General features: G+C 41.5%; 1 protein-coding gene and 3 pseudogenes across 2 annotated transcripts; all 4 read right to left on the bottom strand.

Annotated features, from left to right (window-relative positions):
- Positions 1–29,926: 29,926 nt before the first annotated feature.
- LOC147616340 (small ribosomal subunit protein uS2 pseudogene) lies at positions 29,927–30,531 on the bottom strand (annotated as a pseudogene).
- A 30-nt stretch (positions 30,532–30,561) lies between these two features.
- On the bottom strand, positions 30,562–33,014 carry LOC147616339 (small ribosomal subunit protein uS2-like; annotated as a pseudogene). The gene is made up of 3 exons (XR_015262484.1): positions 32,764–33,014; positions 30,837–31,106; positions 30,562–30,709 (listed from the first exon to the last, which is right to left on the bottom strand). The product of XR_015262484.1 is annotated as a small ribosomal subunit protein uS2-like (transcript).
- A 10,100-nt stretch (positions 33,015–43,114) lies between these two features.
- Positions 43,115–44,257, bottom strand: LOC147616338 (uncharacterized; annotated as a pseudogene).
- A 3,732-nt stretch (positions 44,258–47,989) lies between these two features.
- Positions 47,990–48,471, bottom strand: LOC147616337 (uncharacterized). Its single transcript, XM_086777150.1, has 2 exons — positions 48,208–48,471; positions 47,990–48,115 (listed from the first exon to the last, which is right to left on the bottom strand). The coding sequence occupies exons 1-2, from the start codon at positions 48,469–48,471 to the stop codon at positions 47,990–47,992; spliced, it is 390 nt and encodes a 129-aa protein (XP_086633276.1).
- Positions 48,472–72,089: the final 23,618 nt, after the last annotated feature.

Below are 72,089 nucleotides of genomic sequence, written 5' to 3'. Positions count from 1 at the left end.
ACCCCATCAGAGAACGGACCACACGGACTTGTGCTAGGGAAGTTTCTCTTTGTCCACATCACTCCGTGCATGGATTTGGGCATTGCAATCACTTCTCCTAGCCCGTCAAAGTTGGGTCCCAGCGCCATTCAACACATTGTTTATCTCCTTGGTTCTCGTCATGGTCTCTTCTTGGAGTAATTGGTTTTGTTGATTTGCATGATGGTACACAGCTAGATCAATGCATTCTAGCTCTACCACATGGTAGAGCTAGACCTCAAATGAAATTCTAGCTCCACCACATGGTAGAGGTAGACCTCAAAGCATTCTAGCTCTACAATGTGGTCTAGGTTGGATACAGCGCTACCACGTGGTAGAGCTAGATCAAATGCAATTCTTCTTGGTTCTTGTCATGTGAAGTAGATCTCTTCTTGGAGTAATTGAGTATGTTGATCTACATGGTACACAGCTAGATCGAATGCAATTGTAGCTCCTTGGTTCTCGTCATGTGAATTAGGTCTCTTCCTAGAGTAATAGGTTTTGTTGACCTGCATGGTACACAGCTAAATCTGGGTTACTTTCCACACATTTGTCCATGCATGATTAGAATTTTGTGCCTCTCTTGGCGCCGTTTGGGCCACGGTTGGAAATTTCTGCCATTTGGCACGCTCGTGCATCTTTTTTGAGAACCCGGATTCGAACAGTTAGAAGTTGAGGATCCGTGATCCCAGCAGAGAACGGACCACACGGACTTGTGCTAGGGAAGTTGCTCTATGGTCACATCACTCCGTGCATGGATTTGGGCATCGTAATCACTTCTCCCAGCGCGTCAAAGTTGGGTCCCGACGAAGATAGTGCAAAATCACCATAGCAGAGTTTCGGATCCAAAATGAGTCCGAATCGCATCTGAACACAACAAGAAAGATCCGGGTTGCTTGCCATACGTTTGTCCATTCATGATTAAAATTTCATGCCTCTTCGGTGCCGTTTGGGCCACGGTTCAAAATTTCAACCATTTGGCACGCTCGTGCATCTTTTTCGAGAACTCGGATTCGGACAGCTAGAAGTTGAGGATCTGGGACCCCATCAGGGAACGGACCCACACAGACTTGTGCTAGGGAAGTTGCTCTATGTCCACATCACTCCGTGCATGGATTTGGGCATCGCAATCACTTCTCCCAGCTCGTCAAAGTTGGGTCCCAGTGCCATTCAACACACTTGTTTATCTCCTTGGTTCTCGTCATGGTCTCTTTTTGGAGTAATTGGTTTTGTTGATTTACATGGTACACAGCTAGATCAATGCATTCTAGCTCTACCGCATGGTAGAGCTAGACCTCAAATGCAATTCTAGCTCCACCACATGGTAGAGGTAGACCTCAAAGCATTCTAGCTCTACGATGTGGTCTAGGTTGGATACAGCTCTACCACATGGTAGAGCTAGATCAAATGCAATTCTAGAGTCTTGGTTCTTGTCATGTGAAGTAGATCTCTTCTTGGAGTAATTGATTTTGTTGATATGCATGGTACACAACTAGATCGATGCATTCTAGCTCCACCACATGGTAGAGCTAGATCAAATGCAATTGTAGCTCCTTGGTTTTCGTCATGTAAAGTAGGTCTCCTCTTAGAGTAATTGGTTTTTTTGATCTGCATGGTACACAGCTAGATCTGGGTTGCTTGCCACACATTTGTCTATTCATGATTCGAATTTCATGCCTCTTCGGTACTGTTTGGGCCATGGTTGGAAATTTTTGCCATTTGGCACGCTCGTGCATCTTTTTCGAGAACCTGGATTCGAATAGTTAGAAGTTGAGGATCGAGGACCCCATCAGAGAACGGACCACACGGACTTGTGCTAGGAAAGCATGGGTTTGGACATCGCAATAACTTCTCCCAGCGCGTCAAAGTTGGGTCCCGACGAAGATAGTGCAAAATCGCCATAACAGAGTTTCGGATCCGAAATGAGTTCAAATCGCATCTGAACACAACAAGAAAGATCCGGGTTGCTTGCCACACGCGTGTCTCATCAAAATGATGAAATTACTAAAAAAGAGCATCCAGATCAATTAACCTCATCACCACGAGTCTAGCAAGCTTTTCAGAATTCAATTTGGACACTTGTACATCAAATTACGACCAAAAGTGCAATACAGGACACGGGAATTGATAGATCTGAATAACCTCATTTACAAAAGCTTAAGTGATAGTAGCCAAATGACAGATGATCAGTCACTGCATAGGATACAATCTTCATGCATACACCCATCATTTGCATTGACGCACTACACTTCAAGCACACACTAACTCACACACATGCATGCGCACAAAAAACGCTAACTTCTAACTAACTAACAGCAGGTAACAGCGGAGAGGACAACGTGTAAATAACTTTGTTCTAAATGTGATATGCCTTTTCTTCTCACAAAAAGCCTATCAGTCTAAAATAAAGGACAAAAAGAACGGAATTACACTTCCTCTATTCACTAGAGCTTACAAAGTACAATGGCTTCTTCAAATAATCAACAATGGTTTCAAACCTTCCCATTGGAGTTCTCTTCCAACACGTTGGCGGGTTCTTACAAATGGCCAAACTCACTCCAGGATACTATCCAATGGAACATTTGGATCGTTTAATGGCTATAGAAGATGCTCTGTGGTGGAACTACAATTCTGTTGGAAATCTTCGGTAATCCTTTGTAATCACCTCAGGTAGAGGCCCAGCAACAAGGACAACAACAAGGACAACAATCAAGAGCGAGTCAATCTTTTAGCACAGCTACTGCAAAATGACTGTATTGAGCTGAGCATTAAGTTTGAGATAGTAACTAACCTCCCTAGGTTGGTTAGTATGGAGGATCCCGACTTTTACCATTAAGAAGGCAACATGAAAATTTTGCTATTTTTAGGTCCTCGCCTTGACATATAGTTTTGCTTCTTCATCAACAATCACGCTAATTATCTCTCAAAGCATTCCTTTTTTGGGGCCACTACACACCATTGTATATACCCAATAAGATCCTCAAGCCAGGGCACTTTTTCCCACCGGGTTTTTTCCCTGAGCCAAATATGGTATCTACTAGCACCATAGTCATTTCATCTTTCTAACATAATAAAAACTGCATGGATCAAGAACTTCAAGCAAAATCACAAAAGCAAAACATCATCACTTTACAACCACTTCAAATTCCAAACAGTGATGCATTCTCCCTCGAAAAGCCAAACCTTCACCTTCAACATCAACTGACTACCCAGCAAGCTTCAAAATTTTCAACACCATCGACAATATCCCAGCCAGTCACTTCTGCAATCATCGGGTGCCTCACAATACGATGCCCTGGGATGGTCGCCAGTTTAGGAAGGGGGGAGTGTTTCAGAAGTCAACCAACGGAAGAGCTGCAATGAGTCAACTCAAGTCAAAGCGAAAAAGTCAACAAAAAGTCAAAGCAAGAAAGGCGGGCTATCTAAAAGTCCCAAACAATTTCTCGCAACTATTTTTGTAATTTCCCGCAAATATTGTAACTTTCCGCAAAAGATGTAATTTTTCGCAATTACTTATTAGTGTAGCCATTCAAAACAGCCATTGTTGACTTGTCAAGTTTTTAGCATGTTTTTAGATAACCCAGCTAAGAGGAGCTTAGACAAAGAGAAGAGAAGGTCTTCGCGACGCTTCCTACGCGCGCATTGTGTACCCATTTCCATTTCTACTGCAATTAAAGGTTTATGCCTTGCTTCTACTCTCTCTTTTGATTGTCTTCGCATTGATTTCCATCGCGTAATGAGTAGGTTAATCAAGTGTATGCTCTAGGTAATGTGTGTGTGTTGGGTGCTTAATTGATGCTCAATCTTATTTAATGTCTTTTTCTTGATTCATTGAAGTGATTAATGCATTGTTTGTGTTGCTTACATGCTTTCATTGAAGGAGAGTGTCTCCTTCTGTGTGTATGCAAGCTTTCCATTAAAGCTTTGAATGATTAGCAAAGAGTTATTAGAAGAACCCACGGCCCATTTCCTTCACCCATTGTTCCATTAGCATGCATAGAATGAGATTAGGAAAGTAGCATTGTCCCCTTAGCTAGAATGTGTGTGAGTACATGATAACGCAGGTGATCGACCAATTCTCTAAGAATAGTGATTGTCGTGAGATTGACACACTCACGTAGCCTCCATGCACTAGTCAGGTCGCTTCCCAGTATTGACATATTGTGTTAGTTCCATAAAGCTATGCTATTGACGTCCGTCATCGCGGCGAGCCGCTAATACCGCTCGTACTTCTTTTTCGAGAACCCGGATTTGGATAGCTAGAAGTTGAGGATCCGGGACCCCATCAGAGAACGGACCACACAAACTTGTGCTGGAAGTTGCTCTATGTCCACATCACTTTGTGCATGGGTTTGGGCATCACAATCAAGTCTCCCAGCGCATCAAAGTTGGGTCCCAGCGAAGATAGTGCAAAATCGCCATACCAGAGTTTCGGTAGAGCTACCCTTTAAATGCAATTCTAGCTCCACCACATGGTAGAGCGAGACCTCAAAGCATTCTAGCTCTACCATGTGGTCTAGGTTGGATATAGCTCTACCACGTGGTAGAGCTAGATCAAATGCAATTCTAGCTCCTTGGTTCTTGTCATGTGAAGTAAGTCTCTTCTTGGAGTAATTGATTTTGTTGATCCGCATGGTACACAGCTAGATCAATGCATTCTAGTTTCACCACATGATAGAGCTAGACCTCAAATTAATTCTAGCTTCACCACATGGTAGAGCTAGACCTCAAAGCATTCTTGCTCTATAATGTGGTCTAGGTAGAATACAGCTCTACCGCATGGTAGAGCTAGATCAAATGTAATTCTAGCTCCTTGGTTCTTGTCATGTGAAGTAGATCTCTTCTTGAAGTAATTGATTGTGTCGATCTGCAGCATGGTACACAGCAAGATCGATGCATTCTAGCTCCACCACATGGTAGAGCTAGATCGAATGCAATTGTAGCTCCTTGGTTCTCGTCACGTGAAGTAGGTCTCTTCTTAGAGTAATTGGTTTTGTTGATCTACATGGTACATAGCTAGATCGATGAATTCTAGCTCCACCACATGGTAGAGCTAGATCTAAAATGCAATTCTAGCTCCACCACATGGTAGAGCTAGACCTCAAAGCATTCCAGCTCTACGATGTGGTCTAGGTAGAATACAGCTCTACCACGTGGTAGAGCTAGATCAAATGCAATTCTAGCTCCTTGGTTCTTGTCATGTGAAGTAGGTCTCTTCTTGAAGAAATTGATTTTATTGATTTGCATGGTACACAGCTAGATCGATACATTCTAGCTCCACCACATGGTAGAGCTAGATCGAATGCAATTATAGCTCCTTGGTTCTTGTCATGTGAAGTAGGTCTCTTCTTAGAGTAATTGGTTTTGTTGATCTGCATGGTACACAGCTAGATTGATGAATTATAGCTCCACCACATGGTAGAGCTAGATCTAAAATGCAATTCTAGCTCCACCACATGGTAGATCTAGACCTCAAAGCATTGTAGCTCTACGATGTGGTCTAGGTAGAATACAGCTCTACCACGTGGTAGAGCTAGATCAAATGCAATTCTAGCTCCTTGGTTCTTGTCATGTGAAGTAGGTCTCTTCTTGAAGTAATTGATTTTGCCGATCTGCATGGTACACAGCTACTACATGAATACATTCTAGCTCCACCACATGGTAGAGCTAGACCTCAAATGTAATTCTAGCTCCACCACATGGTAGAGCTAGATCTGAAATGCAATTCTAGCTCAACCACATGGTAGAGCTAGCTCTACGATGTGGTCTAGGTAGAATACAGCTCTACCACATGGTAGAGCTAGATTAAATGCAATTCTAGCTGCTTGGTTCATGTCATGTGAAGTAGGTCTCTTCTTGGAGTAATTGGTTTTGTTGATGTGTATGGTACACAGCTAGATCTGGCTTTGAGGTCTACCTCTACAATTCTAGCTCCAACACATGGTAGAGCTAGATCTCAAATGTAATTCTAGCTCCACCACATGGTAGAGCTAGCTATACAATGTGGTCTAGGTAGAATACAGCTCTACCACGTGGTAGAGCTAGATCAAATGCAATTCTAGCTCCTTGGTTCTTGTCATGTGAAGTAGGTCTCTTCTTGGAGTAATTGGTTTTGTTGATGTGTATGGTACACAGCTAGATCTAGCTTTGAGGTCTACCTCTACTATTCTAGCTCCACCACATGGTAGAGCTAGACATCAAATGCAATTCTAGCTCCACCACATGGTAGAGCTAGATCTGAAATGCAATTCTAGCTCCACCACATGGTAGAGCTAGCTCTATGATGTGGTCTAGGAAGAATACAACTCTACCACGTGGTAGAGCTAGATCAAATGTAATTCTAGCTCCTTGGTTCTTATTATGTGAAGTAGGTCTTTTCTTGGAGTAATTGGTTTTGTTGATGTGTATGGTACACAGCTAGATCTGGCTTTGAGGTCTACCTCTACGATTCTAGCTCCACCACATGGTAGAGCTAGACCTCAAATGCAATTCTAGCTCCACCACATGGTAAACCTAGATCTCAAATGCAATTCTACCTCCACCACATGGTAGAGCTAGCTCTACGATGTGGTCTACGTAGAATACAGCTCTACCATGTGGCTCTACCATGTGGTAGAGCTAGATCAAATGCAATTCTAGCTCCTTGGTTCTTCTCATGTGAAGTAGGTCTCTTCTTGGAGTAATTGGTTTTGTTGATGTGTATGGTACACAGCTAGATCTGGCTTTGAGGTCTACCTCTACGATTCTAGCTCCACCACATGGTAGGGCTAGACCTCAAATGCAATTATAGCTCCACCACATGGTAGAGCTAGATCTGAAATGCAATTCTAGCTTCACCACATGGTAGAGCTAGCTCTACAATGTGGTCTAGGTAGAATACAGCTCTACCATGTGGTAGAGCTAGATCAAATGCAATTCTAACTCCTTGGTTCTTGTCATGTGAAGTAGGTCCCTTCTTGGAGTAATTGGTTTTATTGATGTGTATGATACACAGCTAGATTTTGCTTTGAGGTCTACCTCTATGTTAGCGGCTCGCCACGACGGATGTCTATAGCATAGCTTTAAGGCACTAACACACTTATGTCAATACTAGGAAGCGACCCGACGTGCATGAAGGCTACGTGAGTGTGTCAAGCTCACGGCAATCACTATGCTTAGAGAGGAAATGGGCAACCACGTTATCATACACTCACACACACACTAGCTAAAAGGACAATGCTACTTACTAATCTCCTCCAATGCATTCTAATGGCACAATGTGTAAAGGAATTGGGCCGTGGGTTCTTCTATCTACTTAATGCTACACACTCGAAGCTTTAATGGAAAGCTTGCATACACACACACACACACACACACCAAGGAGACACTCTCCTTCAACTGAAAGCATGTGGGCAATACAAACAACGCATTAACACCTTCAATGAACCAAGCATTGGAAAATAAACAAGGTTAAGCAAAGATTAATCACCCAACTCATACACATTACCTAAAGCAAACACATGATTAACCTACTCATTACTTGATAGAAATCAATGAGAGAACAATCAACAAGAAGAGTAGAAGCAACATAGAAACCTTTCATTGCATTAGAATAGGAAACGGGTGTACAATGCACGCGTAGGAAGCGCCGCGAAGACTCTTCTCTTCTCTTCTCTTAGCTCCTCTAGAAGTGGATAATACAAAACATGCTAAAAACCTAGTAAGTCACTCTATTAGTAAGTGACTTCTAAGTGGGTTCGCTCTAATTCTTAAGTTGGAGCTCACTTGATTACAAATTGGAAGCCCATAGTCCCATTTATATATTCTAATTGTTACAAGGGCTGTTTTGACTGGCTACATCAATAAGTAATTGTGGGAAAATACAATTTATGTGAAAAACTACACTAGCTGCGGGGAATTACAAAAATAGTTGCGGGAAATAATTTAAGTTTTTTGAGTAGCCCGCTTTTCCCGCTTTGACTTTCTGTTGACTTTTCCGCTTCGGTTGGCGTTGACTCTTCACAGCGCTTCCGTTGACTGTCTTCTGAAACACCCTTAATGTAGGAATTAGGAATTCTAGTGGCAAGATTGCATCTAGGCCAAACACCATATTGAATGGAGTTGTTCCCAAGGCTGTTTTGTTCCCAGGGCTGTTTTGTTCCCAATCTGTTCTAGAGTTTTCCACTATTTTGGTAAGTACTGTGCAAAGGATTTTGTTTGTACTTTTCGCTTGTCCGTTTGCTTGTGGATGGTAGGGTGCTGAATTCTTATGCACTACCATGAATTCTTCGAGGAGGTATTGCACAACTTCATTGATAAAATGAGTGCCTCGATCACTCACTATCTCAATTGGCAATCCATATCTTGTGAAGACATATTCGTAAAGGAACCATGCCATGGCCCTTGCATCGCTCTTTGTGGTTGCTTTAGCTTCCACCCACTTGGTTAAATAATCTGTGGCAACAATAATATATTATGCCGTCCAAGGATTTCACTGACGTAAACGAGAACATGTGAACATGTTAATAACATATGTTAATAACACAAAAAATCTTGTGATCACATGTTATATTCACAAAGCTTTTACAAGGGCCTAAAAAAATTATCTTTGTCGGGCATAAAAAATCTTCTTAGGTGGCCACTGACCTACTATTATGTGAATGGTAACATGAGAACATGTGAATAGCTTATTCCCATGTGTAGCCAAGCTTTTAAAGGGGTTCCCAAATGACAAGTGACCTGTTATTTTGTGAACGGTAACATGAGAACATGTGAATAACTTGTTCACATGTGTTATTATCACAAAAAATCTTGTGATCACGTGAATATTAAATCCCTGATGCCTTCGTTCTATGTGCTGGTGGGTTAATGGGTCCTACGAAATCGATTCCCCATTTTACGAAAGCTCTAGCGCCCATCATAGGTCGCAATGGCATGTTATCTTTCTATTGGCACTTTTTTCCTTTGACAATCCTCACATCTCTTGACGTACTCATCTGCGTCTTGAAAGAGCGTTGGCCACCATAGACCTGCAGTCATTATGGCCTTGGTAGTAGTATCTGCTGAGAATTGTCCTCCCGACATTCCTGCGTGTGCTTGCTCTAGTACTTTTACGTACTCAGCCTCTGTGACGCACAACCTTAGTTGCTTGTCCTTTCCTCTCTTGTAGAGTTGATCCGCAATTATTTCAAAGTCTTTTGCTTCAGTTTCAATAGATCTTTTTCGTGCTTTGTTAATGTTTTCTGGGAGCAAATGGAGAGTTAAATATTCAACAATGTACTTGCTCCACCTTGGTGCTATTGATATCTGAAACAACGTAGCATGTGGCAATGGTGCACGTATTTGACATTTTGCACACTGCCGAATATACTCGTATGTTTCTTATCTCATGTTTGGCCAATAAACACCTAATCGTAAGATGCGTTTCAGTGTTTGATTACCATCCATGTGGATGTTTCCGACTGCAACATGTGCAGTTTCCATAAAACGAACCTTCTCATAAGGCTCTATGCATAATCGTAGTATGCCGTCCGTTCCCTGCTTATAGAGGTGTCCTGCTAGCATTTTCAATGATGCCGAGCCTTCTATCAAAGCTTGTTTTTCATGAAGTGGTAGTGGTGCATCTAGTTGCCCAATGGTCAACAGTGGTACATACTTCTCACTCCATCTTGGAATCATTTCTACATTGAATAGATATGCATTCGGTAGGTCATCATCTATCCCTTGTGGTGCTTCACCATGCAATAGGCGAGACAAGTGGTCTGCCCTCTGATGCGTTTTGCCTTTCTTTACCACCACTGTAAAGTCAAATTCTAGTAATATGATGAACCATCTTACTATTCTTCCCGTGCTGCATGGCTTATTCACTAAATATAGCAATGCCTGGTGATCCACAAAGAATACAAACTTGTTTGCTAATAGGTAGTGCCGGAATTTCTTGACTGCGTAAATCATACCCAGCCCTTCACGTTCCGTGGTAGTGTAATTTCGCTCAGCACTATTAAGCTGTCTACTAGCGTAAGAGACAGGAAAATCCATGTTTTTCTCTCCAGGTTGTGCTAGTATTGCTCCTATCGCAAAGTTTGATGCATCTATGTGTACATGAAATAACAGATCCCAATCTGGTGATTTCAGTATTGGTGCGAAAGTCAAGGCTTCTTTCAACTTCTCAAAGGAAGTTTCGCACTCCTATGTCCATTCAAAATTTGTAATGAGACTGTATAGTGGTTTAGCAATGACTGCGTACATGTAGATAAATCTACGATAATAACCACAATGCCCCACGAATCCTTGTACCTCTTTAGGGCTTCTCAGTCTTGGCAACTCTAGAATCACTTTGATTTTCTCAAAATCAGTTGTGATTCCATTCTTTGAGACAATATGGCCCAAAATTTTTCCTTGCCTAACCATGAAAATGCACTTATCTAGATTTAGACAAATTTGTAAGTCCTGCACTTTTCAAAAATCATTTTTAAATGATCTATGTGCTATGCTCTCTCTTTTGAGTGTATGCAAAGGTCATCCATGTAGACTTCTAAGAAATCTCTCAGATATTCCTTGAACGCATGACTTATTAGCCTTTGGAATGTTGCTGGAGCGTTAGTCAACCCAAAGGGCATGACTCGATAAGCAAATATTCCCCATTCCGTGGCGAAAGCCGTTATGTGCTGGTCTTTTGGATCAATGGATACTTGATTGTACCCGAAAAACCCATCCAAGAAGCTGTAAGCTTCTTTCCTAGCTACTCGTTCTAGCACGTGAACTATGATCGGAAGAGGATAGTTGTCTCTTATAGTAGCAGCGTTTACCTTTTTGAGATTTACACATACTCGTAATTTCCTGTTCTTCTTAGGCACTACCACAATGGGAGATACCCAATCTGTATGTTCTATTTCATATAAACTCTGCATCTTTAAGTTTTTCTATCTCTTCTTTGATTTTCTTGGCAAAGGTGTCATTATAGGTGTAAGGCCTTTGCCTATCTACACCCTTGAGATCCTTGTATGACCATGCGAACACATCCCTATATTCCTTTAAGGTTTTGATCAACAGTTGTTCTTCTTCTTGTCTTAGATCATCTGCGATCCATGCTAGTCTTGATTCTTCCCCTTTATCAGCCAAGTCTACTTTTTTAGCTCCTTCTGGCCCATCATAAGATTGGCCTAGAACTACTTGTGTGCGCATTGGCTGCTGAACCACTACTTTTCTTTCTTTTATGGTATACCGCTTGAAGCGTGATGGCACACTGACTCCTTCGTTGGTGTCGGAAGAGTCTTCCATTTCTGTTGTCCACAACTCCTTGAGTATCCTCTTTTGTTCCTTATACTTTGCTTTCCTCTCAAGGCGCATCATTTTTTGTTCTTTTTGTTTTGTTTTTGTATCTGTTTCAGGCGTATCCTGTGATTTTTGCGTTCTGTTTCGTTTGCGTTTAGATTGGGTTCTTGATTTTGTTTCGTGTGTAAGATAACACCCAGTTATCTTATCTTTCACACAATCTTGTGCATTGACAAGCCTTAGATATGTCGTTCTGTCTTTGATTCTAGGCATGTCCCTGTTTCTTTGGCACTTTGTATGACCTTGTTTTTTCCGTCTTTGCCTTTGTCTATCGTTTTGCGTTCTCTCATAAGGCATTATAGCCTCTTTGTCATCTTGCAGATGGAATCCCTTTTTCAATTTCTCAACAAGTTCCCCTTCTGAATCTCCGAGTTCATCAGATGCGTCGTAAAAGATTGGGTCTTTTACTTCCTTTCACTCAAATCTCTAATGGAGATCTCGTCTTGCATCCTTATGTGTCGGATGGCTGCTTCCAACTCCTCACACTCTTTTTCCATGTTTTCTTTTTCAAGTTCATCTTGCTCGCAATCTTCATCTTCAGAGAGATCATCCAATTGAATGACTCTTACCATCTATATGGGAATAACGTCAGTAGCCTCTGTTACACAAACATCTAGCGATGCTAACATATCTCTCCACTCCACGGGTTCGAATAATTCTTCTAGAAATGGCTCTGGTGTATAAGCGTCATCAGGAGTATCTTTGCTTGAAGAACCTTGTCCTTTCTGAAGACTCCCATTTTCCGAAGCTCCGCACATCCATAGGTTCGTTTGAGCATTTACCCAGGATGGCATAGTTGATTTGGCATCAGTTGTGACTGATTCAAAATCCTCAACTGGCGTTCTAGCCACATCTCTGTAGGAATGGTCTTTTAGGTTGACCCTTGTGATGGCATCTTGTTGCTGTAGGTAGATGTAATTGAATCCCCAATCTTGAATCATCTTTAGTTGCCTCATGAAAGGTCTACCCAAGGTAATATCATAATTCGGTTTCTTTCCAAAATCTACCACCGCAAATGTGTGCGCGTACTCCACTCCACAGGAAGTGACAACTACACTCTCTAGGAGGCCTAGAGGTCTCTCAATATATCCGTCTGCCAATTGCAGCTTCATTCGTGTTTTTCTTAGGGCTGGTTTTCCCCAAGTTTCCCACATTTTCTTTGTAGCTATGGCAACACCGGCTCCGCTATCTTAAATAGCCATAGTTTTTTGGCCTGTGTATTCTACCGGAAGCGTAGTGTTACCATCTTCTCCTTCACAATACTCCCCAACCTTGTTGACTGGTATTGGCTCTACTATTCTCTTCTTTGGATTTAATGATTCGAAGATCATTTGTTTCTGAGAAATAGGTACTTGGATATCCATTTTCTTTAGGCGATTGCCTACATCTTTCCAAAGTTCTGGTTTCGCTTTAAGTACGTCTGCCAATGGTAGAGTACATTTGATGGGTGCTGCCATTAATGTTGTCAAGTTGACCATATCAACATTTGGTGATGCGTGTTTCTTGTGGGAAGGTAACTTCCGCACATCTGACTTAGCTTTGTACTCGCCTTGATAAGGCGGTAACGTCTTCATGGTTTCAGCCTTGCTCGAGTCAGATTTTTCTGAACCTACATCTCCATATTGAGATTTTATTTCAAGTTCTAGTGTTTTCTAGTCAAAGTCTATTTCTTCTATGGGAGGCGTTTGTTCATCTTTCGTCTCTTTTCGAGTTTCCCTCACGGCTTCCCATAAAGCGTTTCCCCATTCTTCGTCCACTTCCGGCACGGTTGAGTTTGGTATCAAGACTGTTTTTGTCTCATTTTGATCTTGACTTTGAGCTGTGTTGAAGGTTTCGTTTCCTTGTGAGTCATTTGTCATGTGCGAGTCATCTTCTGGGTTTAATTCTGTTTCCTTTATTGGCTCCCCAGTTTCTTGTATGAGTGGTTCCTAGAAGCTTGTTGTCTTTGTTTTCAAAGGTTGTTATGCTTTTGTTTCTTCCAAAAGAGCTTGTGTTGTTTCAATGAGTCTTTTGTACACTTCCAACCTTTATGTTTCCTCTTGAGGGTCAGGATATCTTCTCCATCTTTCTTCTAAGGTCTCGTTCGGTCTCAACCTAGCTTCATGTGCTTGTAATAAAGCATCAAGTGTTTCTAGGTGCTTTTCTGCCAAAACGGATCCTCCTTGGTCTTTTTCTATCCCTTTCCCTTTGTCATTTGTCAGTTTTGTTTCCTTTGGAACATACTCCATTGGTTGTTCTTCTCGTATGGGGTTTTGTTGAGCTTCTTGTTTCTTTTTTAGGCTACGAGCTCTGCGCATTCTTCTAGCTTTCCAGCTATTCTTATTGCTCTTAGCGCTCATGCTAGGTGTTTCCTCGTTTTCATCTTTCTTGTTTTGTTCTTGTAATTTTGCTTGAGCTCTTGTAATCACATTTAATGGGATTACTTTCGCTGTATCTTCCGAACTATGAGAGTCTTGGGAAGGTATTACCTCAATGAAATTGAGTGTGGCCTTACTTTCGTTTTCAGAATTCTGTGGGCAGTCTTTGAACAAATGCTTATGTCCGCAATCCTCACACAGGATCCTAGGTTCGGTCTCTTCGGAGGGATTGGCATTCTATTTTTCTTTTGAGGACAGTCTCTTACCAAATGTTCCCCTCCGCGTTCATAACACGGTCCTAAAGGTGATGGTGCTGGTTTGTATGGACGGTACCCTTCACCCCCCCATCCCCCCTGAGGCTTTTGTGCTCCTGTGACACCCCCATTTGCTATGAACCATAAAGTGTTATGATCCATTTGAAATTGGCCTTCCGACACAACATTCGATTCATATGGTTGTATCATAGCTGGTTGCAATGCACCCGGATTTGAATCTAAATTCTCATCATAGTAGCTGTTGAGGAACCATAGCTCCGTCATAAGCTAACTCATTGTTTGTTTGCAATATTCTAACAGGCGCGATTCCTGGTAAGGGAGGTTGATTCCCCAAAACTGGTTGCGCTCTTTTAGCTCCTGGTGTAGCATACTGTTGGTTGCCTGCTCTTTGATATTGAGGGGGCACTGCTGGCCCTGGTTGTGGCTGTGCAAAACCTTGTTGCCTCAAGTATCTGATTCTGTGGTAGCACTCTTGGGTTTCATGGTTTGTCCACTTCTGCTCGAAGTCACACCATTTGTCTGTGCGTGGCGCTGCAGGAATAGGATTGCTAGGCTTTGGCAAGCATTGTGAAGTAGGATGATCTCCTCCACATTGTCCACATACGTAGGGCCTTACAAATCTCTGCAGTTCTGCAGGTCTTTGAGGTGGTCTGAAAACTTGGTTCATCTTCTTCATGACCATCTCTGCAATTGCCTCCGCATCTACAGGATGACTCTTTCTTGTTTCTACCGTGTTTCTAGTGCTTGATACGTCTGATCTAGCACTTATTGTTTTGTCACTTGCATAGATATCACAATTATCGTCCATGTCTATCGCATCCCTTATGCAAGCATTCAATCTCGCATGATTCTTGGCATATAAGCTTGCATGTAACATTTTGCTTATCAAGCCTTCTACACGAGTCTAGACTGGCTTGGCATCTCTGAGTCTGGACATCTTGAAATATATTGTCTCAGGCGGTTAGCGCAATCGCGAACTGACTCTGCTCCTTCTTGTTGAAAGCCATAGATTAAGGCTACAACGTTATGCTTTATCCCCATTTTAGAAAAGGCAGCAACAAAGTCCTTTTCTAGAGAGCTTACATCAACGAACGTTCCTGGTTCCACAGTTTGAAACCACGACAATGCTTTTCCTTCAAGGGTTAATCCAAAACCCTCTACTATCGTATGTATGTCCGTGACCTGGTCTACTCTCACAACTTGCCGAAATGTGGCTAAATGATCATAAGGATCCAAAGCCCCATTGTATCTTGTTGCGTGACGAGTGGTGATCAATGCAAGGATGCAACACAAAGATGGAAGCAGGAAAACAAGAGACTTGACATTCTTATTTAGGGCTCTTGTAAAGAGTTCCAAGTTGTAGGTGAGTGTGGGAGTGGGCTTGAGAATAATCCCACATGGGAAGTTTTGGGAGTTTTAGGAGTTTTAATATAAAAAGTGGCTCATTTGAGAGCTTATGGACACATTGGGCTACACTCATGTTTGAGCTCTCTTGAGACTAGCTCTCCCTCTTGTTCATAGAGGTGCAAGCTCTTCTCTTTCCCCATCTACACTATTGTAAGAGCAATGCTCTTCTAATTCAATGCAATGAGATGATGTTTTTCTCTCTTCTCATCTCTATTTCTCTAGTATGCATGCTTCTTTGTTGATGCTTGTGGATTCTCTATTAGGCTTTGTGTGGTAGTGGATTCAAGCTTAAGCTTCTCCATAGCTTGTAGCTTATCCATGGGCAAGGCATTGCTTGAGTAGTGATTGAGAATGCATGTTTATTTCAAGTTCCATTAAGCTTCAAGGTTTGTGTGCATGCTAGGGAAAGTGCTTGAGAATGAAGTATGCTTTGAGCTTGTGTATGCATTAGCTTAGCTTTCTTCTTGTATTGGATGCATGAATGAGTGGGATGATGAGTGAATGAGCAATGGCAAGATTGAGCTTGTGTGTGTAAAGTCTATGTCAAGGTAGTGGTGTTCATAGCATTTTCTCCATTCGTGGATAAGCTGTTGTGTACCGGTACGGGTTGAATCCCTAGCTCCGAAAGGGATGCAATTCCCATTGGATTGAGCTACACACGGATCATACTACTCATTCTGCAAGTGAGAGAGTCATCCGTCTCTCCATTGGTGCCGCTGCCGGGGAGAAGACTCAAAACCGGTTGAGAAGCTTGCATTACTACCACTAATTCTTTTTGTTTTTAGGTTTAGGGTTAGCACGAGTGTGGAATCACGGAGCTAGTGATTAGAAGAGAAAAAGCAGATTAGTACTTACTTGTGCGGTGGAGATCTACTCCCGCTAATGTTTTTTTTTATTGCAATGCTTTCATTCATGTTTATGCCTCAGTACATCATGTTGTTCTTAGCAAGAAAGTAGAACACTTCATTCCACACCTTCTCGGCCACGGCCAAAGTTCTGTCAATTCTCCACTTAGCAAAACAAGCTTCTTGCTTGTAGTACTTAGCTGTCTCTGCCTCACCCGCAGCACAAAGAAGGCGAGAAGGCGTGAAGGAGGCGAGAAGGAGACGAAGGTGGTGAGAGGCCGGTGTAAAGGCTGATCGGCAGTGGTGAGGTGGCCGAAAAAAAGAAGGCGAAGGCCCAGGCGCCGCCGACGGCAGGGCCAGAAGGCAAGAAGGCAAGAAGGTGAGGCAGTATAAAAAAAAGCCAAGTGGCTGCTGAAGGGCTGCGACGTGCTGAAGGGCTGTGAAGGCGGACTGCCTACTGTGGAAGAAAGGAGGCCGCCGCGCCAGCGAAGAAGTCAAGCTTCAGCTGTTGGCGGCGAAGGAAGGGAGGCCGGCGGTGGTGAGGAGAGGCCGAAGCCGATAAGCTAAGGAGGCGGTGGTTGTGGCGCCGAAGGTGGCGACTGTAGCTGAGGAGTGGCCGGTGAGGGCTGAAGAGAGAGCGGGGAGAAGAAGGTGAAGGGGCCACGAAGTGGCCGAAGGCGCCGAAGCCGACAGTTGAGGAGTGGCCGGCGAAGGTGAGGCAGGTGGCGTGCGAAGAGGTGGCCGAAGAAGGCGGAGGCCGTGTGGCTGAAGGTAGCAGAGAGTCAGCCTCAGCAGAGAGAGAAGGCTGTGTAGAAGATGAAGGGGCCGCGAAGTGGCCGAAGGCGCCGAAGCCGACAACTTAGGAGTGGCCGGCGAAGGTGAGGCAGGTGGTGTGCGAGAAGAGGTGGCCAAAGAAGGCGGAGGCCGTGTGGCTGAAGGCAGCAGAGAGTCAGCGTCCGCAGAGAGAGAAGGCCGTGTAGAAGGCGAAGGGCCACCTGAAGGTGGCAGAGGAGGCGAAGGAGCGGCGCAAGCAGCCGCCGCAACGGCAAGGAGGTGCGCTGAAGGAGAGCTTTATTAAGCTGAAGGAGGCGAAGGTGAGGTGATGCGGAAGAGAAGAGAAGAAGCGAAGGCGGCTGGCCATCTCTACCTCACCCGTAGAAAGCAGAGAGGGCAGCGAAGGCGAAGCCAGCTGGTGACCGCGCGACGAGGAGGCGAACACGTCGGCGAAGGCGAAGCAGAAGGGTGGCCGCACGATTTGCGAGGATAAGGCTGGATAAGGTTAGTATTTTTTTTATTTTTTATTTTTTATTTTTTGTTTTTTTGTTAATTTTAATGTTCTTTGCATTTTAAAAAAAAATAAAAAATAAAAAATAAAAAGAAAAAAATAATAAAACAATAAAAATAAATAAAAATAATTTTTTTTTAAAGAAAAGAAAAGAAAAATTCTATAAACTATGTGTTTTCTTAGGAGTCCACATTTTTTGCATATTCTGTATTTTTTAAATTTTTTTGTAATTTTTTTGCTTAATTAGTGTAATTTGCATAATTAGTATTTTTTAGCATAATTTGTATTTTTGTGTAATTATTAAAATAAAAATAATAAAAAATAAATAGGTATTTACACACATATTCATGTTAGTTGCATTTAGTGGTTAGGTAGGGTTTATAAAAAAATTTAAAAAAAATTAAAAAAATACATATATATATATATATGTTTGTAAAAAAAATCAAAATCAAAATCAAAAACTGGACACTGCTTACGAGCTAAAAATAGCGTATGTATCTACGCTCGGGAACTATACTAGGGGGACGTAACACTAGTGCACCATCTAGGGTAACCACTCAAGGGAGCGGCACTCAATCGATTGTTGGCAACTTGGAGAGCATTCTCGAGACATGTTCGGAGTCTCAAACAGAGAGCCTCTCAAGAACCGTAAGTGATATTTCAATGGACATAAATGAGTCATTTGGCATGAATAGACCATCCACACCCATTGGTATGGTAGATTTTGCTAATCCATTTGAAATCCCAGATGGGGAGTTGATTGACAACATGAGACTCCATTTCTTGTATACAAACGCGCATGGCGGTGAGATCTACAAAGATCCAATGAGCCGGTTTGTTGTTAAAATTGCAGACATTCATTCTGCATTTGAACCAACACCATGGGTAAACTACCAAGATGATATGTACATGGGTAGAAATGGAGCACGCTACGAGGTCACCAAAAATCCTGAACAAGTGGATGCTTTGGGTGTACTTCAACCTAGCACACAAGCAAAGCAGAAAAAAGAGCTTCCATCGGACCCAAATGTGCCAGGAACATTGCGCAGACCTGGTACGCCCATTTCTTTACTTGAAGAATTGTTTTCTGACTAGAATTGGGAGGATAGAAAAAGAACGGGAAAAGAAAAAGAGACCAAGAAAAACCCATGAGACATAGTAAAAGAAATTCCAGTAGTTAAAATCTATCAGGACGACCCAATTAAAGAGGTGTATAGGGATGTGGTAGAAACCTACTATGCAACCACTAAGCACCCGAGCTTAGAGCTTCCAGTCACGCATACAATAACTGTAAAGCATCTAGAAGGTTTCACTAAGCGTGTTCATGATAGATGCGGGAACGACTTTAGAACCCTTGAATGGCCAGAGGTTAGGGAAATGACATGGAAAGGAAGGCCCCTTTTCACAGAGGTGTCTATCTTAGACACGGCACGTCCAGATGAATCTGCCTTTCGAGGAGAAACACTAGCACCACCATGGGCTAGAACCCCAAGTATGGCTCGACCAGCACCTTCCATGCGAACAACCAATCTTTCCAACGATTGATCCTACGAGGAGACCCGGGGCTATTAGAGAATCTTGGGGAGAAGAAAGACCACGAGCAAGTGGATATGTACCTCCAAGAGAACCCCATAGACCAAGTGAACTGACATTTGAAGAGCCTAGATTTAGAGGCCAGGACTCATATAGGAGACATGACGAGATGAATATTCTAGAAAAGTGAGACCATCTACGCTGCAAAAGCTTGTCAAGAAATATGACGGATCCGGTGACCCATATGACCATATAGCAGCTTTTAAGCAAGCTATACATGCGGAGCAAGTCACGGATATGCATACACAAATCGAAGGATTTGGCTTGACGCTAGAGAGTAAGTCTTTATCATGGTTTCAGACTTTAGAGCCTGAGGCAAAGCAATCTTTCGATGGACTGGAAAAGAGCTTTATAGCTGCGTTTTGAAAAATGGGAATTAAGCACAATGCGGTAGCTCAAATTTATGCTTTTAAGCAAAAAGATCAAGAATCTGTGCGAGATTGTGTAAATAGACTAAAGCAGTACATCAATCGATGCCCTGATGATGAGAAGCCAAACCAAGGAAGATTGATTTCTATCTTCTTGGAAGGCTTACAAAGCAAGACGCTTCACGCTCACTTGTACGCAAAGAAGCATGTCATCTTCAATGAATGTTGCATGGATGCCATGGATTACGATGACAACTTTGACATGACTGGCATGGGAAACCAAGATAGTCATCTGGATGATAAACGTAGCTCTGGGAAGGGCTCTGACTCTAGTGTGCCATTAGTTAATCCATATCAGATTACCGAGATAGTATTGAAAAAGATGGGGCAATACTATAGACCTTCCTATCGACCCCAACCATCATACATGCATACTGTACCTACAGGCCCCTATGTTTGTGGAGGATGTGGAGGTAGCCATAAAACTGAGCAGTGCCCAACCTTCTCACCATTGGTTGCCAACAAAGAAGTGGTGCCAGCTTTGTAAATGGAACTACACACATGTGACTTCGGACTGCAATCACATTGCAAGGATACAAAGGGAACAAGCAAACAACTCTGCACCTAGACAGCAAGTTGTGAACCATGAGAGAACCTTAGTTGCTCAAGAGCAAGCACGGCCAGTGCTAGGAGCTCAACCTCCTCCACTTGGCACAGCTTCCTTTAGATATGTGGAATATGAGAATCTTGAATTAGGTATGGAGATGGTTAGCTCTCAACCATACTACATCGAAATGGAGCATCCTCTTGTCGAACCCTACTTGGAGAACCCAACTAGACCAAGCCTAGTTCATGACTTTAATGGAGACCCAAGCTCTTTGATGCTTATAGGATCTCAGCCAACCAAGACTCAAGGTTATCCAGGACCATATCCTACAAAGAGACTATACCCCATGCAACAAACAGGACCATGCTACGAATGTGGTGGACCACATTGGGCGAGAGAATGTCCAAACAAGAAACGACCCCTCTTAGCTAACATAGGCACAACATCTACGTTTCCACCTATAGAGAGGTTTTGCCAAGGGTGTAGCATTGACCATCTACCAAAGGATTGCTTGTTGAAGCCTGCAGATCCGGCAGCACAAAAAGCTAAAGCGCCCCTCAACTATGTTGAAGTGATTCCATCACCCACGACATCTGAGGAGGAGAACGAACTAGTGTCGCTAAGAGTAGTGACTAGACCCCAAGCGCAAACGAATGTCAAAGAGGTTGTTGAGAAACCCTTTGAGATTAAGGTTCTATCCAAAGATGGAAAAGAGAGAAAGAAATCAACTCGATGTAAACCATGCAGCAAGGGGAGTAAGAAGTCGAAGGAGCAGAAGAGCTCTGATGGAGGAAACTCTATCCCAAAAGAGCTAGAAGGAATGTTGAAAACGAAACAAGTCGGAGAAAAAACTCAAAATGAGCAAAAGGGAAAAGCATCTGAGTCTGAGGAAAGCTCAGGAGAATTAGTCCTTGTGGACAAGGTGTACGAGCCTTTAGATGCAGCGCTTCAAGCGTATAATAGTAGGATCACAGCTCTGACCGAGCTGCCAAGCTGTAAGAATATCCCAACCCTCGTGAAGAGACAATCAACTTGGCTATCCATAAGTAGTTGATTAGGGATACTCAGACTCTAATAGACGGCCCACCACCTATGTACGCAAGAGGACCTGCTTCTCTGAAGCCTAACTTAGAGACGATACCAGAAGCCACGCCAAGCATGGAAAAGGGAAGTGAAGTTGTATCTCTACATTTCCCAGAAATGCTTGAAGGAGATGATTTACCTCATACCAATGCAGACGAGTCAAAACCATTGACTACCACGGATTTTGGAGATGAAATTCTTGAAATAGAGGAAGCACTAGCAAGGGAGATGTGGGAAGCGGTGCAAAAACAAGTTGAGGATCTAGCGTCTTCTGACAAGTCACCACCGTTATCTATAGTAGAATTCTCGAATCAAAGGGTTCAAGAATTTGATGCTTTATCTTTACCAGATGATGCTCAGATTGTTGTCTCAGCTCGGAGCAACAAGCTCACATGCAAGACACTGCCCTCATATTTAGGTTTGTACGAAGCACGTAGCCAAATCATGCGAGTACCATCAATGACACGACAACCTCATCACGAATGAGACATAGGGAGTTTGCAAGCTTTAATGTCGGCACCAGTTACGTGTACCATCCCACTTGCAGAATTCTTAAAGCTTAGGCCAAGATTGTGGGGAGAAGTGGCTACACAATTAACTGAGCAAGGATTGTGGAACCAGAACATCCAGGTTAAGGAGTTGTTGAAGGCAAAGGCTTCTGAGCTAATGCTTAAGCAAACAATTCGGGATCCTGTGAACAAAGTTGGCAAGCATTGTGAAGATGATGAAGGAAATACTACGCTTCCTGTGGAGATTAAAAAGATTGAATCCATAGCTATTCTAGATAGCGCAGTAGGGGTGAGTATAGCAACAAAAACTGTATGGAAAATGTGGGGAAAACCTGCAGTTAGAAGTACAAGGATGAGTTTGCAATTGGCAGATGGAAATCTAGAGAGTCCCATAGGATTGCTTGAGAACGTTATAGTCAAGTCATGTGGCATTGAGTACGGACATACCTTTGCTATCGTAGACTTTGACGGAAATCTAGAGAGTCCCATAGGATTGCTTGAGAACGTTATAGTCAAGTCATGTGGCATTGAGTACGGACATACCTTTGCTATCGTAGACTTTGGCAAGAACACAAATTACGAAGTGATCCTAGGAAGGCCATTCATGCGCCAATTCAAAATGATTCAAGACTGGGGTTACAATTACTTGTACCTCAGACATGAGAATGTAACCACGAGGGTGAATCTGAAAAACCATGCTTATCGAGATGTGACGCACTCTCCTGTGGATGAGTTTGATTCCGCTTCTTCAGAAGCATCGGGAGCAACTATGTCTGAAGGAAGAGCTGATCTATGGATCTGTGGAGCATCTTGTCGAGACTTACAACCTGGAAATGTTACCATAGACAGAAGTGTGACGGATGAGGCGTATATCCCTATACCTTTTCTTGAGAACTTGATAGATCCCTTAGAATGGAACCATGTTTTAGCTACCATAGACACTTTTGCATTGCCAAGGCAAACACAAATCTGTGATCCAGATGGGTATGACATTATTCCCGTAAGAATGCTAAGACCAATCTATGCAGAGGAACCTCAAGAAACCCCTAGGTATGAAGCAAACAAATCATTATTACTAGGAGATATGGTATCTGAATCAAGTGCTTCGGCACTCCCATCTTTTCAAAAGGTGGAAACCATCCCTACTGTGATAGAGACATCCTCAAAAGATCCAATGATTTGGGTGAATAATGACAATGACAATACTCAAGGATGGCATGTGCCAACAAATCTCTTATATGCACAAGGCTACGGAAGGGGGGAAGCACTTAGAATTCAAATCTGGTTACCTAAAGCAGCTCGCAAGCCAACACCCAATGCTGCTAAGGAACATCCACGGAATACAAAGCTAAAGAGGAGGTTCACCAAAACCAACAGTTCCACCTCCAACAAGACCACTCAACAATGGTGGATCCCAAAAAAGGTTCTGCAAGCACAAGGCTACTACGAGGGTGCTACTACCTTGTGGCTACCAAAAAAGAATGCAGGGACTACTGCAGCAAAACATAATTATGTTCCTGAATCAACTCAAGAACAAAAGCAGTCAATACCACCTCACTTACAGAAACCAAATCGATACTAGAAACCATGCCTTACCGAGTCTAAAAGAGTCCAAGTGGAAACACAAGCTGACGCGTCAATCGGACATCATCAGAAGGTCTCGAACAGGAAGGGATACTCCAAACTGACATGGGAAGAAAAAGGCAAGTGGGTACCTTTACTCACTTCTATCTCAGAGGCAACACATCAAAAGGAGGATATTGCAACCGAATTAAGTTCAGAGTCTATTCTTCAAAACACAAGCAATGTCAAAGTATGTCTTACAAAGCCGACAACTTTCAATCAGGCTCCTACACAAGTAGACTCCCTGACTATTAAGGAAAGAGCGTTCTTCCTACAACTCCAACTATTTGGAATGTCGTCGGTATTCTACTCTTTCCCTAATCAAATTACATTACCAGCCATAAGTCTATAGGCATAGGTGTTAGAGTTGGGCACTCTGAAGACCCAAGAAAATTTTGAAAGCCCAATGGGATGGCAAGAACACAGCTGCCCTATGGTTGCCAAAGCTCAGAAGTGTTCGGACATCTCCATTCACACCTCCTCCTATTTGTCCCAATGCATTTCTTATGCCTATCGCTAAAATCTGAGAATGCAGGCATACATCCACCCCCAGTGCAAGACTAGCACTTGTACTCTCTTAATAAGAACTAGAAGCCAGGGCACTTTTTCCCATTGGATTTTTTCCCTCGGCCAAATCCGGTGTTTAGCACCAATGTTTTTTATTTTTTATCTTTTTAATTTTCTTTCTCTTTAGTTTGTTTTGTCAGAATAAAACAGATACAAGCACCAAACTACATCTTTCGCTTCAATACCGCAACTGACAGTCATACCAATCAAGTGCAAACAATTCTTCAACAACCAGCGCTTTAACAGAAACAGGTGAACTCATGCCAATCTCTAGTGTTTTCTGTATTTTTCTTGTTGCTTGATTGTTTACAAATTTCACTTTACTAAGCATGGCATCTCCTTTGGTCTAGAGTAGGGATAGCATTTTAGTAGCTTTAGACTTGATAGTGTAAGTTTGACCGTAATTGTTTTTACCCGTTTAGCAATACAAAGTAATTAGTGTTTTGTGCTAAAGGTAGAGTTCCACACCTAGGACAAAGAGACTAAATTAATCATAGGACCGTCAATGGATATCTTGCCCTTACTAGGACATTGCTTAGGGACAATCTAATAAACCTTCCATAACAAAAATTGGCATGACAAAAATAAAATAAAAGTGTATATGTTTGTGGCCTATTGCCTTGTTATTCATGGTAGGCGAAGGAGGTCTATACCTTTCCCAGACCAATGCCTTGTGTAGCAAGGAATAGCCATACCGCGGGTGCGTAAACATACTCTTGAAGAGAGCCCTGTTCAAAAAAAAAAAAAAGAGGACAGAAAGGCACCAAGAGAAATGCTTGTCTAATCCAGGATGGTCGCCGTTGTGCTTAAAATATTAAACCTTAACACTAAGGAATATCAAGAGACTGCCACTACATAATTATGTTAGATTTATTAATGTTGAACCCACATCTTTGACTTAGCATAGGCTAGGTATACTACTTGATAGTCCCTCGATTAACTGTTGTCTTTTGCCTTCTAGGAAAAGAACAATACATTTGGCATAAAACATTTACTTTAGTTAGCTGCAGGTAGTAATTAGTAAGGCTTGAACTAACCTATTCAATCCCTACACTGCTTCAATGTTTTCTTCCTCTAGCTAATTGGACGTTTATTGCCATGTCTTATTCAGTAAAATTGCTTGTTTCGTTATCAGTACTTTTGCTTTCTTTATTTTTTTAAAAAAACACACAAACCACCTATCATTTTGCTTACAGGTACACACTGGAGATTCTACTCTTCCTTGGCATCTACGCGCTCGAGGACGTGTGCAAAATAGGAAGAGGGGATGTTGCGTGACGAGTGGTGATTAATGCAAGGATGCAACACAAAGATGGAAGCAGGAGAACAAGAGACTTGACATTCTTATTTAGGGCTCTTGTAAAGAGTTCCAAGTTGTAGGTGAGTGTGGGAGTGGGCTTGAGAATAATCCCACATGGGAAGTTTTGGGAGTTTTAGGAGTTTTAGTATAAAAAGTGGCTCATTTGAGAGCTTATGGACACATTGGGCTACACTCATGTTTGAGCTCTCTTGAGACTAGCTCTCCCTCTTGTTCATAGAGGTGCAAGCTCTTCTCTCTCCCCATCTACACTATTGTATGAGCAATGCTCTTCTAATTCAATGCAATGAGATGATGTTTTTCTCTCTTCTCATCTCTATTTTTCTAGTATGCATGCTTCTTTGTTGATGCTTGTGGATTCTCTATTAGGCTTTGTGTAGTAGTGGATTCAAGCTTAAGCTTCTCCATAGCTTGTAGCTTATCCATGGGCAAGGCATTGCTTGAGTAGTGATTGAGAATGCATGTTTATTTCCAGTTCCATTAAGCTTCAAGGTTTGTGTGCATGCTAGGGAAGTAAGTGCTTGAGAATGAAGTATGCTTTGAGCTTGTGTATGCATTAGCTTAGCTTTCTTCTTGTATTGGATGCATGAATGAGTGGGATGATGAGTGAATGAGCAATGGCAAGATTGAGCTTGTGTGTGTAAAGTCTATGTCAAGGTAGTGGTGTTCATAGCATTTTCTCCATTCGTGGATAAGCTTTTGTGCATCGGTACGAGTTGAATCCCTAGCTCCGAAAGGGATGCAAATCCCATTGGATTGAGCTACACACGGATCATACTACTCGTGCTACAAGTGAGAGAGTCTTATGTCTCTCCATATCTCTTAACCCATTTCTGAAAGTTTGAAGGTCGTACCTTTCTAGAGGATTCCTTTGGCGGTCTTTCCAATGAATCTCCTCCCGTATTCCCTGGGTTTAGAAATGATGATGTGGGTGGGGTTCTTCTTAACTCCTCTTGAGTCTGATCACCACTCCTTCCTTGTTCGCCCGTGTAAGGTAATCTTGTAGGTTCAGCTCTGGTGCTTTCCCTTTCCCTTTCTCGTCTCGCGTTCCATGACAGAAACTCTTGGGTTGGTCAAAAGTGGTGTAGGTCTTGAAGTCTCTTCTACAGACTTACCCTTATCCTCTGCACTTCCCCAAACTATGGATCTGCCCTTGAATGTGAAGGTTTTCACGTCTTCAGTGAATACTAGCATCCACTCTTGAGAGTACTTGTCCAAATAAATGAACGGTTTCATCTCTTGAATTGATCCTTGACAAAATACATAAAGTATCTTGTCAATGGTCAAGCTTTTATCTGCAGGATGATTCCTCTCGTAGTAGAAATCTGTTCCCATGTCATTTCTTTTGTATAGAGCTCTGTGTAGATCATCGATGCGTACACGACAAACCAACACTGAATTGACCAAAGTCAAATCATCATGAGGAGGTCTCAGTGGAGCCTCATCTCCATTGGGTGCGTCTACTGGCCCTATTTCTTGGATTACTCCTAACTTATCTACCAAGTCTGGTTCTTGAGTTACCACATACATGGCTCCTGCTCTACTAATGTAGCGATCTCCTTGGTAGTTAGTCATGGGTTTCTCCTCGAACTCGGTGATAACATCTTCTATCTTCACTAGGAACCTATTGAAAGGATCCTTGTAAATTGAAGCTCCGAGAGCGTTATCCCTTAAATGGATGAGTTGTATGGTGTAATCCATCTCAATCCCTACATGTGGTGTTCCTGAGGAAGTTCCGGTTTCCATGCTAGTGTCTGAGTTGGTGTCAAAGGCTATGACTTCAGCAGGTGCTGAAATATGTTGCGACCTTGCACTACTCTCTTGCGTCGAGGATCTACTAGTTATGTCGGAAATACTTAGCTTGCCTGACCTATAGTATGCTCCAGACCTTAAGTGCATAAGTCTCTTGTCTCTTGAAAAGTAAAATCAAATGTGAACCTCAAGTATGCACCTGGCTATATGTGATGCAGTTGCAATCTCTTTTCAGTCAATGCGAGTATCAATTCCAGATTCCTGTAAAGGTTTCCCAGAATATTTTATCAGTTTAAGAAGAAAGAAGAGATTTTTTGTTTTGATTTCAAAAATGTTGTTAGAAGATGTGTGCTAAGAACTCTGGAAGTGACTAGAATAAATTCTGACACCTCTAGCTATGTTTTCATGGGACACGCGTGTCCCATCAGCTTTTGAACTTTTTCAAATTCTGACTTGACACACTTCTAGCCCACTAAGTATTTAGCACTTGTGTAAATTTTCAAACAAGTTTGAAAATGTTTTGTCCAGGGTTTAGCCCAATTTGGTCTGTTTCTGGTGCGGTTTTGAATTCTGCTGATGATGCAATGATCCAATTGATGTGAAAATTGAAGGGTATACTGTACAAGCAATGTAAATCACTTGGGTAAAGTCAAAGTTTCAATCTGACCTGTTTTTTATGGGACATGCGTGTCCCATGCCTGAAGTGATCTGGCACTTTTTGAACACTTTTGAGGGTATCCCTTGTTTGTACTGTGCTTGAAGAGTTGTTTGGTGCTTTCAAATCTCAGTTTGGATTTTTCAAGTGTAAGCCTGTCAAGCTTTTGTGCGGTTTGTGTGTTGCTTTTCCCAGCTTTGATCTTTTGCAAGCTCTTTGAATGTCAATTTTGCAATCTAACTTGATAGAACTGATGCAAATGGCATGAATATGCAAGGCTTTGAAGGATTCACCCAGATTATGCAATCTTGATGGGACACGCGTGTCCCATGCCTGGACTGATCTGTAGGGTATTTTGCAATTCTGACTTGATAAGCTTGTAGGTGCTGGTCTCCTTGTTTCAAATCAACTTTGAAGTTTAAGTTTTGAGATTTGTATGTCCCCTGAATGGATGTTTCAGTGTGGGGAACAATGTTTGTTCCAAGGTTCAAATATGATGAGTGGATGGTCAAAATGAGGTCCACTTTCAGTATGTCACTGTCTAGACCTTGTACAAAACATGTGTATCCTCAATGTGCAAGTTTGTTGGTGTCAACTTAGCCTGTTTTGATGGGACACACGTGTCCCATCCTTTTCTAATAGAAAAGTGATTTTTAATTTTTGATGGTTCAAGGCTATTGTGGATGGTCTCCTGAGCTTAGATATGTGTTTAAATCCCAAAATGGATATTTCCTTGCCCTTCAAGTGTCAGTTTCAGTGTTGTGAGAAACACATGTGCTGCACAACTACTCTAAAAATGAGCAATTTTCACCCAAATTTAATTTTGACACTTGCACAGTGCTTCTGGGACCTTGGTACACAAGGCACTTTTGTTCATTCTCTATATAGTAAAAAAAAACCATTCACTATATAATTTCCTAGATATAAATGAGCATATCTAGGAAAAGTGCAAACTAGAGAAAATGAAACACTTTCCTAGATAGCTAACTAGGAAATACAATGCATGGATTTTTCTATATAGGAAAATTTATCTATATAGTAAAAATTTTCTATATAACAAATTTTCCTACAAAGGAAAAAATCTCCTATATAGGAAGATTTTCTCTATATAGAAAAATTTGCTTACATAGGAAAAATTTTCCTATATATGTAAATTTATCTATGTAGAGAAATCCATGCATTGTATTTTCTAGGTAGCCTATCTAGGAAACTGTTACATTTTTCCTAGTTTGCACTTTTCCTAGATATCCTTATTTGTATCTAGGAAATTGTATAGTGAATCCATTATACCAAGCTCCTGTATCTCTTGCATGTCTAGTCCCCTCTTAAGCACTCAACCAAGCCAAGAAAAGGATAAGGAAAAATCTAAAAAGACAAAACTTTACGAGTCTCTCCTGAAAGACTTAGGAACTCCACATGCTACCACATGGCAACTTCCCTCCCTCCCCCTTATCTATGTCATAGCCTATACGTACCTTTCTAGTGCTAGAGAATTCTTAAGGCACAGTTTGTGCCAAGTAAATAAAGAAACAGAGCCCCACAAGGCTATATCGCACAAGGAGGAGTTGCCTCTTTCTTCAAAAGTTCACTGGAGAAAGCCCCCTTGGTTTGACAATTTGTCCCAACACTGAAGGGCTCGTATACGGTTTAAAAACTCTTGATGATTTCTCTCTTGGCTAGGTCATCTTACAGGTCATGGTTGGGCTCACAATTAGTGTCTAGAAGCACACAATTCTATGAGAGAAAACTCTCAATATAAGTTACACAAACAACTAGGACAGGACATGGTGACCCTTCCAGAAAAGACTAATGATGCAATACCCCATAGTGCAATGTATCTTTCGATTACCTTGAAAACTATTGGTGGTTAATGTGGCACACATTTGTAGACTGGACCAAATCAAAGTTGCATACCCCACTTCACTAGTGAAAAACCCAGCACCCATTCAAACTATATACTAAGAACAAGTGTTAGCAATTTAAAACCAAGGCCTAGTACAGTTGAATTACTTCTTCAACACAAAGAATTCCAAATGCTAGATTGGTATAAGATGCCCCAAACCATTGTAAGAACCCACAGAAAGCTGACTTTTAACAAAGATGAGCTTGATGCCTCAAAGGATTGTGGACTTCTCAAAAATTGCAGAACTCCTGAGATTCATATAGGCTTACTTCCCTAAAAAGTCAGAATCATCCAAAAACAAACTGCAACATCCAATCTAAGACGACAATGCCCTACCTATTTGTCTTGCCCTCTGTAGGCCTCAAAAAAAAAAAAAAAGTTCACCACACTCTTTGCCCTAATTTTTGTCAACACAATTGCAAGACAATCATCTACAAAATTTGCTATACTAGAGATAATTACTAGGGGGCTGCTTCCCAACCTGTAGCGGCAGACTCCCAGCCAACAGAGTAGGAGAGGCGACGGGAACCACACCAGCTGGATCCCAACCTCCTGCAGGCAGCACAGGTGCAGGTGCAGGTGCAGAATCCCATCCTTGACCAGCAGCTAGCAACGTGCCCAAAGTTAGATTAAATTCGGCAGATCAACACAATAGACATCATAATCACGGTTCACAACAATGCAACGTTACTCACCAGTGCGCCTGAAGACCACTCTTGAATAGGAACCCGCACCATTGCAGTACGAGGTACTACAGGCTCTCAATTTCCGGCATCACCACTCTCTGGAGCCCATTGCTCAGCAGCAAGGGCAATAGGAGGAGCAGTATACTTAGCAGGTGTAAACTCAGGGGCAGCACCCTCCTCCTCTTCCCTTTCCTTTGCCTCCTCTGGCTCTCGGTAAAAAAACAAATCCACCTAACAGTACAACAAGACACCTTTTAGAAACTGAGGTCAAAGTTTACTGACTCAAATTCGAAGCACCCAACTAAGATATTACCATGACTTCCCAAGGGTGACGAGGAGAAATGGTGCCCCTCATTTGAAGGACCATACGGGCCAACATCCAGAACAGGCAGCCGATACTACCATGATTTCCCAAGGGTGACGAGGAGAAATGGTGCCCCTCATTTGAAGGACCATACGGGCCAACATCCAGAATAGGCAGCCGATACTGTGCTTTCCCTTATTGTTGGCTGGGATTCCTATATCAACATGGCGCATGGGAGAGTCTGTGTCACAGAAGGCAATGGTCAGGATGTTCCCTAAAGTAGCTTCCCTGATGGGCACTGCAAAGAACCAGGAAAAATCAGGCAAAGGGGAGGAGGGGAGGTTGAAATTTTTAAGAAGGGTATTCACCTGATGGTCAGTGCGAGGGTCTGTCAAGATCAGAAGGCGATGCTCACAGAAGGTAGTTTGAAGCTGATTGGTAAAAGTTCCTGGTGTGTGTCGTCCTGCAATTGCTTGTGCACGAGTGTACTGGGCAAACTTCAAGACAGCCCTTTGACCATATGGCCTGGCAGACTGGACTATAATATCCTGAGGATTTTCAATGGCAGCAATGACCCTGGCACTGGGCAGCCAGCTCCAGTTTGTCCCATGTCCTCCCCACATTAATAATGAGAATACCTAGAAATAAAAAGCCAAATCCACCAAACCACAGGTATAAATTCAGTTGTGCAGGACCAAACGGAGTTTAAGTTCAACATTTAAATTTTAAACAACGAAAAAGGGTCGCTATTGGGTGGGGGGGTTGCATTTGGCATGTGGCAATGCAACCTCTCTATCCACGCACATTTGGTGAGAATGCAACCTAAAATTGTTATAAGAGTCCCTTAGAGACCTATTGGAAGTGGCAAAGCAACTCTCTCGGCTACGATTTTTTTTTTAATCTAGGCCAATCTTAACTGCCTTGAACTTCTGGCAAGTGAAGAGCTCTACAGTGGTTCAAAAAGGGTTGCTATTGGGTGGGGGGGTTGCATTTGGCATGTGGCAATGAAACCTCTCTATCCACGCACATTTGGTCAGAAAGCAACCTAAAATTGTTATAAGAGTCCCTTAGAAACCTGATGGAAGTGCTGGGCTGCGATTTTTTTTAAGCCAGGCTGATCTTAACTGTCTTCAACTTCTGGCAAATGAAGTGCTCTACAGTGGTTCAAAAGGCAGCCTTTGATGCTAGGCAGAATTCTGTAGCAGTAAAAAGAAGCCTGAAGTTCTTTGCTTAACATTCTGATACACCTCAGCAATCCGAACTGGTCAGTTTCTTGATGTCACTCATGTGATTTAAGCTAAAATATGTATCCAATTTAAAGTCATGGCCCGAACCCAAAAAATGCAGAGGGATCTTCATGGGATGTCTTCACTCAGTAAACTCCCTGGGATGTCCTTACTCAGCCAACTCCCATCTCCTCCAAAATTATGGGATCACCGTCACTAGTCATCATGCCATGACTTGGGCCCATCACCTGCAAAAACAGGTCTCTGTGCTGCATTTTTTTTAAGATGCCAGGCCAAGCTTAACTGCCTCCAATTTCTGGCAAGCGAAGCACTCTAGCGGTGGTTCAAAAGGTATCATTTGGTGCTAGGCAGAATTGTTTGGCAGTAAAAAGAAGCTTGAAATGCTTGTTTAGCCTTCTGTTACATCTCAGCCATCCTAAACTGGTCAGGCTTTCAGTGTCACTCATGTGCTTTGAGCTAAAATATGTATCAATTTAACTGAAGACATGACTCGGACCCAAAAAATCCAGTGGGATCTTCATGGGATGCTTTCATTTAGTAAACTCCCTGGATGTCCTCACTTTGCCAACACCCATCACCTCCAAAACTATGGGATCATTGTCACTAGTACAACGTGGACCGGTTTTCCTGTGCAAAATTAGCATGCCACGCATTGTGCGGTGTAGGGGATTTCTTCTCACAACACCCACTGATCAATAGTCATCGAAGCTTCTTGTAAAATGTCCAATAGTCCGGATCCCAACAAAACACAAACAGACAGTGTTTTTTAGGCACTGTCTAGCAGTCTAATACAGTAAAGAAGAGCTCCGTTGCAAAAAACCCTAACTATAGCAACGGTTTACTGCCAAAAAAGAACATAAGGATGTAAGAGTAAGTAATGCCAAGGGAGAGAAAAAATGAAGAAATGAAAGGCGCCATGTTCATGCAACACTGGCACGCAATCTCGCAAACTCGCTCTATGCAGAAAACCCTAGAGCATAGTTTGTACGAAACCCTGGCCCATTCTGTACAGACAACCCTAGTGCATTCTGTGATCGTCAAATCATACCGTCAGATCGCCTTTTCACACATAGCGCTTCATCTGGAAGTCGCAGTTCTTGGTACCGAGGTGCACATCAGCGGCGGCGGCAAGCATCATCTAAATGTCAGATTTCCTTTGAGAGAGCACCATGGCGGAAAACAGGCTGCACTTGAGAACCTGCTCGCACTCAAAAGACAAGGCCGCTCGAGGGGGCACATGCTGCCCTAGGCTTAACTTTCATTTGAAGTCCGGAGGTCTCTCCACATGGAGTCGGTGCCTTCTTCATGGGCAGACATAAGCACGCGCACACATAATGGAGAAGGGGCTTTCTCTTCTGTGATTCATCTCGAGTGAGAAGGAAATGATCTCTCTCTCTCTCTCTCTCTCTCTCTCTCTCTCTCTCTCTCTCTCTCATTCATCTCGAGTGAGAAGGAAATTCTCTCTCTCTCTCTCTCTCTCTCTCTCTCTCTCTCTCTCTCTCTCATCCGAGTTCAAGTCCCACCGTTGGTCGTATATGCCCTCGTGTTGCATTCTACCGACGTTAATACCTCTCTCTCTCTCTCTCTCTCTCTCTCTCTCTCTCTCTCTCTCTCTCTCTCTCTCAATAACATTGAAATTTGAAAATGTATAGATTAATATTTAAATTTATTATAAACTTTCCCAATGCCCCCCTTGCAAGCAGTGGCATGTAGGGTGTGTGTGTTGTTCTATCTAATTCCAGCCAAACTTTTTATACAAAAAAAAAGACCGAGTACTTTACATTAAGGTTTTACTAATCAGCAACAAGCACAAAATTCAGTCTAAGCATTTAAACTGTAAGTGCTTTAATACTTGGTAAATGACTCTATGAACTTCTCGAGACAACTCCACTTTCTAGCTTGAAAGTGCTCTACTGCAAATAGGGAAAGGCACGTTTCCCCTATTGCAAATAAGAAAGGTACCTATAATTATTGATTATTTAATTAAGCGGAGGATTGTGCCACCTCTCCGCCCATACCTTGTATATGGTCTTCTTCTTTTTGCCACACACGCATGCATGCATAATTTATATAAACAAGTTTCAAAATGTAATTTTTGCACGTTTTTAGCCATGATAAGTACATTATTTTTATAGGTGTGGAAATCCATGTTTACTTGTCTTGCCACATCTTTATGTATGAGTTTTCAATCTCAAACTCTTTGTACAGAAAGCTTACCACATAGTCATTCTTCACTATCATGAGTACGTTTGAACAAAAATTTACGTAATAGAACATCAACATGAAAGTAATATAGCAACAACATGATCGTGCACTTCAGCAATCCACAACACTACTACCAAAAGCACACTAGTTTAACACTATCACAGTCATGATCACGAGTACTTTTGAACAAAAAATTACTTAATAAAACATCAACATGAATCTAATATAACATCAACATGATCATGCCTTTCTTCGACACTTCACCAATCCACAACACTGCTACCAAAGGACACTAGTTATGCTTCTAGATCAAATGGCTACCACAACAATGCTACCAAAGGACACTAGTTATGCTTCTAGATCAAATGGCTACCACAACAATACTACCAAAGCACACTCGTTATGCCTTTAGATCAAATGGCTATTCTGGGTTGTCCCATGATTGTCACGTGATTCACGATTATAGGAAACATGGCCATCACATGTTGACACTTCCCACGACTATAGATATGTAATCTCCTTAAGGGTCAATCCAAGAGTCACGCTCGATGCTTAGGTAGCAAATCTTATTTAAGCTTGACGATTTACATCTCCGTAGACTATTATCTATTGTTGCCATCTGAAATGAAAATGTAGTATTGTTATAAAAATACAACATATAACATCTCTCTCTCTCTCTCTCTCTCTCTCTCTACTACACAATGGTGTAAGCTAATCCCACACAATGATGTAAGCTAATCTCACACAATGGTGTTTGAATCAGGGATTTCACTTACGTAAACGAGAACATGTGAACATGTTAATAACATATGTTAATAACACAAAAAAATCTTGTGATCACATGTTATATTCACAAAGCTTTCACAAGGGCCTTTAAAAATTATCTTTGTCGGGCATAAAAAATCTTCTTAGGTGGCCACTGACCTACTATTATGTGAAGATGGTAACATGAGAACATGTGAATAGCTTATTCCCATGTGTAGCCAAGCTTTTAAGGGGTTCCAAAATGGCAAGTGACCTGTTATTTTGTGAACGGTAACATGAGAACATGTGAATAACTTGTTCACATGTGTTATTATCACAAAAATCGTGTAATCACATGAATATTAAATCCTTGGTTTGAATTAATATACCAACATGGGTGGAAAACATATATTCAAAACATATATGTATATACATATTATACGTATGTATATACATATGTATATATATATATGTATATATACATACGTATACATATGTATATATATAATATATATACACATTATACATTATACATTATACATTATACATATATATATATATATATGTATATATATATATATATATACATATATATATATATATATATGTGTGTGTGTATATATATATATATATACACATATATATACATATATATATATATATATACATATGTATATATATATATATAATTTAATATTATATATTTTCAATTATACATATTAATTAATATTCAAAACATATTAATTAAAACACTAACTATACATATTATATATACATATATACATGTATATATATATATACATATATATGTGTATATATATATTAAGTTTAAAGAACTCTTATGAGCATAAAGCAACTCTTGCGTCCACTTTTACTTCGCTTATGAGCATAAAGCAACTCTTGTGTCCACTTTTACTTCACTTATGAGCATAAAGCAACTATTGTGTCCACTTTTATTTTGAACTATTATAATTATTTGTGGGCCTATCTTGGCATCTCCTATGTCAGTGCCAAAGATTCCTAGTTTTGAGAGTGGGTTGGTGATTAGAGAGCATGAATGGATATAGAACATGGAGTGAATCAAACCCTTAGCTAGACCTCTAGAAAGTGCCAAAGCCATAGATAAATATTTACAAGTTCTATCCATATTTGGCAGCCATGCCTTAAGTCTTGATTTAAATCAGATAAGAGAGATCCTAAGGAATAATAAGAAGAAATCTTTTAGAAAAAAATTTCATGACCTCATATATGGTCTTATGAGATCTTGAGAGCTTCTACCATACACTATGTGGTCATGCAAGAAAAATCATGTTTATGACTACCGCCTTAATATGGAAAGGAAGAAGCACAGTGGCGAATGTATATTAAGTTTAAAGAACTCTTATGAGCATAAAGAAACTCTTGTGCCCACTTTTACTTTGCTTATGAGCATAAAGCAACTATTGTGTCCACTTTTATTTTGAACTATTATAATTATTTGTGGGCCTATCTTGGCATCTCCTATGTCAGTGCCAAAGATTCCTAGTTTTAAGAGTGGGTTGGTGATTGGATAGCATGAATGGATATAGAACATGGAGTGAATCAAACCCTTAGCTAGACCACTAGAAAGTGCCAAAGCCATAGAGAAATATTCACAAGTTCTATCCATATTTGGCAACCATGCCCTAAGTCTTGATTTAAATTAGATAAGAGAGATCTTGAGGAATCATAAGAGCAAAGCTTTTAGAAAAAACAATGAAGTGTTTCCAATAGATTAGAAATCACAAAAGACTATGATAGCAAGATGTTGAAGAAGAAACCTTGTCATTTCTAGTGACCTTATCTTTTATCATCTCAAGATTCTATAAGTGAAAGGACCAAGATAAGTTCTATGAGATCTTCTCAACCCTTATGTGATCTTATATGTGCTCGTAGGAAGTCTTATGGGTCTTAGGATCTCATTCAATCTCTAACAAGATTTTAAGAAATTATATTAGCTTACATGAATTATATGAGCTCTTACATAAATTATGAGATCTTACATTAATTATGAGATCTTAAGAAAGATTGTGAGCTCATGTATGGTCTTATGAGATCTTGAGAGCTTCTACCATACACTATGTGGTCATAAAAGCTAATCTTAGACATTAAAGGGTGATAACATTGATCTAGGAAATTTCATGACCTCATATATGGTCTTATGAGATCTTAAGAGCTTCTACCATACACTATGTGGTCATGAAATCTGAGCTTAGACATTATAAGGTGATCACATTAATCTAAATTGTATACGTGCAAGCAAAATCATGTTAAAGATTACCACCTCAATATGGAAAGGAAGAAGCATAGTGGCAAATGTATATTAAGTTTAAAGAACTCTTATGAACATAAAGCAACTCTTGTGTTCACTTTTACTTCTCAAGCGATTCCTAGTCATGCAAGAAAAATCATGTTTATGACTACCACCTTAATATGGAAAGGAAGAAGCACAATGGCAAATGTATATTAAGTTTAAAGAACTCTTATGAGCATAAAGCAACTCTTGTGTCCACTTTTACTTCTCTTATGATGAGCATAAAGCAACTATTGTGTCCACTTTTATTTTGAACTATTTTAATTATTTGTGGGCCAAGCACTCATGGCATGATTTCTTTACTTTAAGACTCAAGTCTTTAAATAAAATTCTGTTTCCTAGCAAGTTCCTTGCTTCTCTAGCTCGTCACTTGCATATGTGTTTTTGTAAGGTTTGACTTAGGTAGCATAATAACGTTTTTTTAATACTTAAAAACTTATTCTCATCTAAGTGACATGGAGTCATTGACAATTGGAGGCAAAAAAATACCACTATTAGAGCTATAGCTGCATTGGTTTTAGCAAATTAATTTATCATGGCTATAGTTACGCTAGTGTAGCGCTAGTGCCTATCTCTTGCTCTCCTATCTTGGCATCTCCTATGTCAGTGCCAAAGATTCCTAGTTTTGAGAGTGGGTTGGTGATTGGTTTAGATGACACAAGAAATATTGTATCTCCACAAAGTGGCAATCTATTAATGAGTGGGACACTGGGATCACTTTCTCAATGTTGCTCTCATAGCTAGTATACCTAAGACTAGGAGACAATCTGTTGTCTGGGTACATTCCTAGGGAACTTAGCTTTGATCATCTTAAAATTTTATAAGCACTAGGACCAGGCTAAGTTCGATGAGCCTTTCTCAACTATGGGCTCATAGAGGAAGTCTTAGGGATCTTATGATCTCATTAGATCTCTAACAAGATTTTATGAAACTATATGAGATCTTACATAAATTATGAGATCTTAAGAAAGATTATGAATTCATGGATATGGTATTATGAGATCTTAAGAGGTTCTACAGCTACCCTTTGAAAGCTATGTACGTAGCTTCTATCAAAACACTCACTCTTTCTCACCATTCCCATGCAAAATGTTCTTTCCCATTGTTTCGTAATATCAACACAAATCTTTTGTCCTATTTGTATATATTATAACTTAGTGCAAGCTTAATATGGTTTCCTAATTTTTTTTCAATTAATTAATTTGAATTGGTGAGAGGTAACCTTAGAGCTTCTTAGAGATGAAATCTTGACATGTGGATGACTGGAGGTTCGAAGCTCTAGAGGTTTTCGTATTCTAGACAATTCAGAGGGAGGCTTTAAATACATTGTGTGTAGTATTTTCTTGTTGGGCAATGACCTAGTGAAAGTGAGATAAAGGCTATTGTATATGTTGTTTTTTTTTAAAATATACATTCTAAGGGACGTTTGACACAAAGTGAGAAAAAGAGATGGACATGAACACACTAAGAGGGGGAGACGTTTTTACTAAGGTGTAAAATCTTACTATAATCATTAATTATTGTTGTGACACATTAGAGAGAGATAATGATCTAAGGTTTTGGATTACGTATGAGAGAGAGAGAGAGAGAGAGAGAGAGAGAGAGAGAGAGAGAGAGAATATCTATTTGTTTGATGAGAGGAGAGAGAAAATCTTAGTTTCTAAGGTAGGTGGCTGTTTAGCTTGAATATGGGCATGCTAGTATTGGTAAAATAATTCTCTTACTTTTTGATATAAGATGAGAGGACATACCTACATTTTAACATATGTTACATTGAGTTTTTTTTTAATGTGTGTGTGTGTGTGTGTGTGTGTGTGTGTGAGAGAGAGAGAGAGAGAGAGAGAGAGAGAGAGAGGGAGAGAGAGAAGAATTTAAGTATTTCAATTTGTAATAATATTGATGATTGAATAATTAAGTATAAAAGTTCTAAAGTAACCAATTTTTTAAAAATAAGTAATTTTTTTAAATAACCATTTACTCATTTGTGGTTTAATTCTCCACATATGTAATCCAATCTCTATATAGAAAATTGTATTATCTAGATAATAGCCTATATTTCTTATTCATTCTCTGTATAGGAAATTGAATTACCTAGATATTGGCCCATATTGTGTATATAGTTAATTGAATTATCTAGATATTGGCTCATACTCTCTATATAGGAAATTTAATTATCTAGATACTGGCCCATATTTCCTATATATGAAATTGAATTACCTAGATATAAGCCCATATTTCCTACATATAGAGGATTGAGTAAATGGGAAATAGGATTGTCTAGATATATATAGGAAATTTCCATCAACATAACTAGGAAATCTCTCAAAATTTCCTATATATGGTAAAGTTCACTATATAGGGAACCACCAAAAGTTCCTTGTGGTACACCTGTGTGAGCAAACCTATCCTGAAAATTCACAGTTTGCTGGGACACACGTGTCCCATCACCGAGCTGATTTTTTGGTGGAATTGAATTTCTGTCAACATCAGCTTGTGCAATGTACTTTAATGACCCCTTTTAGCACCCTGTTCCCTGATTTTGTCGTCTAAGTTTGACCCTTGTTCTTTGAGATTCTCTATGAGTTTCTTTGATTCACTCCGCTATTTGATCAAGTCAGTGCAAAATGAAATGCAACTTGAAGAATAACATGAAGGGAGTGCTGTCTATGCCCTAAAGCACTTGTATGATGCTGTTTATGTAGTTCTGTGCAGTTTTCGTGAGGAACGTGTGTCCCATGGCTGACATGCAGAAAATTGAAAATTTCAATTTTGACTAATGCATGTCTTAGGAAACACTTCCTTGAGTCTATATGTCCAAGAAAAATCAAATTTGGATGTTGTAAAGCCTTCCGGACATAAGATTTTAAGATTTACAAAACAGCAGCACAAATGCAATATGGTCATTTTGATGCAAATGGGCATTTATTGGTAGGGAAAGGTACTAGCCTATCTAACCTACTCCTAATAAACATAAACAAATGCTCAAGTGAGCTCAAAAGGTCTAAGTCCTATATGAATATGCATATGGTCACTACCAAGGACGGTCATGAATGTCCCACACTCACACCAACCTATGGTATCCCCATCTAATCTACCCGTAGGCCCTAAGGCAATCCCGTTCCTCGGCCACCTACTAGAGCCTTGAAGTCTATCCCCAACTCCAATCTCTACTAATACTAAATGAATGATAGTGATGTTTATATAACCACTTATCACGCGAAGCTAAAAGCAACCCTAGTGATTACTCTTGTCTAGGTCTTGGGCTCCCCAGCAATGGCGCCAATGTTAGTGGCTCACCGCCGTAATGGACGTCTATAGCATAGCTTTAAGGCACTAACACACTTATGTCAATACTAGGAAGCGACCCAACGAGTGCATGGAGGCTACGTGAGTGTGTCAAGCTCACGGCAATCACTATGCTTAGAGAGGAAATGGGCAACCACGTTATCATACACTCACACACACACTAGCTAAAAGGACAATGCTACTTACTAATCTCCCCCAATGCATGCTAATGGCACAATGTGTAAAGGAATTGGGCCATGGGTTCTTCTATCTACTCAATGCTACACACTCAAAGCTTTAATGGAAAGCTTGCATACACACACACACACACACACACACACCAAGGAGACACTCTCCTTCAAATGAAAGCATGTGGACAATACAAACAACGCATTAACACCTTCAATGAACCAAGCATTGGACAATAAACAAGGTTAAGCAAAGATTAATCACCCAACTCATACACATTACCTAAAGCAAACACATGATTAACCTACTCATTACTTGATAGAAATCAATGAGAGAACAATCAACAAGAAGAGTAGAAGCAACATAGAAACCTTTCATTGCATTAGAATAGGAAACGGGTGTACAATGCGCGCGTAGGAAGCACCGTGAAGACTCTTCTCTTCTCTTCTCTTAGCTCCTCTAGAAGTGGATAATACAAAACATGCTAAAAACCTAGTAAGTCACTCTATTAGTAAGTGACTTCTAAGTGGGTTCGCTCTAATTCTTAAGTTGGAGCTCACTTGATTACAAATTGGAAGCCCACAGCCCTATTTATATATTCTAATTGTTAGAAGGGCTGTTTTGACTGGCTACATCAATAAGTAATTGCGGGAAAATACAATTTATGCGGAAAACTACACTAGCTGCGGGAAATTCAAGCTCATCACATCAGAATTGCAAAATCATCTCTAAAATCATCTGGATGGGACACGCGTGTCCCATCCAGATTGCATAATTTGGGTGAATCCTTCCAGGATTTGCATCTTCATGACATTTGCATCATCTCTATCAAGTTTGATTTCAAGATTGACATCCATAGAGCTTGCAAAAGACCAAAACTGGGAAAAGTTGCACTCAAACCGCTCCAAAAACAAATGTATAATCGAATCATATAACATGATCATATACAATCTGTAAAGTTCTCGATCATATACAAATATGGGAGTGATCACATGGCAAAACACTGCCATATACGAAGCATACAACAAAACTATGGCAGACCACTGCCATATGCAAAACTATACTGCTCCAATCATCAATATCCTGCAATCCTGACAACAAAACGCATGCATCAAGTCAGACACTGAAACCAAAGTTTTAAACCACCAAAAAAAAAACAATAAACCAAGTATGGATACTCACATCACGGTAGACTATCCCATGCAATCACCATGCCACGTCCTTCCAAGTCCTGTAATAGCGATACCAAGCCATGGCGATATCCAAAAGTCTCCTCCGCTCGTGTCGGAGGACGGCCCATTGCCAACTCCTACAACAAATGTTGAAAACATGAGATCAAGAAACATGATGTTTAGGATATATTCAAATGCTTTTGTTAAAGTGATACATACGAATTCATGGCGCATCGTGTCGTAACCGCCGCTACCCAGATGCGATGCTCCCACGGCCTATAGACATGTGGCTGTCGCATCTCTCTGCTGCCGGTAGCGGTCTGGAGTCTGGGTCTGCTCCTCGCGGATCATCTCCCACTCCTCAGCATCCAGCCAAACCGGCTTCGGTAAATGCAGTCTGAAAGCGTCTCAAGCCTCTGATCGTTGATGCGACATCGTCTCACGTGCTGTATACTGAATCCACTCTGCGGCGACAATAGGGTGTCCAACTGCTGGCCGAAACTCATGGTGGATGGCCTCTGTGATGTAGTTCTTGCGATCGGTGTCTTGCTTAGTCCACGTAAGCATGACCAAGTGACCAAACTGCACTGTGCATGGCCTTCCTGGCCGCATCCATCACTGGGACTCCATCTCGTATCTGGTACAACTTGGAGTTGTCATGGTCATGAGCACCCCAAGGCGTACGTGGTGTACTGAGCGGCGCACCTGCATCTGAAGCACTCTATATAGGACTAGCCACGGGTGACAAAGCGTCTGTTGCACTGCCTCCACAGCAACCATCTCCTCCTACAGACCCACTAGTAGAAGATTGTCTGGATCCTCCTCTTCTAGAAGCACCGCCACTCGTAGAAGCTCCTCTAGAATCTCCTCCAGAACGTGACCTCGAACCCTCCTCTGTATCACGCTATAAAGCCGCTCGCTGTCCCAAGCGACGACTGGTGGAGCCACTTGGGGATGGTGCTGAAGACGGCTGTATGGGACTCGCAAAACCAGGAGTGCCGCCAGAAGGTGTGCTGGCGGCGGGAGTAGGGCCAAAAGAAGGCGTGCCGCCGGCGGGAGTAGCGCCGATAGGTGTGCTTCCAGTGGGAGTCCAACCCTCAGGAGTGCCGCCTGCCCCGTGCGTGATCCAATACTGTGATAAGCGGCGGGTGCACGAGAGATGAAACTCAAAAACTCCTCCTCTGACATCTGATCCGGAAAATAAAACCGGTTTAGGACAGATGCATAGAAAAAATGCAAAACTAGAAAAAAGTTAGCATTTTAGAGTTAGCGTTTTAGAGTTAGCAACGACATCCTCGACATTCGACATTCAAAGAATCCTCTCAACTCAGACGTACAAAGAGAAAAAAAACGTAACAATGTAAAAAGTGGAGTCCATTTTAGAATCAAACAAAATATAAGTTTATACAAATGCTTCATAAGAAGTTTATACAAATGCTTCATAATAAGCACTCTTCTATTCTAGCATCTTCTTAGAGGTCTGTTGCACTGAACATATCAATCTCCACATCTGAGACTTCCAGGTCTCGTAGAATGGCCACATCTTTGCAATCCTCATCCTCGTACAAGACATCGTCTTCCACCTCCTCGTGTGCTTGGTCTTCTTCTACAGCCTCCTCCTCTTGAGGAACGATTTCTTCCTCAAGAGCTACCACACGCATCCCAGAGTCCACTTCAGAAGGAACATCCTCTACATCCACATCCTCAAATATTTTCCAGCTACGTGGAGCGACTTGTAACACAAATAACCACTGTGGATCTTTCGAATCTGGAGTGAAAACAACTTGCTCACAATGTTCAGGGAGTACAAATGTGTCTCTGCCATCCGTCCATAGCTTCGTTGAGTCCACTTAGAGCAAACCACTCTTGTCCTACCTCACTGTTGCGTTTCTTCCAGTAGTGGCCACTCTGAACCACATAACATCAAATAAAAAGTAATCAAACTTCCTGAACGAGAGCTTCATGATATCCTGGATCACTCCGCAATACTCGAGCTGGCCATCCTGTGCATTGTCGTCACTTGCACTAGCTCTACTTTTCTGTAAAAAGTTGACCATCACGCCACTATCAAAAGTAGACCTATTATCATCAATACATGCAATCCGAAAATGTCGTCCATGAGACCATAGCGCACCGTATTTGAGATACTGGAAAACACATAAAACAAATTCCGTTGTAAGAGAAAGAACTCTGTCTATGCACATATTCGTATTATGCAGTGCATGATATGGTTACCTCCCAATCACACCCCTTTGCGAGTTCCTCCTCCTCTTCGGAGATAGCCTCACCCACTTTCTTTGCCTCTGAAATAGCTCCATCTAGCCATCTGCTGTTGGAAAGGAGGGAAGAACTCGAAGACTATCCGGAAGAGGCAACGATCGAGTTGCGCGATTCTTTCGAAACTGTACTCTTTCCTGCGCATTTGCCTCCTTTGTGAGCTCATACCTCTTTAGCCACTTCTGCATGGGCTCCGAGTTGAGAATACAAAACTTCATTACCTTCTCTCTCAAAGCTGGATCCGTCCTCCTTTGGGTCCCCTGACCTTGGGGTTCATCACCGACAAGCCGAGCATCAGCATCGTCACTCCATAAGCGAGGCATTTCTGGGTCTGACATGCCTAAAAATTCTGTTATGAACACCAAAGACTCTTGCGTCTGTACATGCTCTTGATTTTCGGGATGATAGGAAAGTGTCGAAGGACCTTTGCTGGGACTGCTTCACCCACAAGGACTTCCCTAAATCTTTTCGCTCCACACTTTGGACATATGTGCAGATGCTCGTACTCGCTGCAAAAAAGGATGCAATCATTTGGACATGCATGAATCTTTGTGTAGTCCATGTCGATAGACTTCAAGAGCTTCTTAGCATCCCCACACGTTGGAGGCATGTCATTCCCATCTGGTAAAATTTGATCTTTCAAAAGCCTGCAAAGGAGGAGTAATCTTTTTCGCATTTAGAGCTTTATGATCTAAAACAAATTAGACTATTTTGGAACAACAAAGAAAGTTTTAAGTCCACTCTACCTAAACAGTTCAGAGACACTGGCATCCGACCATCCATAAATGGACTGAATATTGAGCATCGCGAGTGACGCACGCAGAACAGAGATCTTTGCGCCGTTGTAGAGTGGCAAACGAGCTAGTTTTCGCATCATCTGCTCTTATTTGTTGGTTTTTGATCATGGAAATTCTGTGGTATGCATGGATGCCACGTCATTGTGCCCACCATCGTGGTCTTCATCCATGTCGTAAAACGCATCAAGCATTTCTCCCATGTATTCATTCTCTGCCATGCTGGCAATAACTTCTCTTTCCAAGTTTATCTCAATCTCTATCATTGCATCTCTAGCTAGCCTCTTTTGTCCACGAGAGGTGGACGGCGCAATGTCATGTGGATCGGTCTGCTCATCGGCCGAACCATGTGATTGAAAGCGTAGGTTTTGCAGTCGGTCCGATGAAAACGGCCCATATTCTCAAAGGTGTGCAGTACAAATTTGTCATTTACGAAAGATCTGATACTTGCACTAAGTGCAGGGACAAGCCATTCTTTTTGCAGGATCCAAAGATGCCATCTCATATCAGGCAAGGTGCATTCGGACTTAGCTCTCTCCATATCTCTCTCTCTTTACCTCTCTTCCAGAATTTCTAGCTATGTGTGTGTGTGTGTATATATATATATATGTGTGTGTATGCATGTAATATGCCTAAAGTATTATGGTTATGGCTAAATCATTATGAATATATATATATATGTATGTATGCTCTAGGTGGCAATAGTCTCCTACTTTTTGAGAGGCCTACGGTTTATGTGCACTACTGCAAGTGCACTTGCATTAGCACATATGCATGTGCATATGCACTAATGCCAGTGCATATGCACTAATCTGGATCTACTTACATAAATTTATACATTACACACAAATTTGGATCTACTTACATAAATGTATACATTACACACAAATCTGGATCAAGATACATTATGTTTTAGGGCTCCATTGATGCAAAGGAGATTGTAAAGATGTTAGAAGACATAGGAAAGACTTCAAAAGGTTCAAGGGGGTTGGCGATTGAGGTGTTGACATCATTAATTCAACAAAGCATGACATCATTATCCTCACCCAAAGGAAATTTTTGACTCTACAGGCTTGTTTAGACAATCCTTAGCTAGATGATCATTGCCATAGCCACCACAGTGCCTAAGTACATGGGGCCAAGCTTGATATCTTCTCTCGGGGGGGTCACTCGTATAAATATGTAAGTATCACGTGGGTTCAACAGAAGGACATTTTAAATATTTAAAACTTACAAAAATATATTTACAGAGGGGATTTATTTATTGTATTTTTAAAAAAATTTACAGATTTGAATAGGAAAGGATACATTATATTCACTAAAAAATTCACAAATAAGGGACTTTTTAAATAGGCCTTGAACGCACGTGATATAGAGGATTTATATATAGTGACCCCCCCCAAGATTCTTCTCTTTTCGCGCAGGATAGTCCCTAGCAAAATGCGGACCATTGTAATCATAGCACGGCCCTACTGTCGTGTCACTCTCAGGACTTGTCATTCTTTTGGTATACCCTCCCTGTTGTTGGTAGCCTCCATTCGCTAGCAAATACAATTCTCGTGCAGGGAGTTGGACTATTGATGAATCTAAGTCCGTCAACAACTGGGAAACCGCTAGTTGCAAAGATTCAGGATTTGACTCGTAATATGGACTCGAACGTACCAATGCCATGGATGATCCTGAATCATCAACCTCCCTTACATAACGGAAGGGAGTGGTTCCTGGTCGAGCTGGTTGAGAGCCCAACATAGGCCTTGCCCCTTCACTTGTTCCCATTATAGATTGAGCCTGAGGAGGTTTGTAGTCTCCTGGCATTGCAGCCCCAATCTCTCGCATGTATCTTTGCCTGCTATAGCACTCATTTGTGCCATGGTTTCCCCACCTCCTACATGGTTCACACCATTTGAGAGATCCTTGCGAGTTGTCCCTCAATGGTGGCATTGGTTGGTATGGGCGACATTGTTGGCTTACCCTGTTGTCTTGCTTAAGCAGATGAGCTACTCTATCCACTATTGTTTGTGAGACCATTTCCTCATTTCTGCGAGCCTTGCTCGAGAAATCTGATCTTTGGTCATCGCCAGAAGATCTTCTGTTTCCTTTTCTGTTGTCATCTAAGCGTTGAGCTTCAAAACAACTAAACTCGAAGTCCTTGTGGTCTTGGGTGAACAATAGCATGTAAAGGTCCTCATCTAATAAGCCCTCAAGAAAACAAGAAACGAGACGTTCTTGCTTTGGCAATTCAGACTCTGGGCATCTAGCAATGTATTGTTTTATTCGGTCGACGCTTTGTCGAACCGTCTCTCTTTCCCCTTGTTTAAAGTTCAGGATTAAGGTCACCGTGTTGTGCTTGATGCCTATCTTGGTGTGCGCTTCAATGAACTTTTTGACTAAAATGTCAAAGTCATAAAGCACAGCTAGTTTTAGCGTTTGGAACCAAGAGAGAGCACTTCCGCTCAATGTTAACCCAAACGCTAAAAATGAACAATCCTTTGGCGAGACTTTTACAATGAAGGCTTTTACAAAGTCCTTCGCCATTCTGACAGCTTTTGCCATGGACACTGGCTTGGCATTTTTGACCACTGTATCTCCAAGGGTTCCCCGAATGAACCCGGCCATGAGTTGCTCTTCATCTAGAGGTGGTGAATATTTGAGTAGAAGAGCAAAGGCCTAGTGATATTCCTCGATGGTTTTTCTCACTACTACATGGTAGCCTAATACCGGCGCTTATACCAACGTCATTGAACGGGGTCTAAAAAAGCCCCGTCTCATCGGTATAAACGCCGGTATATGCGTCAGAACGATGATGTCGGTATAAGCGTCGAGAAAAAATACCGGCGCCTATACCGATGTCTATACCGACGTTTCACCGGCGCTAATACCGACGGCTATACCGGCGTCTATACCGGCCACTATACCAGCACTTATACCGGGGTGTATACCTGTCCCTATATCGATGTTCACCGGCATCTATACCGACGGCAGTACCGGCATGTATACCGGCACATATACCGATGAATATACCGGTGTATATACCGGAGAATATACCGACGCTGTACCAGAAATTTTTTTTTGGACATAATAGTGTTGCCTGGCTGCCTGCAATGAACAGGATCAACAACAGCAAACAGACAGCACCATTCTGTCTAAAATAGAGCACAAAAACAATCGTGCTTGTTTTTTTATTTTCCAGATCGATAAACAAGAAATTAAATTAAACATTAATACTCAAGAATCTTTTGATCATATACCATTAGTTTGAAGGTGATGCATCTTACATCATAGTAATGCCTCCCAATTGACGGTCTCTCCTTCTTCTTCAAGCATCTCAAATAAGGCCACAAGGCCATGTTTGTGAGCGTACTTCTCCTCTCGCCTACTTGGTGGGCGATTCATGGCCAACTCCTACACAAACGATTAACAATTATAACTTTTAGAAATCAACATTTAACCCACATACATATATTTACATAAATAAAATTGCTACAAATACTTACGAATTCATGGCGCATGGTTTCGTAACCACCACTCCCAAGATGAGAAGCCCCTACTGTTTGGAGTCTTGCCCTTGCCGCCTCTCTTTGTTGTTGAAACCTCTCTGGTGTCTCTGTGAGCTCCTGAGCAATGGCTGCCCACTCCCTGTCATCTAGCCAAACAGGTTTCTCTTTCCCCTCTCTAAATGCATCCCTCGCCTCTGACCTACGATGCCCCATCAAAATGCGAGCTGAATACTGTATCCACTCATTAGAGACGACATTCATAGGGTCAGATGGCTGAAACTCTTGCTTTATCTTTGTATTTATATAATTTTTCTTTCCCTTATCTTGCTGATCCCATTTAGTCATGACAGAGTCGTGAAACTGTATAGTGCACAATTGTCGAATGCGTGTCTTCATTGCCTTCCCTGCACTATTCATTATTGGTGCCCCATCCCTAATTGTGTATATCTTGCTGTTGTCATGGTCATGTGCACCCCAGGGAGTGGAAGGTGACCCTATGGGTGTGCTATCAACAGATGAGAGCGAAGGACGACGCTCACGTGGTGGTGGTGTCACAGCATCTGTGGCACTACCACCACAACAACCTCCCCCTGAAGACCTACTACGTGAGCGATGTCTATGTGAAGACGTGGTAGATCGAGCTGTAAGAGGAGTGGAAGGCTGTGTGGTATGAGGTGTGGGAGCTGCTGTCGTACCCACGGGTGTGGGAACTAGCGTCGGGAAGCCAGATGGTGAGGCAGATGTCCCTGCTCCAGAACCCCAATAACTGTGAGCCATGGCTCTCTACTCTGGAGTCATGGACGAAAGAAAACCATATAACTGCTGGGGACTCATGCCCTGCAGTGTAGGATTAAATGAGAAATCAGGACTGTAGTCGTAGGGCGGTGAGTCATCACCCATGGCCTGTTGGACAAAAAACCATATGACAAACTTGTGCGAAATGAAAATTACACGGTAAACAATGAAAGAACCATATGACAAACATTAACAATGATAAACAACAATGGTAAAACTATATCAACTTGCACCTACAGTAGTGATTATGACGGCAAACATTAACAATGGTAAACAATGAAAGGACCTTCAATGTCATAAAATCATTACAAATATGTCATAACTATTTGCATAATCATTAAGATACATCATTTTAAAAATCATTATCTATTCTATCATCCTCATTAAGATCAGTAGCCCCAAAGAGATCTATGTCTATGTACATTTCAGCATCCTCATCATTAAAAGTCCCTTGATGAAGGATATCCTCATCATCTATGTCTTCTTCCTCAACATGTTTTTCAGCTTCATTGGTTTGCACCTCTTCATTTGGATCTTGCTCTAGTTGCTCCTTTTCATTTGCTTGCTCCTCTTCATTTGCTTGCTCCTCTTCATTGTTGATATCGGCTTGTTCTTGCTGCTCTCCACCACCCTGTGCATCCACATCACCCTGTTGTAGCTCAAATTCTTCAAAAATTTGCTTACTGCAGGGGACGACTTGAACCACAAATAGCCAGCGTGGATCTTTTGGATCCGCTTTAAAGACAACCTGCTCACAATGCTCTGGGCGTACAAAAGTATCTTGCTGATCGGTCCATACCTTTGTGGAGTCCACTTGGATGAGGCCACTCTTGTCTCTACGTACAGTTGCATGTGACCCATTCGTGATTACCTTGAACCACTTCACATCAAAGATAAACAACTCAAAACTTCTGAAGCCAACCTTTAATACATCTTGAATGGTTCCAAAGTAATCAAGCATTCCAGTAATTGTGTTATCATCACTTGCACTTGCACTTGCACGACTTTCTTGAACAAACTGTGCTGTGACACCACAATCAAAGGTTGCTCTTCTTTGGTCTATTCGTTCTACTCGAAAATGACGTCCATGTGACCAAAACGCCCCATATTTGTGATACTACAAATAGCACATAAAGATTGTTGATGGAGAAACAAACACTGAGACATGTAGAGAAAAAAAGAGAGACATGTAGAACTTAAACACTTACATGCCAATCGCATCCTTTTGTAAGCTCCTCCTCCTCCTCCTCTGTTTACAGTAGGTGTAATCTCCAAAAAAATTCCTTACTTGAATAGTTCAGTGACACTTGTATTAGACCATCCAAAAATTGACTGCAAATTTAGCATCGTAAGAGATGCACGCAGTACAGATATGTTGGTACCATTGTATAATGGAAGGCGTGCAAGTTTACGCATGGCCTCTTCCTCTGGTTCATAATTTGACCGTTGAGAATGTCATGGTTGATGATCTTCATGTTCATGATCCTCGAAGAGAGCTTCTTGTTGCTCGATGAAGGCATCCAACATTTCTTCCATTGGACCTTCTTCCATTTCCTGACCTTCTTCCATTCCCTCGGGTGCTGTTAATTGAGCTCCATCTGTCACTCCCTCCTGCGATATCCTCATCCTTTGTTGGGGACGAGAATTCACAGGCGCAATTGTAACGTACCCATCTTCACTAATAAAGAAATGTCCATGTAATTATGAGTTTTTATGATATAAATATCAATAATTTTATTATTTGAGTCATTTCCACTTAGAATCTTCAAATTCTGAGCCCAAATTTGGAATCTGCGTGCGATTTTACCCTAATATAGGATTTTACAGCATCCAAAACGGACACCGGATCAAGCCTATACGCTAATTTCAATCATTTTAGTTATAAAACGGCGACCTTTAAACCTTAATAAATGCACGACCGCACGTCCGATTGATGAACGGTCTGAACCCCTGCGACCAGGAGAACCTCCCGGACAAAAAAAAATTTCGCCCCCCGGGGCGGTCCGGCACGCAAATCGAGGCGGGCGCCCCAAATTTGGATACCCCGGCCCAAAATTTGGTCCGTACACACTTACTAGGGCACCCGTACAATGGCCGCCCAAGAACCAAAGGACGGCCGCCCACTGTTTGGTCCACGCATACCCTTGGGCGGACACCCAGACCGGATAAGGTACATGCGTACCACTCCTTTCCCAGACAACCGACACCGTACCTTTCCCGTAGACCCATGCAGGCCACTAATCCATAACCTTTGAAGGTACACCGTCCTTTCGTCCCTGCTTTGCGCAGCGCCCGCACCCTCACCCCTCAGCTATATAAACCCCCGGGGTGCTCCTCAGCCGGCACGCACTTCTGTGTAGCGTATGCCCTGTTGTGCCGCCGTCCGTACCGCCGTAGCGTACTTGCTGCAAGTACAGCCGCCCTTGCAGCCACCCCTCTCACACCCCCTCATTTGGCTCTTTTCAGATAAGCCAATTTTCCTCCATCCTCCTCTTGCCATGGACCAGTGTCCTTAACTCTTCTCCCCCCCCCCCCCCCCCGTGTGAATAGACTTACAGAGAGGCTTGCAGCAACCCCTCCCAGCCTTCTCCACGTTTTTGCCTTTGGCCTTAAGGACATCTCACAATTCCCCCCCCCCCCATTTGCGTAGACTTTAGTAAGGGATTTTTGGCTCAAGCGAGGGTTCGTGCGCCATTTTCTTTTGCTCATACGGTGAGCAAACGAGCTCGGAATTCAGATCCGACTGAAGCGTTTCGATCGCAGCAGCGAGCTCTACAAGGCGACGCCTAAGATGGCCTCATCTTGGAGACGGCAAAATATTGCCTCAAGAGGCGCACGTAACAATGAGATGGGGGAAGATGCGCCCAACGCGGCTCCAGTCCGCCCTTTTCAAGCCCCTCAAGGAAACGGTGGCCAGGTTAGCTTGGTTAATTTTCAAAAGAAGAGATTTTTTCTTAAATTAGTATTAATGAATGGTGTCTTTTCCTCTTAAAATGACGACATAAAAATTATATGAAATTATGAATTATGTGATGTTGTTTTCGATAAATTGCGTTGAAATTGCTATCTTCATGAATTGTGAATGCTATACTTAGAAAATTGCACTGAAGTTGTTATCTTTGGAATTCAAGATTTTTTTTTGGCTTCAACGCTAACTCCGTTCCGTGCTTGTGTAGCCAGGCGGCGTCGTTAGCAAAGCCCGGTAATGGTCCAAGGTATCCCTCATACCTTTGGAAGAATAAGGATCGCCGATTGAGGCGAGAGATTATGAGGCTGCCTAGTTCTGAGGGCCAAGGCTAGTGCGGTAAATAAGCCCACCCTAGTGTGCAGACATCCCTCTGAGGGGTGGGAGGATCGAGCGATGGAGCCTGAGAGGGCGACAGGCCGGCTTGAGTCCTCGCCAGCGGCCGACGATGAGGTGTATGGTCCCGTAGGGTTTTGCCCAGCATGTAGAGGCTGGAAGGCCGAATTCTAGATCATCGACAGAATAAGAATAAGAGAGCCAGATTGGCTTGTATGGAAATGGATTCATGTATAAATTTTTTATATAATTGCATCTTGTCTTTGGTATGATTGTATTGTGTAAAAAGGCTGTTATAACGAACCTTGTGAAGAAGGGCCCTAATTAAGGAATATGCTTATTTATGTCAAACAGTGTGGTAGTATTAATTAGAAAACAAATTGATGCGTGAGTAGGGTGGAAAGTGGGAGGATGGAATGCCCTGACGGCACCATCCTACGGATGGGTGGACCCGATTAGTCGGGTAGCTTTCCAATAGATTAAGTGAAAGCCCTACGTTAGATAGTTAGGTTCTTGGGCAACTCTATTCTAGAAAACTAGGTCAGCGGCTGTGCCTTGCATAAGATGAGGAAAAAAGCGTTGTCTCTAGACATCAAGTCTAGTAGTTGCCCAATTTTTGATCAATTGCCCTATGGGTGATTTGATGTTTAGGAAATCACGCTCCCCCTGCGGGATAGAGCTAGGTCATACCTATGAATCGTATCCTTGAATCTCTACAGGGTCAAGGTGTCGATGAATAGGAAATTTTTCCCAAGATAAGACTTAGCGGACTATCTTAAGTGTTTCTCTCATTTTTCAAGGGAGGAACCTTACAATTGGTATCAGAGCAAGTTTGGCTCCTAGGAATTGCTGTTTAAGGACTGTTTTGTAATAAATGTTTTACCTAACATAATTAGTAAAGACATCCTACTAAAACAAATAAATTAAAATGATGTTTGAATGATTGTAGGAAGAGGAAGATGCCTACTCCAAATTTCTAGTTTTCCAATGCATCTTCGAGACTGCTAGTCACTCCTCGAATTTCGAGTTCCGCGACACCATGGTGCAGATATTAGAGAAGATATCCCTCCCTCATTTCTCTCGCATTCAGAGAGGATGGGGTAGAGATTTCTGGAGTCATGGGCCGAGATACTTCATCATCCGAGCAGATCAGATTGGGAACCTCACCACCGACCTTAAGCGGATTCGTTGGATTGAGAAGCTGAAGATGGTCCGCTTATTTTGGTTCGTCGGTACCCCCAGGGACGACACCTCGGTGACTATAGATGGGGTTCGCATACCTCAAGATCGTTGGGTGTATGACAAAGTGATGCAGGTCTTACCTGCTGATAGAGTAGCAGTGTTGGGACCCACCCCAATCCAGAGTTTACCACCCTTACCATCAGTTTTTAGAGTCTTAGAAACTACAGCGGAACCCCCATATTTCACATATGTGGACCGCTCTACCCTTATGTCACAGTGAAGCCTAGGAATTTCCCTCGATGTCAAATAAGACTAATTGTATTAGTCTCAGATCTTTGTAATAAAACTTGTTCTTGTAAATATTTGGAAATAAAATAATTTCAATGGTTTTGCTCTCCAAAAATTAAGCGTTGTGCAAATATGAATCTTGTAATCTTAAAAATTGTTTTTACGATGATGGCCAGGATGACCACCCTCCACTTCCCAATGCGCTTTATACCGATACCCAGGAGAAGAAGCTCCTGCTCAAGCAAATGCAACCTCCCTCGTTTAAAGAAGAAGGTTCAAAGGTTGAGAAGAATGCTGAAGTCTGGATTGAGGCGATGGACGATTATTTCTCTGCTGCCGGTACTGGAGTAGCAAATCAGTCTATGCTCGCACGGTTTCGCCTCACTGGAGATGCTAAACTCTGGTGGAAACAGTGGTGCCGTGACAAGGAAGTCACCGAGCATTCTCAAACGTGGGAAGACATCAAGCAGGCAGTGAAGGAAAGATATCTTCCTCCATCCCATGAATCCATAAAGATGAATGAGTTCTTTAGTCTTAGACAGTGCAGCTTAACTTTTGAGGACTACTATTCCAAATTCATTACCCTTCGGAAGTATGCCCCAGCTATGACTACTTCCCAGCAAGTGGCTCGTTTCTGCCAAGGGCTAAATGAACCCCTAGATTCCCGCCTTGAAGCAATGAGACCAACCACTTTACAGGATGCTCTCATACGAGCAAAGCCCCTTGTGAAAGAGATGAAGGCTAACAAACCGAAGAATCAAAAGAGATCTTACCCTGAGGCAAACCTTAGAGATCAACCCTACAAGAAACCTCAACAGAATTTCCCCTACTACAACAGAGGGCGACAAGGCAACTCTTTTGCCCCCCGCTCGTATGCTGCTTCTTCCAGAGAAGGCCCTCTGTGTTTTGAGTGCAATGAGCCGGGACACTTTAGAGCCAACTGTCCCAAGATGGCAACATCATTCCCCCAAGGTAACAGAGGAAATCAAGGCCGTGGAACCCCTACCCACCAAGGTGCAAGAGGCAGTGGTCGTGCCAGAGGCCGCGGAGGAACAGTTGCTAGAACTGCCTGTGTTATAAGTGAAGAACCAACCTTGGAAGAGGCTGAAGAAGAGCGCGCCACCGTCCATGCGGCGGTAGAACACCAAGGTCTGAATAAACAATTTGGTGTAATCCAAACCCCCGCCACTCATCACGGTAAGCCATTTCAGCTTTTGATTGATTGTGGCAGTACCCATTCATTCCTTTCTCCTAGGTGCTTGCAAAAATTAAACTTGAGTCAAAAATCAGCTAGAAAAATGATTGTAGAGTTAGCCAGTGGGAAAGAAGTAATATCTCGCCACTCTATAGGAAACCTTGATTTTGAGCTGGGTAATGAGCAAACTCATGGCCACTTTAGAGTCTTGCCACTAGGAATTTATGATGGAATCCTTGGGATGGATTGGTTATTTGCAAACAAAGCTAGCATTCATTGTAACCAGGGGAGTATCACTTTTGAAAATGAGCATGGCCAAGTAATATCTGTTCAGGGAATCACAGGAAAACCTAAGTCTAGGGTAGTCAAGGCAAAACATCTTCTCAAGGGAACACGTAAGGGTCAGCAAGTTTTCTTAGTCAAACTCAACAAAGTCATTAAACCTAGTATGGAGACAGAACCCTCTTGGCTCCAAGAATTCTCTGACATCTTCCCTGACGAGCTTACAGGGTTACCGCCTCCTCGAGAAGTCGACCATGAAATCGAGGTGATCCCTGGAGCTCAACCCGTCTCAAAAACTCCCTATAAAATGTCCCTTCCTGAAGCCATTGAACTTAAGGAGCAACTTTCCCAACTCATTGAACAAGGATTTGTACACCCCAGTAGCTCTCCTTGGGGAGCACCTGTTCTTTTCCAAAAGAAGAAGGACGGGACTCTCCGCCTCTGCATAGATTATCGAGGGCTCAATCAAGTCACTGTCAAGAATAAGTATCCTATCCCTCGCATCGATGAACTTCTTGACAGGCTTCATGGGGCCAAAGTCTTCTCAAAAATAGATTTGAGGTCTGGTTACTATCAGATCAAAGTCAAGGAAGCAGATATACCCAAAACAGCCTTCAATACCCGTTATGGCCACTATGAGTTTACTGTAATGTCATTCGGGTTAACCAATGCTCCTGCAACCTTCAACCGCCTAATGCAAGATATATTCCGTCCTTACCTGGATGAATTTGTGCTTGTTTTCTTTGATGACATCTTAATCTACTCCAAATCAATGGAAGAGCATGAGGAGCATGTGCGTAGAGTTCTGCAATTGCTACGCAGACACAAACTCTATGCCAAGAAGAGCAAATGTACCTTCTTTACTCATCAAATTGAGTATCTTGGATTCATCGTCTCCAAAGATGGCATCTCAGTAGACCCCGCCAAGGTCAAGGATATTCTAGAATGGCCACCCCCTAAATCAGTTCGTGAAGTTCGTGGATTCTTGGGAATCACGGGTTGGTATAGGATTTTTATCAAAGATTATGCCTTGGTAGCTGCACCCTTGACAGATCTTCTTAAGAAGGATTGCAAAATAGTGTGGCTGCCAATCCATCAAAACAGCTTGGATCAGCTGAAAGTCATTATTACTTCTGCCCCAGTCTTAAAGCTTCCTGATTTCTCCAAGGAATTTGAAGTGGTTACCGATGCTAGTAGTCTAGCACTTGGTGGTGTCTTAGGCCAAGAAGGAAGACCAGTCGCTTATACTTCCCGCAAGCTGAAGCAATATGAAGCAAACTATGCCACCCATGATTTGGAACTCTTAGCAATTGTTCATTGCCTCAAATTATGGAGACATTATCTCTTGGGAGGCAAATTCCAGCTTGTAACTGACCACAAAAGTCTAAAGTGGATCTTCACCCAGCCTAACCTCAACATGCGGCAAAGGAGATGGATTGAAATTCTACAAGAATATGATTTCGACATCAAATTCCGTCCTGGGAAAGATAATGTGGTAGCAGATGCACTTAGCCGCAAATCTTTCTTGAATGCAGTTTCAATGCCAAATAATCCCATACTAGTCAAGGTGGAAGAAGTCTCATCTCATGACCCAGATTATCAAAGGATGATAAAGTTAGTAGAAGAAGGGGGACACTCAGAGAAAGAGAAGAATCTAATCAAGGGATACTCCACTCATGAAGGAAGCCTCTACTTCAATCACAGGCTATGTATCCCTAAGGACCCTGCTTTAAAGAAACTAATCCTCCATGAAGCTCATGATAGCCTTCCTGCAGGACACCCAGGTTATGCAAAAACATTAAATGCGGTAAGAAGGAGCTTTCATTGGGCAGGCTTGAAAAATGATGTGCTTCGGTACTTGAAACAATGTCTCTCATGCCAAAGGATCAAGGCTGAAAGAGTCAAGATGCCTGGAAAGCTTCAACCCTTAGATATTCCCCAAATGAAGTGGGAGTGCATTAGTATGGATTTTGTCACAAGTCTCCCCACTGTTCAAGGAGGATATGACTCCATTCTAGTAGTAGTGGACTTACTTACCAAAGTAGCTCACCTTATACCAGCAAAGAAGACCTTCAAAGCTTCTGATGTTGCTTGTATATTCATCAAGGAAGTCTTCAAACTTCATGGTCTCCCAAAAAGGATAGTAAGTGATCGGGATTCTGATTTCACTTCAAAATTCTGGCAGTCTTTATTTCAAGCTCTGGGGACTCAACTTTGCTTTAGCACAGCTTATCACCCAGAGACCGATGGCCAGACTGAAAGAGTCAATCAAGTAATTGAAGACATTCTCAGAGCATACTGTGGACGGGAACCCAGAAGGTGGATTCAATACCTTCCTCTGGTAGAATTTGCCTACAATGCGTCTTATCATCAAAGCATAGGAATGTCACCATTCAAAGCACTCTATGGGCAAGAATGCTTGTCTCCTCTAAATTTCTCTGATCCGACCATAAGAGTTGAGGCATCCAAGAAAATGCTCGAAGAGATGGAGGAACAAACCAAAGCTATCCAAAAGGATATTAAAGCTGCCCAAGATCGACAAAAGCATTATGCTGACAACAAGAGGTCTGAAAGGATCTTCAAGGAAGGAGACAAAGTTCTTCTACGAGTGCGCCCCAAACGAAGTTCTCTATCACTTGGGAAATATAAGAAGCTCAGCCCTAGGTATTGTGGTCCTTATACAGTTATCAAGTGTCTAGGTAAAAGTGCCTATAAACTCCAACTCCCAGCCCATATCAAAGTCCATAATGTATTTCATGTAAGTTTGTTAAAGCCATATGTCCCCAGTCTCGATCATATTCTTGATGATGAACAAGTTGTAATCCCTACTCAAGGAGTCCTTGAATTACAGCCCAATAGCATCATAGATTCTAGGGAAAGGCAACTCCGAAATAGAACTCTTGTAGAACATCTAGTTCAGTGGAAAGATTACCCTGAAGAGGATGCAACTTGGGAAGATGAAGCTACACTCTTAAAGGATTATCCCCAATTCATGACGAGATGAGGACATCTCGATTTCTTTAAGGGGGGAAGGATGTAACGTACCCATCTTCACTAATAAAGAAATGTCCATGTAATTATGAGTTTTTATGATATAAATATCAATAATTTTACTATTTGAGTCATTTCCACTTAGAATCTTCAAATTTTGAGCCCAAATTTGGAATCTGCGCGCAATTTTACCCTAATATAGGATTTTACAGCATCCAAAACGGACACCGGATCAAGCCTATACGCTAATTTCAATCATTTTAGTTATAAAACGGCGACCTTTAAACCTTAATAAATGCACGACCGCACGTCCGATTGATGAACGGTCTGAACCCCTGCAACCAGGAGAACCTCCCGGACAAAAAAAAAATTTCGCCCCCCGGGGCGGTTCGGCACGCAAATCGAGGCGGGCGTCCCAAATTTGGGTACCCCGCCCCAAAATTTGATCCGTACACACTTACTAGGGCACCCGTACAATGGCCGCCCAAGAACCAAAGGACGGCCGCCCACTGTTTGGTCCACGCGTACCCTTGGGCGGACACCCAGACCGGATAAGGTACATGCGTACCACTCCTTTCCCAGACAACCGACATCGTACCTTTCCCGTAGACCCATGCAGGCCACTGATCCATAACCTTTGAAGGTACACCGTCCTTTCGTCCCTGCTTTGCGCAGCGCCCGCACCCTCACCCCTCAGCTATATAAACCCCCGGGGTGCTCCTCAGCCGGCACGCACTTCTGTGTACCGTATGCCCTGTTGTGCCGCCGTCCGTACCGCCGTAGCGTACTTGCTGCAAGTACAGCCGCCCTTGCAGCCACCCCTCTCACACCCCCTCATTTGGCTCTTTTCAGATAAGCCAATTTTCCTCCATCCTCCTCTTGCCATGGACCAGTGTCCTTAACTCTTCCCCCCCCCCTCCCCCCCCGTGTGAATAGACTTACAGAGAGGCTTGCAGCAACCCCTCCCAGCCCTCTCCACGTTTTTGCCTTTGGCCTTAAGGACATCTCACAATTCCCCCCCCATTTGCGTAGACTTTAGTAAGGGATTTTTGGCTCAAGCGAGGGTTCGTGCGTCATTTTCTTTTGCTCATACGGTGAGCAAACGAGCTCGGAATTCAGATCCGAGTGAAGCGTTTCGATCGCAGCAGCGAGCTCTACAAGGCGACGCCTAAGATGGCCTCATCCCAGAGACGGCAAAATATTGCCTCAAGAGGCGCACATAATAATGAGATGGGGGAAGATGCGCCCAACGCGGCTCCAGTACGCCCTTTTCAAGCCCCTCAAGGAAACGGTGGCCAGGTTAGCTTGGTTAATTTTCAAAAGAAGAGATTTTTTCTTAAATTAGTATTAATGAATGGTGTCTTTTCCTCTTAAAATGACGACATAAAAATTATATGAAATTATGAATTATGTGATGTTGTTTTCGATAAATTGCGTTGAAATTGCTATCTTCATGAATTGTGAATGCTATACTTAGAAAATTGCACTGAAGTTGTTATCTTTGGAATTCAAGATTTTTTTTTGGCTTCAACGCTAACTCCGTTCCGTGCTTGTGTAGCCGGGCGGCGTCGTTAGCAAAGCCCGGTAATGGTCCAAGGTATCCCTCATACCTTTGGAAGAATAAGGATCGTCGATTGAGGCGAGAGATTATGAGGCTGCCTAGTTCTGAGGGCCCAGGCTAGTGCGGTAAATAAGCCCACCCTAGTGTGCAGACATCCCTCTGAGGGGCGGGAGGATCGAGCGATGGAGCCTGAGAGGGCGACAGGCCGGCTTGAGTCCTCGCCAGTGGTCGACGATGAGGTGTATGGTCCCGTAGGGTTTTGCCCAGCATGTAGAGGCTGGAAGGCCGAATTCTAGATCATCGACAGAATAAGAATAAGAGAGCCGGATTGGCTTGTATGGAAATGGATTCATGTATAAATTTTTTATATAATTGCATCTTGTCTTTGGTATGATTGTATTGTGTAAAAAGGCTGTTATAACGAACCTTGTGAAGAAGGGCCCTAATTAAGGAATATGCTTATTTATGTCAAACAGTGTGGTAGTATTAATTAGAAAACAAATTGATGCGTGAGTAGGGTGGAAAGTGGGAGGATGGAATGCCCTGACGGCACCATCCATCCTACGGATGGGTGGACCCGATTAGTCGGGTAGCTTTCCAATAGATTAAGTGAAAGCCCTACGTTAGATAGTTAGGTTCTTGGGCAACTCTATTCTAGAAAACTAGGTCAGCGGCTGTGCCTTGCATAAGATGAGGAAAAAAGCGTTGTCTCTAGACATCAAGTCTAGTAGTTGCCCAATTTTTGATCAATTGCCCTATGGGTGATTTGATGTTTAGGAAATCACGCTCCCCCTGCGGGATAGAGCTAGGTCATACCTATGAATCGTATCCTTGAATCTCTACAGGGTCAAGGTGTCGATGAATAGGAAATTTTTCCCAAGATAAGACTTAGCGGACTATCTTAAGTGTTTCTCCCATTTTTAAAGGGAGGAACCTTACAACAATGTTATCAAGATGCGGCTGCACACTTGCTTGGTTGTACAATTGAAACCGTAAATTTTGCAAGCGCTCCATTGGAAATATGCCAGCGTCATGAACATGCTGGTTGCAAATCCTTCGTTTTGAAAAGATTTGGTACTTACATCGCATGCATGGACACGCTATTCTCTCTTCAAGATTGGGAGGCTCTATCTAGCAGGATAACATGTATATGTAGCTCATTAAATACAAATCATTATGCATTACACAAAGCATTATGTAAACCATAAAACAGGGCTTCTTTTCCCCAGCTGTGAGGGAGATTTTAAAAATAACATTTAAAGCGTCAAACGGGCTTCTTTTCCCCAGCCGTTGAGGGAGACTTTAAAAATATTAAAAAAAGTATCAAACGGGCTTCTTTTCCCCAGCCGCCGTTGAGGGAGATTTTAAAAATAACTTATATATTAGCTTATCTTCTCTCCATACAAAATTAAGAAGGTAATTAGAATAAGGATGGAGAGAGAAGCTATCTCTATTCATAAATAGCTATTTATAAAGGCCTTATGCAAAAATCTATATGCATAGATTCTGTAAATAGAGCCTACACATTGAGCTCTATGCATAGAAGCCTACACCTAAAGCTGAACGCATAGAGCCTTATGCATAAAGCCTATGCATAATGATCTATACATAAGCTTATGTGTAATGCTCTATACGTAAGTCTTATGCAAGCTTTATGAGTAAGGTTTATGCAATCGTATGCATAGTAAGACTTGCAAGCCTTAAGTATAAGCTTGCATAAGAAGACTGCAAGACTTATGCATAAGCTCTATGCATAAGTCTTATGCATAAGCTGTATGCATAAGTCTTATGCATAAGCTCTATGCAAGACTTATGCATAAGCTCTATGCATAAGCTCTATGCATAAGCCATATGCATAAGTCTTATGCATAAGCTCTATGCTATAAGCCTTATGCACTATGCTAACCCTTAATCCCATCACCCAATGGTGTAATAAACATGATCTTGTCTTACATGGATAAGAGATCTTACCTTGATAACATATATAAACTCTATGAATAAAGAGAATGCCTTATGCATAGAAAAACAGAGCATAAGAAATATATGTTATATGTATAAGAGAGTATAAACATTCAAAAAGCTTATGCTCTCCATCCATGCAAGACACTCTACATCAAAAAAAGCTTTATGCATAAAAACATAACGCATGTGAAGCCTTATGCATAAAGCTCATCCATAAGATTTATACATAAAACATTATGTATTAAGCTTTATGCATAGATCTTAATTCATGCATTCAGCCAGATTCATATAGCTCTATGCATAAACTCTATGTATAGAGCTTGCATAAGCTTACAAGCCCTATGTATAGAGCTTTCATAATCTTACAACCTCTATGTATAAAGCCTATACATAGAGCATATGCATTAAGCTTTTACAAGAAGGCTATGCATAGAGCTTTCAACAAGAAGGCTATGCAAGCTCTATGTACAATGTCCATGCAAGCTTTCAAGAAACCTATGCATAGAGATTTTATAAGCTTGCAAACTCTATGCATAAAGCCTATGCATAGAGCTTATGCATAGAGATTTCACAAGCTCGCAAGCTCTACGAATAGAGCTTATGCATAAAGCTTGCAAGAAGGCTATGCATAGAGATTGCAAGCTTATGATAGGTTTTATGCATAGATCTTGAATTAATCCTATGTATAAGCTTGCAAGAACCCTAAACTAACCCTAAACCATAAAACATGGATGCAATTATACGTAGAAAAAAACATAAACAAGGAAAATCGAAAGAGGGTCTACCTCTTTTTTGCGAAGCTGAAGGAGAGGATTGGTGAAAGATTGGTGAAAGAGCTGCAAAACAAAATATTAAACAAAGTAATTAGTAAATTAAACATAAGAATAAAAACTAATACAAAGTAATACAAAACCCTAAAATCTCTATGCATGCATTAGGAGAGAGGGTCTACCTCTTTTTTGCGAAGCTGAAGGAGAGGATTGGTGAAAGAGCTGCAAAACAAAATATTAAACAAAGTAATTAGTAAATTAAACATAAGAATAAAAACTAATACAAAGTAATACAAAACCCTAAAATCTCTATGCATGCATTAGGAGATCTATGCATACATAGAGAGCTCTCAACATGCATAGAGAGCCAAAAAAAACACAAAACCCTAAACGTCCTATATCCTAAATTAAAAAGCAAAAGCAAGAGCATATTAGTAAAAGTGGAGAAGGAGAAGAGGAGAAAAGAGGAAAGAAGGAGAAAAGAGGAAAGAGGAGAAAAGAGGAGAAGAGGAGAAAAGAGGAAACGCATACCTTCTCTGCAACGCCACGGAAAACAGAGAACAATATGCTCTCGGCTGTAAAAAACTTACGAGCATCGGTATGTCCTTCGGTATAAGCGCCGGTATATACTTCGGAATGTGCGTCGGTATCAGCAACGGTATATGCTTCAGTATGTACTTCGGTATACGCGTTGTTGTGACGTGTGCGGTACAGCCAGGAAAGTACGAGACTTCTAGCTGTGAGAGTGAATGTCAAATCTAACAAGGAAATTCACGCACAAAATTTCCCAAGGAGTATTGAACATCACTATTCCAATGGCAATTACATGTGTCGATTTACCTCAATACATCCTTGAATTCATCCTGATGATTGCACAAAATTTCATTCCAAGTGTTTGTTCCTTTACTCACTGACTTCTTTCTCAAAATCCTTTGAACCATTCACATGTAGGCATAACAAGGCCTTCAAATTTTTCCAATATACATGTGACCAGTTACATCCTTTACATCCAGTGCCATCAAAACCATTATATCAAGATGCTCTTTTTCACCTGAAAACCTGCCTTAATATTCTAACATCTCACAAGCAAAAGATAGCATTTGGCATAGCTTTAACATACTCGTAATTTCCAAAATTCATTTGAGTAGAAAGTAAGGCAAATTACCCTCGACTTCAATGTATTTTTCACAAATCTCCGAGCTCCAAATTCTTTAGTTTTTTCCCAAAGTCCTTCTATTCATTTCCAAATTCTTTTTGATATATGGGATATACGATTCTCTCAAATCGTATAGAGTGAGAGTAATTTTAAAGAAAATAAAAAAAAATCACTTAACTGATGGTTTACATGCGTGTATCTCTTCATTTGTTTCACTAATCGCAAGCTGCAGGCCGTCGACTGTTCGATGAAGGTCATCAAGAAAAAAAAATGAAGAGAGTCTCCCTTTATAATACTCAAGATTTCCTCCAAATCTAACACCTACAAGGCACAAACAGTGTGTGTATTCTTGAAATTAAAAACACTGGTCGATTGGACGCTGTTCCTCTTTTCTGCAGAGATTTTTTTCCTCACTGAACTTCGCCGCAGTCTGCCTCTGGTTTTTTCTCTTTTTCCCGCGGAGAATTCGGCGCCCCCCACCACCTTTTGCAGCTATCCATGCGGAAATTTCCAATTACAAAAGCTGCGCTCGCATTTCCCTCCATACTATCTAGAAAATTCCAAATAAAAGAAATACATTTCTTATGTATTTCTTTTCCACGTACGCTGCCACCCTTAGTGTGTTACTTCTAACCTTAGCATTAAGGTAAAGTTCTCAATGCAAGGCACTTCATTTAATTTTTATTCCCCGGCATTCAATAAATTCTTCGGCATTGTAATGTCCATTGAATCTCTATTATTCTTGATGCCTCCGTAGTGCATAAATCATCATATTGGCCATGTGTTTTATAGACTCCTCAATTGTTCATTCAAGTATTTTCCCATGTCTTCATAAATACATTCCTTTGTGCATTGGGATGCCCTCATGTTTGCATTCCATAAGAGGTATTCACTGATTTGACCCAATCGATACCATTTAAAAGCTACCACACATTATGCACATGGGAAGCCATTAACAGCATTAACTTATCCCTTTGGCGTGCCACTCATACCATCATATATAACTGGATGTTTCTAACTTACCCATGGGCTCTGAGTAACAGCAGAACCATCACCCTCCACACTCATATACAGAGACTCCTAGATCTAGCTCAGCCTCAGCTTGTCTTATTGAACCTCATTTACAATATGAACATATGTACATGGCATCATATAATGACTCGTCATGGCACATAACCTCATGCATCTGGATGTGTATTTGATGGCCTCACATGCACGGTTTCACACCATAGACGTGCCATGGCACGACATCCACCCCCTCTAAACCTGCACATCCTCTGGTATGTGCCAAATCATCATCAAGATCTACATATAGTTGGATGTCGTCTTCATCTTCTGCATTGTCAGGAAGATCATCCTCTTCCTCTTCAACCATATCCATACTACCACTGTCAAGCCTCTCATCCTGAGTCTCCTGTGAATCAAAAGGATCACTATCATGCCTTCTTTTAAATATCTTGACCCTTTTGCCTGCCACACAAGATTCTTTATTTCTGTTCCATCAAGCTCACACAAAGTATACGTGGCATTTCCATGCACATGCTTGACAATGTAAGGGCCAAACCATCTTTTTGCAAATTTTCTTTGAACAGTGAATTGGTTGTCAAGGCTACTATCATACATTAGAACCCAATCACCTTCTTCAATAGGTTTTGGCCGGAGTCTGTGTCTACTATCAAATCTTTCTTTATTTTTCAGCCTTGCATCTTTCAAGCGAGCTTTAGCATGCTCTACATCTTCAGGCCTCCTCTCCAACTGTCTTATTCGCAATGCAAGGAGGTCATCTATGCTCAATCCTTCCACCCAGGGCAATACATTCCAAGTTAGAATTACTTCTTCAACTAGCATCACTGGCTTCTGACCATACATCAATTCTGCAGGCATGTATCCTGTCACTGAGCTATGAGTTGTACGGTCAGCCCACAAGGCATATGGTAGCAGCTTTGGCCACTCTCGCATTCTTTCTCTGCATGCCTTAGCCAAAGCTTTAATGATTGGAGGATGTCCTCGCTCACTTTTCCCATTGCCCTCAGGATTGTAGGCACATGTTAGGGACAGTTTGATACCAATTCTAGAGAAGAATTCCCTTGCTTCTTCAACATCTAGCTCACCCCTATCAGCTGTTATCTTCCCAACACAACCATACCGGCAGATCACATCTTCCAAGAGAAATTTGCATACTGTTTCTGTACTCTTTGTTCTAAGAGCACGCCCTTCTACCTGATTTGTCAAATCTTCTCTTGCAAGTGCAATGTACCGCATCTGCCAAATTCCCAAAGGCATTGTAACTAGATCCACTACCCATTTGTAGTGCATAGCAGGTGGGTAGGTTGGTTGCAAGCCATCACGATGCCGCACATTTGAGTACATTTGGCATACCATGCATGTTTCCACATATTGGGAAATATCCTTGTACATTCCTTTCCACCAATATTTTTCCTTTATTTTGGTAAAGGTGGCCCACACACTTCTATGTCCAGCCCAGAGACTCTCATGGAATTCTTTCACAAGCTTTCCTTGAGTCTCTTTATCACATATGACTCTCTGTGGCATAGCATTCCTCTGCTTAGGATGCTTCCAGAGATACCCATCCTTTAGGAAATAACCATATGCTTTTCTGCGGATTCTCTTAAATTCTGAGTCAGACCAATTTTCTTGCCTTGTCAGAGTACTCAAATATTGACCAATAAGCAACCAATCTCCTTCATATATTTCCTCAATAAAAGACTCAAGTGCATTTGATAGGCAAATATGATCCCCTTTTGCATATGCTGTAGTATAGAACTTTGTACCCACATCATCAATGTCACTAATCATTTCTTTCTCATCTTCATACCTGGCTCTTGATAGCATATCTGCAATTGGATTATCTTTTCCCGCAATATGCTCAAACTCAGGATTTAGTGACTCGATATAAGCAATCCACCTAAGCATAGCAATATCTGGAGTGGTACAACTTGCTATCATCCCAAGAAGTGGCAAGCAATCAGTTTCCACAAGTACAGATGCCCCAATAAGATATTCTTTTTCACATTTTAGAGCAGTGACTATCCCCCATAATTCTCTCTTGATCTGTGGATACTTTCGTTGTCGAAAGCTTAATACCTTTGCTCCAAATCTAATTACATACCTATGATCATCCTCATCATCTTGCCCTACTGCCCATCCTATCCCAGTAGGACTAGTATCAACTGTAACAATCACAGGCCTGCCACACTCATAATCTGCCTTTCTCAATGTGGGTGATGATTGGAGCAAATATTTCAGCTTCCGCATATCTTTAATATGTACTGCACTCCACAGAAATTTTTGATTTTTCGTCAAAAGTTGATAAAGAGGATCTGCTACATGTGCATAATGTGGGATCCAAATAACATAAAAGACACATGCTCCAAGAAATCTCCTCAGCTCTGTAACATTAATGCATGTCTCTTTCATTATTTGTATTGCATCTATTTTGGCTGGACAAGGTCGACGTCCACTAGTACTACAAAGATGTCCCACTATTAGCACTTCACCAACTCCAAACACTGATTTCAGCCCAGATAAAGTAAGATTCACTTCTTCAAGCTTGGATAGAATCATGTCACAATCCTTTATATGATTTGCCACAAACTTGCGGCACCCCTTTGAATCCAAATCCCCATCTTTGTCTTTCTCATCATCACAGCCCTTTATTGGCACATCATCCAAAAATGGCATAGTTTTTTGTGGTATGAAGTCTCGTAAGACTTTATTCATTCCATTCATCATATGTGCCACTAAGTTAGTGGCTCCCTGTGGTAAGGTACACATCCTTACTAATCCCAAAGGAGTTCTCATTGTGGTCAAGTCCCTGCTTTGTATATCCAGCTGGAACTGATCATATCCTGAATACAGATCACCCATAGAATATATAGCTTTCCCTGCAAATGCTTCTGCAAACTCATCCACAATTGGACCTGCTCCCACATTCCTGATTGTGACTTTGTTTACAGGTTGCATGTCTTGAATAAAGCGCAATGTCCCATTTTTCTTTGGTACAGTAAACCATCTGTTAGAATATGGGGCACATGAAGGCTCCAAGATCCCCATCCTAATCTTTTCCTTTAGTAATTCCATCAACTTTGGCAAGAGAGCCTTTGGTACTGGAATTGGCCGCAGGTTCCAGGGTACATGTGGAACAGTAAAGATCACCATTGGTGCTGTTACACTTGGATCAATACAGCCTATCTCATGCGGCTGAAAAGCAAAGGCTTTCCCATGTTTTACAAGCATCTCCTCAAAGCATTCCCTTTCAACTGGCAACAGAAAATCTTTCTCACCAATCTTCAGTTCTTTTAGAGTTTCTTGAGTAAATTTATGCCCAATTTTCTTCGGATCTCTAAGATTTGGCTGCATAGAAGCTTCATCTATCTTCTCCTTGCTTCCTGGTGGCAAGGGCAAGGCAACTGGTTTCACCTTCTTTGCAACCGTTTTGTACTTTGTATCAACATGAGCATCCATCTCACAATTCATGTTTTTACATTCCACCCCCTCAAATTCCTGGATTATATCATACATTTCCACAGATGACACCTTTATCATTTCATTTCCACCCTGTAAGCATGCTCTTCCCATATCAAAAAGCACATCCATAGTATCTACACATGACACCTCATCAAGCACCCCTGAAATAAACTCATTCTTCTCCAGAAGACCACACTGCTCAAAACTTTTTTGTTCATTTTGTATATGTTTTCGCATACCACGCTTCAAATCCTTGCTTTTTACAAAAACCAATGACCCATAGCTAGAAAATCCCTGAAAATTTGCTGAAAAGCTATTTACATTGATTGAGTCCTGCGAGAACTCATTTCCCCTTGTACCATTGGAATCCCGCTTTACAATGGCACCTGGCCAAAATCCCTCATCTCCCTGTAATTCATGAATTCTCTATTTATCTTTGGAAGTGACTGTGCTCGAAGAGACTCACGATTCCTTTCATGGTTAATACAAACTGTCAAAAACTGAACAGCTTTTTTGCCATCTTTACTCCTTATTCTTGCATATGCTGAACCATCATCCAAAACTTTTGTTTCCATCCTTACAGCTGTAATGTAGGGTTGCCCAAGAATGAGGGGATACGATGACATCTCCTGAACAAAGAAATTCTGATCATCCTTCACATCCCCTATAGTTACCCTTACATTTGGACATGCTGCATAAAGCTCTCCAGATGAGTTATTAGCTGCTTTAATCATCCACCCATGATCCACATCCATTGGCCACTTACATTTGTTGTAGAGATTTTTAGCCATAAGATTTATTTCAGACCCATGATCAATTAGAGCGACATATGGCTCTTCCAAATCACCTATCTTGACAAGGGTTTCAGTGGTTGCTCTTGCCCAATGGCTCCTGGAGTAATGACTCTTTGTAAGAACTTCTTTTTCATCATCCTCTTCCACAAAGCGCACTTGTCATGCCCCATCAGCAGAGTGATTACATTCTACCACATTTTCTCTCTCTTCCTTTTTCTGTACCTGTACTCCATGAGTCTTGGAAGTGCTTGCCTCCCCTTGTGATGGAATAGATTCAATTATGGACTGCCTTTTTCTTCGTATAATATCAATTATCTCATCATGAAATTCTTTCTTTGCAATCCCCAAGACTTCCCCTAGTGTGAATTCCACCCTGCTGTTTAGAATCCTTTCTTCAAGTACCTTTTTGAGATCTGTTGCAACTTCAATATCAGATTGAAGCTTATAGAGTGGACTTTTCCCTTTACCCTTCTCCTTCATTTTTGCTGGCACTTCTTCCATTGAAACATCCTGTGGAGGTCTGCTATGCTGTGGAGGCATATGTGATGGCCCAGGATCCTTCTTTTCACTTCCACGTGTAACTCTTTTTGATGGCCCTCCTTCCTCATTTTCCCTTTTACGCTTCTCCTCTACATGTGCCTCATTATTTTGGCATTTGGCAATATAGGCATGAATGGATAAAGAATCCACAGGCTCCTCCCAGCCAGTCTCAAGACGTATACAATCACCTGCCTCATGCAAAGCTTGCTTTGACACTTTCTTTGACGCAATTAATTCCATTGTTGATGGCCAAAAATCCTCATTCTCATAATCCTCATCATTCTCAAATCCCTGCTTTAGTTGACCAACCTTTAATCCATAGGTTGCTGCCTCAACCATAGAAATGGCATGACTAGCAGCCATATCCTCTACCAGCTTTTTCATCCCTCCTTTCCCAAAGTTTGTACTCAATGGAAGACCAGTCTCTGTAAGATGGATTTTCCCATCTTTGAAAAACACAAGTTGATTTTTAAGAGCTTCTTTATAGCTAGCACAATCCGTCTTTGCATGTTCTGGGTCATCACACCATATGCATCTATATGTAAACCCTTCTTTGCTTTGAGGCCTTTGCATAGAAGCCTGCCCCAATGGTAAACCTTTTTCTTCAATCCTGGACATCTTCAATTTTAAGTCACGCATACCCTTGATAAGCTCATCCATTGGCCCATCTACCTTGGGAATTGTAGCAGCTGGTTTGGGTAGATTCTCAGGGGTAACAGCAGCTATGGGGGGTGCAGAGCCCATCACCACTTTTGTAAGATTCCTCCCCCACCCCCTTTTTGATGTCTAGTATCTTCCCCTGTAATCAATCCCTCTTCAGAAACATAAAGACCTTGTTTCTAACTATTTTAGCCTAGAGAGAGAAAATATTCTAGAGAGAGAATATTCAGATTTTGAATATTTTTGGATAGAAAAATATCTCTTATAATTCAGATGAGTTCCCCTGAAACAGAAATTCAAAAAGAATTTTCCAATGTGCAATTGGAATTAATTGGAAATAGGTATAAAGAACCTTAGTCTAAGGGTCTAGATTTTCAGAAATCTTTAGACTATGGTCCAATTAAGGTTCCTATGGGCCAATAGCATCAATCCATGTGTAGGGAAGAGATAAATCCAAATTTGTAAAAAGAAGATACCCAAAAATGAGTAAATGCTCACATAAGGTGAAGAGTTGAAAATGTACAAGGTTTATTAGTAAAAAACTATGAGCAATATTAAAATGATGCCATTATGACACATATGTAAGGAAGGGGAATTCTTTAAAGGAGGTGCATATTTCACATAAGATGAAGAGTTGAAAATGTACAAGGTTTATTAGTAAAAAAAAACTATGAGCAATATTAAAATGATTCCATTATGACACATATGTAAGGAAGGGGAGTTCTTTAAAGGAGGTGCATATTTCACATGCTTGAATGAGTTTTAAACTCATAAAAATTGAGATATTTTATCTCTCCTCTCTCCTCATTCAAGTCTAGTTCCAAAAAGTTAGCTTAACTGACCTAAAAATGGTCAAATATTGACCAAACTGATTTAGAAAATTCTAGAATCAGTTTGTTTGGTTAGGAGCTCAATTTTTCCTATAAATAGAAGCCTTCCCCTTGTTGAAAAATAGATAGTGTTTATGCATCGTTACTCTACTCCACCTAAGCCAAGAACTGTGAATTCATTTAATAATTCACTAGTTTTTGGAGCTTCCCTCTTTCTTCAATCCCCATTAGTGGCTCCATCAACATACTTAACCAATTGATTGGTTGGGGGCCTCTACCGTGAACAAAGAATCAAGCAAGTTGTAAGGTAATTAGTGAATATTGATCTTTCTATAATTTCTTAATGTTTCTCTCTTCTCAACCCCTCTCAAGCTTGAGAAGCTTAATTGGTATGTTGTTTTTAAATGCTATTGAAGTTTATTGGTGAATAGTAGTGAAGAGTTACATAATTTAATAAATGCTATTGAGGTTAATTTTCATTTATGTTTAAATTCTAATGATTTTTATGTAAATTCTCTCTCTCACTCAAAAAATGGTCATACTCATGACCCATTCTCAATCCAAATCAAGCTTTTCATAAAGCTTTTCCTTAACCCAAGATTAAGCTATGCTTGAGGCCAAATTAATGGCTTTTTTCTATGCTTTTAGTTTATGTATATTGATGATTCAATCCATTATGGATTAAGGATCCAATTAGAGATTATTTTAATTATTTCCTTAATGATAAGCTTTATCTCTTAGAAAAATTGAGATTTATCAGTCATAGCAGCGGAGCTATGGCAAAATTTTTATAAAAATTATGCATAAAATAATTTCATTCAAAGTATAAAAAGAGGACTTCCTACCATATTCTAGGAATTATCATCCTAGATTAATTGAAAGAATTTCATTATAATCATGGAGAAATTAAAATTTAATATCATGCATAAAGGATAAGTTTTTATATCAAAAGTGTTATTTTTACCATTTTTATTTCATGCATAGAAGTATGCATAAAAGAAAAATTTTTATATCAAAAGTGTTACTTTTATCATTTTTAATTTTCATGCATAGAAGTATGCATAAAAGAAAAATTTTTATATCA

The sequence above is a fragment of the Cibotium barometz genome, chromosome 38 (assembly GCF_041138505.1).
Source record: "Cibotium barometz isolate CiBa-2024 chromosome 38, ASM4113850v1, whole genome shotgun sequence".
In the NCBI taxonomy this organism is placed as follows: domain Eukaryota; kingdom Viridiplantae; phylum Streptophyta; class Polypodiopsida; order Cyatheales; family Cibotiaceae; genus Cibotium; species Cibotium barometz.
Note: the sequence above shows the minus strand (reverse complement) of the source record. Positions and strands in the feature narration are given on the sequence as shown.

Bases quoted from the DNA above. Each gene is read 5' to 3' on its own strand.
- LOC147616337 (XM_086777150.1), bottom strand. From the start codon at position 48,471: ATGAATGTCGTCTCTAATGAGTGGATACAGTATTCAGCTCGCATTTTG. The intron at 48,116-48,207 runs GTAAGTATTTGT...TCGTTTGTGTAG, and splicing joins AAACCATGCGCCATGAATTC to GAGTTGGCCATGAATCGCCC.